The 60,436-nt window shown below is 48.1% G+C and overlaps 1 protein-coding gene across 2 annotated transcripts; it reads right to left on the bottom strand.

The window, feature by feature from the left end:
* Positions 1-480: 480 nt before the first annotated feature.
* Positions 481-59,732, bottom strand: AGPAT5 (1-acylglycerol-3-phosphate O-acyltransferase 5). 2 transcript variants are annotated; one of them, XM_058667317.1, is made up of 8 exons: positions 59,333-59,732; positions 38,370-38,439; positions 37,232-37,347; positions 32,902-32,991; positions 21,583-21,673; positions 13,914-14,072; positions 2,262-2,385; positions 481-768 (listed from the first exon to the last, which is right to left on the bottom strand). In XM_058667317.1, exons 1-8 carry the CDS (start codon positions 59,549-59,551, stop codon positions 543-545), a joined length of 1,095 nt encoding a protein of 364 aa, XP_058523300.1. In that variant the 5' UTR covers positions 59,552-59,732; the 3' UTR covers positions 481-542. The 2 variants fall into 2 exon arrangements, with proteins under 2 accessions (XP_058523300.1, XP_058523301.1); XM_058667318.1 differs by lacking the exon at positions 13,914-14,072.
* Between the last annotated feature and the right edge of the window lie 704 nt (positions 59,733-60,436).

Consider the following 60,436-nt stretch of genomic DNA (forward strand, 5'->3'; position numbering starts at 1 on the left):
TAGTATCAGGTGCAGAAGGTAACCAACTTAAACAAGTGGTAGGAATGGGACTCACTCTGTAAATACAAGGTAAAACCAGACAGTAATGTGAAACAACAAGAGCCTCTCCCAGGAGCAGCTGCCCCACTGCTTGAATGTCTCAGGGCATTCTCACCCATCCACAGAGACGAAGCAAACAGCCAACAGACAGCTGCAAGGTGAAGCCCGCGAGAGGTGAGTGCGGAGCTGCGAGCAGCAAGTATGAAATAACCAATCAGTGTGGCAAAGGCTGCAAATGAATGTTTAGCACACCGCAGCCACAGAGAAGCACACATCCCCACTCGTCTTCCCGGGTGCACGAGCTCAGAACTGGGAAGACCAGCAGTCTCGAGCAGCCTTGACCTCACCCGCACCTCCAGCACCCAAGTAAAACCGTGTGATTGCCCAATCACCTATTCGTTTTAGTCACGAATTCTGTCTTATCCAATGTTTGACCAATAAGGTAAATTCAGGAAACAACTTGGTACTGTGTGCAGCCACGCAGACAGGAGACAGCTACCTGTTCAGGCTTTGATAACCACCAAGAGGAAGCCAAGCAGGGTTCCGTATATCCACGTGTTGACATACAGCTTCCGCCCAGTCTCGCTCACAAGCATGCCAACAGTCAAACCACTCAAGACCAACACTGATGGCAAAGTCTTCTTGAGACTTAATTTGGAATGAACACTCTTCCCAGGAAATCTGTCTCTTCTTTCAGGATCTGGCGAATCATAAAATTCTAAAAGCAACCTAGAGTCAGAATGAAAACAAAATTTAAGCTTCCATTTCACTCATTTCAATATTTCAACTTAACAAATATTAACTGGATACCTAGGCATACCTAGGCTGTGCTGAAAAAAAGAAAAAGTTCTAGACCCTTGGAAAGCAAAGATGCACTGTTCACAGATTTTCAGGACTTTCGAAACAGCTGTTTTCAGTCATGTGATGCAAACGCTCCACTGGTAAGCTTGGCAGCAGCTGACTCAGGCGGGGCTAACGCGGCTCCCAACCCAGCAGCCACCGAGGCTCGACCCTGCTCGTATGACATCGCCTGTCTGTGGGATTACAAAGCAGCTCAAAGAAGAACAATAAGGCAGTGGACTGATTTTCCCAAATGTACTCCTAAAAAGAGTGAAATTATAATGGAAGATAGAATATGTTCAATGTAATGATCTCGAACAGGGAAATGCCTGCCGTGGCCTCATCCATCGCACTCCCAGAGCTAACACTTCCACAGGGCAGGCCGAGCCACACGCGGGCTCAGCAAGCCCAGCCTTCCCTCCGAGAAAACACTTTCATGTTAAACGTCCTTTAACCAAAGTGGCCCTGAGTAGATGTCTTCATGAGTTATGTCAAACAAAGCTAGGGGAAACGAAATGGAGAAAACTCAGTTTCACCGTCAGACTACTACCCTTCTGGAATCAAGCCCTAGTGCAATACAAGGAAAAGAACAGCCTACTGGAGGAACAGGGCGGCTGCATTACATCTGTGAACAGGAGTGGAATCTGGGAAGTAGTTAAAATCTTCAATAAGTAAAGCTTATTAATACACTTTTTTCAAAAAGAAAAAATGCACATAAGTTAAAAGACATTAAAAAAAAAAGACCGTCATGCAACAAAATTCAATTTTCAAACAGCAGATCTAAATCTAAAACTCACTTTTTATAAAGAAAATTATAAAATGTCTTTCTTGTATTCAAAGTTACTAATATATTCTACTCGCTGGGGCAAGGCTGCTAAGCGGCAACACTAGCCGAGTTCCACTTCAAGCTACGCTTCAGCTGAGAAGAACCTCCATACGCCTGCGCAGGTGTTCAGCAGGCGCCACACACGGCCTTCCGCCAGCTCGGCTACAGCCAAGAAACTGCTGAGCCTGAACACGAACAAGAGAGCCACGTTCCGCTGCAGAAATGACGTGACACGGGCAACAGGACATTCTGCTTGGACAAATGACACGACAGCCAGCTCCCATCTCCCCGGCCCAGGAAGGCTGAGCTGCCATCAGAAAACCCGCTTTGTTGTTTTTTTCTTCTTCTTACTAAGTTTTATATCCTACCACACAGGCCACCTAACAAGTTCTTCCATGGTGATTTGTAAAGTAAAGCTTAAACATGAATAGATAAGCATGGAATAAGATTCGACCCAGTTTGTGAAAGGGACTCTTGAGATAACAGGCTGTTTAAAGTGTTTACAACAGTGAAATTCAGCTGTGGCTTTGGAAGTGCTGGCGCGGCTTGTACTCACTTATCTTTGATCTCAAAACGCTCCTGGAGCCACCTTTTCATGCACGCCTCTCCTCCTGGGACATCCTTTTTGTCTATACGATCTATGTGTATATGAATTGTTGGGCATTCCTTGCAGAGGAATTCTAATAAAGAAAAAATTTTCACTTTTTAGTATTTTAGAATTAGCATATATTCTTTATTTAGCATTGTATAAATACATGTTTTTTTTAAAGAACAAAACTGGCAGTTTGGGGGATTCAAGCTGAAGCTTGAATGAAGAACATACTGTAGCTTCCATAATTACCACAATTACATAAGCCAGTAAAGTTAGATAAATAGTAACAAATGTTATTTCTCATATAATGACTTTTAATTTTTTTAATTGGAAAGACAGATATATAGAGAGAAGGAGATACTGAGAGAAAGATCTTCCATCCACTGGTTCACTCCCCACATGGCCTTAATTGGCAGAGCTGAGCCGATCTGAAGCCAGGAGCCAGGAGCTTCTTCCAGGTCTCCCACGTGGGTGCAGGGACCCAAGGTCTTGAGCCATCCTCTATTCCATTCCCAGGCCACCAGCAGGGAGCTGGATGGGCAGTGGAGCAGCCTATACATGAGCCGGTACACATACGGGGTCCTGGTGGATGCAAGGTGAGGATTTAGCCACTAGGCTATCGCTCTGGGGCCATAACTTTTCATTCTACTGGTAGCCCAGGAATAGAAGCTGCAACCTGCTACAAGTCCTACCCATGCCTCTGAAGGAATCCCCAAGTGCCTACCACCATCAGCTCCACTGCACTCAGATCCCCAGCCCCTCCCAGGGCAGCCCGCAGCTCACAGGGTCACTGCAGTTCCCCCAACAGACCACGTGCTCCCACAGGGCTTACCCGGAGTCCATCTGGCTCTCTACTGGCCTTCCAACCCTGGCACAGAACTGTGCACCTGAAGGTATTTACCAATGCACAGGTCAGAATGGCACTTAGCACAGCGGTTAAGATGCCCCTTGGGAAGCCCGCATCCGTGTGGCAGTGGCCGGGATGAGTCCAGCTCTGCTTCAGACTCTAACTTCCTGCTCATGTGCCTCTTGCGGGGCAGTACTTAAGTCCTTGACCCCCACATGGAAAACCCAGGCTAACTCCCACGGCTGGTTTTCGCCTGTGCTGACCTGCCTTTCGTAGGCTTACAAGGAGTGAACCAGGCATGGAGAGCTCAGCCTGTCCCTTAGACTTTCAAAAACATAAAAATCAATCAATAAAATTAAAAATACTCAATTCTTAGTTCCTGTGCTGACAGACCAGCTCCTACCACTGACCTCGGGGCTGCAGCCGATTCCGCAGGACAGCGGCCTTGTCTCAGGCACACTTCCTGGGTCCTAGTCCCCAGCGCCCCTGGCAGCTCTCTCACCATGAGGCCTGAAATAACTGGGCCGCACAGCAAGGAGGTGAGTGCCTACTGCAGGACAAGGAAGAAGGCTGGAACTCCCTGCTTTTCTCTGAAAAAGCAAGCATGTCACATATTTTAAGTTCCTTGGAAAGCAACAAAATATCCCAAGGAGATTTAAAAGATCCCCTTCCCTAGGCAGGCAGCAAGAAGGAGGCCAAGAACTTCAGTCTCCAACAGAAAGTGCCTGAAGATGCCCTCTAAAAGTGACTCTTCTACCCTACAGTTCAAGAAGAGTGAGCTTATCCTTAAGGACACGCTTGTTCTGACAAGCAAGCGCACACTCAGGGCCACCACACGGAAGACCCCGCCACATGCAGTGTCCAGCACAGTCCTAAGTGCTGAGTGTCAGCTGTCACCGTGGGGGCCACGCGATCCTCCTACATCTCCCTTCATACTCAAAAAGACAGATTCTGCACTGTGGCGAAGCAAGGTAGCCCTCGGCCTGTGACATCAGCATCCTATGTGGGCGCTAGTTCCAGGCCTGGCTGCTCCACTTCCGACCTAGCTGCTGGGCCTGGGAAGCCGCAGAGGACGGCCCATGTGTGTGCCCCTGCACCCTAAGAGAGGCCCAGAAGAAGCTGCAGGCTCCTGAGGGAGTCCGTCGACGAAGCTCTCTGTGTCTGGGATTCTCCCTTCTCCGGGACGCCGCCTGTCAGACAAACGGTGACAGCAACAACAGAAGATTCTCACCGCAGTTTTCCTACTTTCTCTCAGTTATATTTCTACCCCCAGCATTTCCTCCGACAGCCACGCAGTCAGTGTGTGCTCACCCTTGACTCAAGTGCTGAAGCAGAGCCTGGACCTTGGGAAGCCCTGCCGACTCGCACAGGCACACACGGACTGAGGCACTGAGACACGCTTCTGAAGGAGGCGGCGCTGCAGTGGGGCAAGAGGGCTCAAACGTGTGCAAGTGCTCCTGCCCGTCTTCCCCCTAAACTGTCCTGTTCATAGCACATTTCCATACACGATTTCAACCGCACTTCACAACTGCACACAGACAAGCACTATGGTCTCCTGGGATGGACGGAGCAGCTGAGGGCCAGACAGGACAAAGTGGAATGCCACTCAATGTAAAATGACACTTGGGAAATTTCAATTCTGAAGATAGGAAATAACTGACAAATCTTTTTCTAAATACTTAACAAAGCTGTTACTATGCTCATAAGCAGAAAGCTGGACTGGAGGTTGAGCAGCTAGAACACGAAGTGGCATTGACACAGGTGTCGCAGGTGGAAGATTAGCTTGCTACACCACTCTGTTGACCCTCCATCTACAACTTCCCTTGGACGGACTGGGGCTAGTGCACACTGGGTTGCAGGTGCGTACACCTGACAGAGACCAGTGCTGGAGAGCTGCACTTATTCTCAAGGAGCACACGGTGTCAGGTGCAGAGGGCCCGACCCCAAGCCATCACACAGCCTGCTGTCTGCGAGCCCGCCATGCGTTCCTCTGGGGGGAAACAAACAAGGCCTGCACCCTGTAGGAAACCTCACCATTGTAGATTCACACAAATTAACATTATGTAACACCTTCAAGGAACGGCGGAAATGTCTTTACTGCCATGCAAAGCTGAGCAACACATTTAAAGTAACAGAAAATAAAGGTCACACATGCCTACTTGTGTAAAAAACCTCATTCAACATAAATGTTTATATGAATATAATCATATAAATTAAATTACATACTGATGATTTATACATTATATTAATATGCATGGATTTTGAAATATTTTTGCACTCAAATGAATATAATTTGTTTTTTACTTACATGACAGAGCTCCAAATAAAGTGGTTCATGCCACACAAGGCCACAAAAGCTGGGACTGAAGCTAGGAGCCAGGAGCTTTCTGTGCGTCTCCTACATGGGTGCAGAGGCCCAAGCACTTCAGCCATCTTCCTGCTGCTTGCCTAACTGCATCAGCAGGGAGCTAGCTGGGTTCGAAGCAGAACAGCTGGGAACAAATCAGTACCCATATGGGATACTGGTGGTGGCTTGACCCACTGCACTACAAAACCAGCCCCAAGACCTTATCCTTTAATCGCATTTTCCACAAATTAAAAAGAAAATCATTAAGATAATGATTTCACATATCTCACAATGCAGACTTAGAAGCATGAGGGATCCTCTCTCTCTCCTTCCACTTTTCTAACACCCCTTCCCATACCTCTGCTCCGACTAATTCTTATTTTTCTTCTGTTTTTATTACTATTTTATGATCCAGTGCAATAGGCTCTGGGATTTCCCCTCCTCCTTCTCCAGGACCCCTTGTCGCATTGATCTTCCCTATATTATTACAACAGTCATCAGTCCATCATTCTGCTATTAAAGTGTATCCTGACACTGTAGGTATGGACAATGACAGACAGCCCAGCATCCTGTTGTCAAGATAGGGATTCCGGGCCCAGCACGATAGCGTAGTGGTTAGGATCCTCGCCTTGCACGCCCAGGATCCCATATGGGCGCCGATTCTAATCCCTGCAAGCCTCACTTCCCATCCAGCCTCTTGCTTGTGGCCTGGGAAAGCAGTCGAGGACGGCTCAAAGCTTTGGGACCCTGCACCCGTGTGGGAGACCAGGAAGAAGCTCCTAGTATCTGGCTTCGGACTGGCTTAGCTCCAGCCGTTGTGGCCACTTGGGGAGTGAACCATCGGTTGGAAGATGTTCCTCTCTGTCTCTCCTCCTCTGTGTATCTGCCTTTTCCTCTTTGATTTGCAAGTAGAGACGCATACTGCATTGTTACCTTTACATCCTATGACCGTCTCTACTACACAGTTACTGTACATCTCCTCAAATGAAAAGCCAGGAAACAAAATCAACAGAAAAAAAATTGGAAAATTTACAACAACATGAAGTTAAATAACATGTTACTGAATGACCAATGTGTCGCTGCAGAAATGAAAAAGGAAATAAAAAACCTTAATGAAGAAATGATGCTGCTGTGTGACCTGTGTGTCACTGAAGGAATAACCAGGGAAAGAAAGGCTTTTCTTAAGAAATGAAAATACAAACAAAAATATCAAAACCCATGAGATACAGCAAAAACAATATTTAGAGGGACGGTCATAGCATCAGGTGCTTACAAAAAGTCAAGATATCTCAAGTAAATGATCTAATGATGCATCTCAAGGACTTACTAAAAAAAAAAAAAAAACAGGAAGCAAGAAATGACAAAAATTACAGCAAAAATAAATGGAATTAAAAATAAAAAACTGGGCCCGGCAGCGTGGCCTAGTGGCTAAAGTCCTCACCTTGAATGCGCCCCGGGATCCCATATGGGCGCCGGTTCTAATCCCGGCAGCTCCACTTCCCATCCAGCTCCCTGCTTGTGGCCTGAGAAAGCAGTCAAGGATGGCCCAATGCTTTGGGACCCTGCACCCGCGTGGGAGACCCGGAGGAGGTTCCTGGTTCCCGGCTTCGGATCGGCACAGCACCAGCCGTTGCGCTCACTTGGGGAGTGAATCATCGGACAGAAGATCTTCCTCTCTGTCTCTCTCTCCTCCTCTCTGTATATCTGACTTTGTAATAAAAATAAATAAATCTTTAAAAAAATTTAAAAATTAAAAAATAAAAATGGCAACAAGAGCCATTTTTAAGCAAATGAGCAAAACAACATTTTAGCTAGACTAACAAAGAAAAACAAGAGAGAAAAACCAAGTAAAATTAGAAATAAAAAAGAAAACATCCTAAGAAACTAGTAAGATGATTTCTTCTTGCTGAACAGATCCTTGGATCATTATGTTGTGCCCTTCTTCATCTTTTTAAATATGTTTCCCATCAAAATTTATGTTATCCAATACTGCAATGGCTACACCAGCTCACTTTCCCTCCCCACTAGCCTGGTGTGTCTTTCCATCCTTTCACTTCCAGCCCCACGTGTCTGCTGGTGAGATGTGAAGGCAACAGATAAGTGGGTTTTGTTTTTAAAACCCAGTCTACTAATCTATGGCATCTGACTGATGAGTTTAAGCCATTTACATTCAGGGTTAATACAGATAGGAATTAATTTGGTCCTGTCACTTTAGCAATCATTTCTTCACTGACTTAGTCTTCTGTTGTTGTTTCATTGGGATGTTCTCCACATTGGCCTTTCATTTTTGTAGGTGCTATTCTTTTCCTTTTAGAACATCTTTTAAGTATCTTTCGCAGGGCAGGTCTGGAACAGGCATATTCCCTGTGCTTTTCTTTACCGTGGAAGATTTTCTTTCATTCTCAAAGGAAAGCTTTGCTGGGTAAGTAATTCTGGCTGACAATTTTCTTCCTTTTAGAATATGAACTATGTTACTCCATTCTCTTCTGGCCTGTAGAGTTTCCTCAGAGAGGCCAACAGTGAGTCTGATTGAGGTTCCTCTGTATTTTAGCAGACTTTTTCACATGTATATTTAAGGATCTTTTCCTTGTGTTCAACTAAAGGGAGCTTGATTATCACGTTATGGCCAAGACTGCTTTTGGTCAACCATAACTGGGAGTACTATGTACCTCCTGTATTTTGTTTCCCAGTTCTTTCTCCAGATTAGACAAGTTTTCCTTTATTATTTCTTTTTTTTTTTGTAAGATAATTTTAGGTTTTTTAAAGATTTATTTTATTTTTATTACAAAGTCAGATATACAGAGAGGAGGGGAGAGAGACAGAGAGGAAGATCTTCTGTCCGATGATTCACTCCCCAAGTGAGCGCAACGGCTGGTGCTGTGCCGATCCGAAGCCGGGAACCAGGAACCTCCTCCGGGTCTCCCACGCGGATGCAGTGTCCCAAGGCTTTGGGCCGTCCTCGACTGCTTTCCCAGGCCACAAGCAGGGAGCTGGATGGGAAGTGGAGCTGCCAGGATTAGAACCGGCGCCCATATGGGATCCCGGGGCGCATTCAAGGCGAGGACTTTAGCCACTAGGCCATGCCGCTGGGCCCTCCTTTATTTTTTCATTGGATATATTTTTAAATCCAGCTTCTCTTTCTGTGCCTTCTGAAATTCCTATAACTCTAATATTTGGCCTTTTAATAGTGTCTTTCAATTCTTGAATACTTTTTAAAGTTTGATTCAGTTCCTCTTCCAGATTTTTGGTTCCCACCCCTACCCTGCCATTGTTGAAGGAAATGTTTTCCAATTCAAAAATTCTTTCTCCTGCCTCGCTCATCCTATTATTGAGGCTTTCCATTAAATTGTTTAATTTGCTTCATTGTGTCCTTTATTGCTAATAATTTGGCTTGATTTTGTTTCAGTGTTGCCATTTCCTGTGTGGCATTTGCTTAAATTCCTTGAATTTCTCTATGTGCTTCTCATTGTTTTTAAGAAGCTTCATAACAAGTTTTTAAAATTCTGTATCCATCATTTCCTCGATGTCTCCCTCAATTAAGTCTGGGGTCGACAAAGTTTTTTAGTCCTTTACAGAGGAGGCACCAGTAGCATTCATTGTGCCTGTCTCTGCTTTTGCCTTGATCACTGCTATTCTGGTTAGCAGATTCCCACCTTCGGGCGTTTTTAACATGTGTCGCCCACTGGTCTACAGGTAGATTTTCCTGACTGCACTCAGTGCCTGGTTCTTTGCTTGCAGTCACTTGAGCCACTCCCTCCAGCAAGTTTCGGTCCTGGGTTCTTGTGCTAGGCTTTCCACCATGGTCTCTGGAGCCCCAGCTCCTGGCTCACCACTTTCCACCCTGTGATCCTGTGCTGTAGCCACACCACTGCCTGCACAGTCTTTCTCCCTCTCCTGGTTTTAACAGTGACTGGGATTAGGGAGACATCAGCTGTCCTAAATCACTGGGCTGTCAGCAGTGCTGGTTTTGCTGGAACATGCTGACCGTTAGGTCTGAGGTCCTCCTGGACCTATTTTGGGTGGAACCTGCAGGATTCCAAATTGGTACTACTTCTCTGTAAGACAAGTGTAATGCATTGAGTGAGAAGTGAGTTCTCTCCTGGCTCAGCGCCTTTCAGCTCGTTATTGTTTGTGCAGCCCCACAGCCTTTTCCTTAGTACACAAAATGGCACCCGACGTGGTACTGGTGAGGGTGTAGACTGCTGTCTGTTAGGTCTGGGGGCCACCAGGACCTATTTTGAGTGGAACCTATAGGATACTAAATTGGTACTGTATTCCCTATGGGACCAGTGAAATGCGTTCAGCTGGACATGGCTTCTCTTTTAGCTCAGCACATGTGGAGGTCACTGTTGTTCCACCAGCAAAACCACCTTTTCCTCAGTACACAAAATGGCACCCTATGTGGCACTATGAAATCTACCCTGTTCCCGTACCTCTGTGCTTGCGCTCTGCCACTCGGACTTTGTGGCCCAATTAAGCACATGAGCAGGATGGGCAGCTCTAAGCCTGGGCTCAGCTCCTGAGCTCTCGGTGAACTCCCCTTTCTACCTGGCCATGGTCGAGTTCTGACTGCTGATCACCACTGGGTATCTGGCCACTGCACACCCTCCACTGTCTCTACTGCTTCCCCATGTCCAGGAGTGTCCAGCTGTCCCTCTGGTGTTGGAATAGCCTCTCCTACTGCCCAGGGTCATTGTCTCTCTGCTTCACCCTGGTAATGCTTCTCCATCTGTTTGGTGCCCCCCATCCACTAATTATTAAAATGGCTTCTTTTCTTTTCTCTTTACAATCACAAGCTTAACATTCCAACAGGTAGATATCAAGACACAGAAGTAAAAGATAAAAGAAAATGCAAATCTGTTACTCAAGAGTACAGGCCAAAAAAAAAAAAAATCCAATTCTAGAATGTTAATCTTGTATGTAAATGTTACATTGTTTCATATGCTAGGTATTAGCTGCCACAGATCAGAGAATACAGACTATATTTGTCTTTTGGGAACTGGCTTACTTCACAAAGCATAATGGTTTCCAACTTGTGGATCCATTTAGTTGCAAAAGACAAGCTTTCATTCATTTTCTGTGGCGGAGTAGCATTCCAGTGTCTGCACTATGCTAATTTCCATGCAATTGCAATTTTAGTGTATGCGCTGCCGAAGTGAGCTCACGTTTTTTGAAGTGGTTTGTAGTCGAAGAAAATTACAAGTATCTCAAAGGAAAAAAAAACCTTTCTAAGCTCATTTGCTTAAACACAACGCCAATTAACAACTGGATAATTGTCCTTCAGTCTTTTTTTTATAATGTCTACATGTTGAAGGGTCCACCTTTCATGTATTTCCATAAAAAAATTCTTATTTTTGAATTCTATTTTCTAGAAGCATTTTGAAGTATTCTTGTTTTTTGAAATATGAAATAGGAAATACTAGGATCATATACAATGCTAGCAAAATATTAAATGTTGTCCTTAAGCACAAGATTTATGAAGATATACCACTGATTTTACAAACAGAATTTTGAGAGGCAGGCATTACACCGTTATCAGAGTGCCAGCTTGCATTCTGCTGCTGCCTCCTGGCACTGGTCTCACCCAGCCCCGGATGCTGAGGCCCTGTGACGAATGCAGCTGGGGATGGAAGATCTCCATCTCTCCCTTCCTTAGTCACTGCCTTACAAATAAACCAACTTTTTTTTTTTTTTTAAGATTTACTGATTTTTGTTGGAAAGACAGATTTATAGAGAGAAAGAGAGACAGAGAGAAAAATTTTCCATCCACTGGTTCACTCCCCAGGTAGCCACAACAGCCAGAGCTGAGCCAATCTGAAGCCAGACGCCAGGAGCTGCTTCCTGGTCTCCCAAGAGGGTGCAGGTTTCCCAGGCTTTGGGCCGTTCTCTACTGTTTTCTTGGCCAGAAGCAGAGAGCTGGATGGGAAGTAGAGCAACCTGGACACAAACCAGCACCCATATGGGTTCCTGACATGTGGAAGGCAAGGATTTAGCCACTAGACCATTGCACTGGGCCCAAAATAATCTTTTTTTTTTTTTTTTTTAAGTATATGACAGCAACCATATTGACATGGTTTGTGTCCCAGCTGCTCTACTTCCAGTCCCGCTCCCTGCTAATGCCTGGGGAAAACAGCAGAGGATGGTCTAAGTGTTCAGGCCCTGCCACCCACATGAGATTCCTGAATGAAGCTCCTGGCTTCGGGCTGGCCCAGCCCTCACCACTGTGGCCACTTGGAGAGCGAATTCAAAAATGGAAGGCTTCTTCTAATTTCCAAATAAATTCTTTTAAATGTAATCTTAGCCATTAAGCCTGCTATGAAATATTGGGACTCCTTTGATCGATGAAGTATTATCTCGCAGTAGCTCTGCTTTGCATCTGTCTTACCATGAATGAGACTGAACTTTGTTTTTCCTCCTGTGAATTTTTTCTTCTAATCCTTTATTCACTTTTCTTTTAACTAACCACTTTCTTTTCAACCTGTAGAAGCACTTTAAGGAAAGCAAACCCTTGTCTGTAATTCAAGTTGCAAACATTTTCCCAGTTTGTCTTCAGTCTCGATTTTACACTGGTATATTTTTCCTTGAGGAAATATTTTTCTCTTTAATTGGCCAGAATGAGATTTATTTCCTGTACCATTCAAGTGTTACAGTTAACAAGCTGAAGCTTTTCAAAAGGAGATGAGTTACAGTGGACACAGCCAGGAGGCTCCCAAGCCCTGGTGAACACGGGGAGCAACGGGAGACAGGGTGGACTCGGAACCCAGGCGACAGGCCACCTCCAACACGGTGATTTACTCTCTGAGGGCACTGAACTCCTCGGTGGGCTGGATGGCCACAGTGCAGTGACCGCAGTGTATCCTGGCACCCTGGGAGCGAGCTGTGAGCTGGGAAGCCTTCCCCGAGGGCCACCTGAGGGCTACGAGACTGAGATGAGGGCAACCAAAGGGAAGGGATTTGTCTGCAAAGAGGGCTAGTGCCCAGCAAGCCTTCCACTTGTAGAAGCTGCCCAGAGGCGCTGGACTTAGGTGTGGTCACCACAGCGAGGCTCTGGGCACGGTAGCCAGCCCAGGGGAGCTGAGCACTGCGCGACAGAAAGATCAATGGAGAACGACACCCACACTGCACTTTGGAAAACCCCTTGGCAGCTGAAGAACCGATGGGGAACTACGTGGTTTCCCAGTGCACACTATTACATCCAGACAAGCTTAACCTGGGCAAAATCCTTGCAATCCTTGCTAACATACAAGTTCTTTAAAATGTTTATTTCTGAAAATGTTGCACTGTAGGTAAGAATATTATTCCATACAATTTCTAAGATACATCAAGCTCAGGAATGCTTTGGGAACAGGTCTATACTCCTGGCGGTTCACACCGCTGAACAGCCACCTCCAAGAGACACAAGCACACTGGTGAGCCGGTTAGCTCAAGTCCAAAAAGCTGCCATGGAGAAGATAAAAACCCAGTGTTCTCCCCATCCCAGCTTAAGCGAATACTCTGGAAACAGCCATGTTCCATGCTTCCTTGTCTGCCTATCCCCAGATTTAAATTTACCTAAAAGTCAACAGTGTCTTTGATTAAAATACACCACATCATTCTGCTTATTTGAAATTTTCTCAGGGTCGGCTTGGTGGACTCGCCAGTAAAGCTGCCTTCTGCAGCGTTGGCATCACATATGGGTGCCAACCGTTTGTCAGGTGCTCCACATCTGCTCCATCCCTACTCACGCCTGGAAAAGCAACAACAGATAACGCAGGCTTCTGGGCCCTGCTGCCCACATGGGAGGCCAGACAAAGCTCTTGGCTCCTGGCCTTGTCCTGGCCCAGCCCCAGCCTTTGTGGCCAACGGGGAGTGAACCAACCGATGGAAGCTATTGTTCATTCTTTCTGACTTTCAAAATAAACAAATGAGTATTTCCCTTGTTAGTTCTGACAAACACTGACCACAGCTCAAACGTCTTTAAAACACAGATTTTTGAAAAAAGAAAGTCACATGCTCTCCTTGTCAACCGACACTAAAGCTCATATATACCTTAAGTATATTTAAAGATTAGCACTGATCGTTAATGCGCACCTCAGTTTGGTTCTCCCCTAACTCCTTCCTTTCCGTAGTGGAGTATCTGTGTGTGTGTGTGTGTGTGTGTGTGTGTGTGTGTGTGTGTGTGTGTGTGTAAATTTTGGGCAGGTTAAAGACTCCCAAAAGACTCACACAGCAGCCAAGAAATATCTAACTTAGCAGAACGAGTTATATTTCAACTGTTACAGATTAAGCACATCTTGAAAAACAAATGAAATCAATGTAAAGAAAAGCAGAATGGACTTCCATAAAGCCCGCTACCCGTACGTGCCACGTTTTAGGCCATGTGTGGTGTCAGGGGTGCCAGTGTTAGAGCATACAGCTTCCGGTGCACAGAAAGGTAACTCACCAGTCATGGAGGGCGACTCTTTCCGCTGCCCTTTATCAGTTTTGCCCTCATAAACCACTGTAACATCATAAATTGCATCTAAGTAATTCTTCAGAGAATCAAAAGCGATATGAGTTGCCTTTATTCTTGGTGTTAGCACATGCTTTAATGCTGGGAGACCTAGAAAAGAAGTTGGTCAGTGTGGCCATAGATCAACAATATATTTGACTTCTGACCTGGTTAAATTTCTACAAATAAACCTACCGTCCTAATTGCATAGGGCTTTGGGTGCAAACAGCACTCTCCCTTGCCTTTTCCTACTTAAACCACGTTTTTCTTGAACATCTCCATATACAAGACACTGTGGAAAGCTGTCAGAAAACCAGCCATCAGGAACCTTCCAGCCCGTGGGGAACTCTTCCAGGTGGTAAAGCCCCCCAGCTCCTCTTACCTTCATGCATACCAGACATTCCCTAGTGCTGCGCAATGTTAGCATTTATCCTTCTCTGCTACCCGGGTTTTGGTACCTTCGACTAACCTGCTGCTCCATACACATTCCTGCGCACCCCTGAGACCTCAGGTACTTGGTGCTATTCACTCAGGTCAATTTTTTTTTTTTTAGCTTCTACATGACAGAAAATATGTAGTACTTGTCTGCATTTGACTTATCCAGCACAATGCCTTCCAGTTCCATCTACTTTGCGGCCAAGTAATACCCTTATATGTAAATACATCGCATTCTTTATTCATTCATCTACTGATGGGCAACCAAGTTGAGGCCATCTTAGCAACCGTAAAGAGGGCAGTAATGAACACACATGGGCAGGTATCTTTTTGGTATGCTGAGTACAATGTCTTTGGAATACAAGAGTGGGAAAGTGGATACTATAGAGCTACTTTCAGTTTTTGGGGAACCTCTGTCATATTTTCTGTAGTACCTGGGCTAATTTGCATTTCCACCAACAGTAGATACATTTTCTTTTCTCCATATTCTCACCAGTATCTGTTATTTTGGCTCTTTTTTACAATTCTAACTGGGATGAAATATCATCTCACTGTTGTGCTAACAATGTTGAGAATTCTTTCATTACTCCACTGGCTGGTGTATTTTCTTTCCAGAACTGTGTTCATATCATTTACTCAGTTTCAAAAGGATTATCTGCTTTTTGTTGATAAGTTTTTTGAATTCCTTATATATCCCGGACATTCAGTCTTCTGTTCGGCAGTTTGTAGAAACAAGCTCCCACTGCGTAGGCTACTCCTCACACTGCTGTTTCCTTCGCCGCAGAGAAACGTCTTAGCTTGTTGTTACTCCTTTGCTAAATTTCACTTTGGTTGCCTGTGCTTTAGAGGTCTTATTTGAAAAATCACCACCTCTATCAATGACATGAAGTATTTCTATGCATTTTCCCATAGTTTTATAATTTCAGGTCTTACATTTCGAACTCTGGTCCACTCTGAGTGGGTGGTTATATAGGGAGAGGCGCAGATGGACAGGACACATTGTTTCTCCACTCACCAGCTGACAGGCATCTGGCTTGCCTTAGCATGCTTTGAAGCTAAGAATCACACTGCCATGAACGTGCACATAAACTACATGATAGTAGAAATGAACAAATTTTGGCACAAACCTATTATTTCAATCCTTACATGTATCTTAAAATACTTGTAAAAGCTTCCTAAACTGAGACAATATCGCAACATGGAAAGCTCCTTGTACATTCTCTAGCTCTCTCGCTGGCAGCAATTTCTGCCTCTCTCGCCCTCCTGGTCCCTTCCACCTCCCTCTGACTTGGTCATAGGAGCTGCTGATTTTGACAGAAAACAGTAGCTCTCTAGACATGACGTGAAAACAACTAGAAAACACAAACCTGATTTGGATTTTTGCTGCCTCTCTCCAGGGAAAAGCAGCTACATGGGGAAGAATAGCTATAATATGGTAGGGCTGTCCCATAAAAGAATTTTTTAAATGCTGGATGGTGTGGGAAAGAAAAAGATTCCCACAACCACATATCAGGCTTAAGTCCCCAGGGCAGGACCAGTTTAATTTATTCATAAAGTTATAACATAAATCTCAACAGTATACAAGCTGAAAAACATCTGTCAATTCAGTTAACATTTCCTTCTTTACCATTACAGTTCATATAGTATTGTGACTGTATCATCATACAGTCCAAAGTGTGATGTTCAACACAAACAAGTAATTACAGAATCTAAGTTAATGAGGAAGTAAATACAAATGTATTTCTGGAAAGAAAGGAGACAGGAGAGCAGAGAAGAGGAGGCGGAAGGGAGGGAGGTAGGAAGGAGTAAGGGAAGGGGGGAAGTGAGTGAGTTACAATGAGGGTTTGGAAAAGTCAACTTTGTGACATTCATCTAAGAACTGGTCATTAGGGATGTGCATGTGGCCTAGTAATTAGCATGCCAGTTAGGATAACTGTCTCCTATGAAAGTGCCTGGGTTGGAATTTCAGCTCCATGTCTGATTCCAGCATCCCACTGATGTGTTCCCTGAGTGGTAGATGACAGCACAGTTGAGCCTCATGACCAAGCCGTGGGCCTGGATTGAGTTCCAGTTCCCAGATCCAGCCGTAGCCCAGCCCAGGCTGCGCTAGGGCATTTGGGGAGTAGATGGATTTCAGTGGATGGAATCACTCCTGTTTCTCAAATAAATAAAAATTAAACAGAAAAGCCATTACAGGGCAGCAAATCAAGCCACTGTGTGGGGCACACACATCTCATGTGGGAAGTGTGGGATCAGGTTTGGCTTCATGACAATGCACACCTTGGGACACAGCAGACGCTGGCTTGAGTTCTGGGGCCCCTGTCACACATCTGCAGATGCAAAAACTGGCCCCTGGCTTCAGCCTGGCCTGCCCCAGCTGTTTCGGCATTTGGGGAAGCGACCCAGCAGATAGAGAAATATCTTTCTTTCCAGGACTTTCAAATAAAAATGAAAATACGCTTTAAAAACAGCCATTAATAACGTGCAAACAAAACTAATTCTAACAATCTTCCACTTGAGAAATCCACTGAGAGCAGCTCAGATTACTGTAAACATGTTTTTCTGTATTTAATTCTCTATATTAAATCCATATTCTGCATGTTTTATTTTCCAGCTCTAGAAAATGAACAGCTAGGCGTTTTGCAGCAGCAGGCTTGCAGGGAGCCTGCAGGATGACACCAGCCAGCCCGAGGGAAGCCTGGGGGATGACACCAGTGGAGGTGTGCAGGGAAGTGGGGGCTCATGTTCAGGCAGGCGGAATAAGCCTGGGGATTTCCCCATGTCCTTGGTCCCAGGCAGGGTAGGGGAAGGGGAGAGTAGAGCTCAAGCTTAGCATGCTGGCCTGGTGTACCAGTAAGCTGGGTTTGGGAAACTTTGAACAGGCCTGGATCTTGTGTGTGCACAGGGGTAAAATTCCAGGTCAGCAGATGAGCCAGGAGTTTGAGACACTAGTAGACACGCAGAGCTCCAGGCCAGCAGACCTCCCCACTGGAAGACTAGACTTAGGAAGGCTGGGCTGGGGGACATATCGGCTCCCTGGCGTGAGGAATGTGGATTGGTCAGGGAAGGGGATAAGGAAATAGTTGGGAGAGAGGACCACTGAGGAAATATGTTGCAGCGGAGGAATGATGTTTCAGAGACTTCCACTGACAGGGCCACTGTACTTGCAGGTAAACGAGGGGGCTGACACCCAGCAGATTGGAGGGGGGGAAGCTGGAAGATCTTTATGGACCAGACTGATTCACCAGCCCACTTGGGAGACCTGAGCTGGGATAGCCAGCGCGGATCACTGCGGACTACGATTCACTGACACACACTACAGCTAGGACTTGGACTGCACACGGCAGGGCTGCATCGCAGTATCCGCCAATGAAAGCTGGAACAGAGGATGGGTAATTTTGACAGGACCATGAGCTTAACCAGCACACAAAAGAACCAACTCTGGGGGCAGATTCTGTAGAGGATAATTAGGCCCAAGCTGTGGAACTGTGATTTCTGCCGGTTGAAGAGCTGGCGGTGGTGAAGGGCGAACCAGGCATAACCATGGAACCAAATGACACCCATGGATACTGAGTTTGGGAACAGCCGGGTTGGTTCTGGCTGCAGTACCCACAGGTGCACCCAAGAATGGTGTACCAGGTGGTCTGGGACACAGCATCCACCAGCTCATACAAAGGCCAGGACAGAGGGGGCAGACCTTGCCAGGTAAAGGCCTAGCACCTGCTGACACTTGGGAGATCTGGGTCTGGGAGTGGGAAACTACCCTAGTGGACATAGCTCCTGCCTGTGAGCATGTCATCAGGCCTGGGTGTTGGTCGGGCCTGGCAAGGTAGCTCCACCCACCAGCACGTGTGTGGGTTGGTTCTGGAGGGGGTGGATAGAGCAGGGCTAAGCCAACCTCAGCCCACTGGCATGTACAGGAGCCAGGCTGGAGTGCGACTCACGCCAGGCTAGGCTATCACACTAACTGGTTTGCATGAGCCAAGGATGTGAGCAAACTGGGTAGTGCTGTGCTGCAGCATCCAGCAGTGAGAGCTGGGACTGGGGGCGGGCTATGACAGGACAGGTTGTAGCACCCGATGGCAAAGGCCAAGACAGGGCATGAGCTGTACTGAGCTAGGTCACAGCAACCACTGTCACATGCAAGTTCTGGGGCTGGAAACAGGCCTAGTTGAAGAGTTAAGGGGTTGCTGGGATGCCTCAAGTGGGTTGTGGTTCCCACTGGTGAGCAGAGGAACTAGAATAGGGGGCAGCTGTCTGGGCTGGACATGACTGCAGTGTCACTCAGTATGGAAGTGCACTGGGTCTGGGGTGTGCCACATGGTCTAGATTCTAGCCTGCATTGCCACTCATAAGAGCCAGGGTGGGTGTAGGACAGACTGGACAAGGTCTCAGCACTTGCTGAACCATGCGAGAGTTGTGTCTGGGCACAGATTGGGTGTGGCTGCACTGTAGCACCCAACAGTAAGAATCAGAACGGGTGTGGGCTAGATGGGCGGGTCCACTGTTCCACGTAGGACAGGAGGTGGATTAACTCAATCTGGGACAAGGACCCACAGGTGAGCCTAACTACTGAACCTGGAACTGGCACAGACCAGGCCACACAAGGCCACAACTCTTGTTAACCTGCATGCGAACTGGGTTAGGGGGAAGACAGGCTGGGCTGACCAGCTGTTTCCACTGGTGCATGCATGAGTCACAGTAAGTTCATGTTGGTTGGGTTTTGCCACAACAGTAACTGCCAAGTGTTGGGACTGGGGGCAAGTCCTGTCAAACTAGACTGCAGAACCAGCTGAAAAGTGCAAGTTCAAGTGTGTCCAACAGGGAGACTGTGAGCACCTCTCTGAAGGGCTGCAACGCCCACTGGTGAGCATGAGTACCAGGGATTGGGGCAGACCCGGCTACACAGGCGGTGGCACCTGGAGGCATGAGTGTAGGCTGGATAGTAGGGTCAGTTGGGTTGAGCTAGGCTTCAATACCCATTGATGTATATGGGAGATGAATGGGATGTGGGACAGACTGGACCAGTCTGCTGCACATACTGGCAAGAACAGGAACCAGGACTGGGGGTGGGCCTGGTTGGAGTTATCAGAGTTGCTTGGCTGCAGTTCCCACTGGTGTGTGTGAGGGCTGAGTGTGTGATGGGCAGGGTTGGGCTACACCATAGCACCCATTCATTAGTTTATGTAAGAGAAGGGGCTTCAGACACAACTGACCCAGCAATTGCAACTACCAATGTGCGCATAGGCTGGTGGGGTGAGGGACTGAGCAGGAGATGACACCAACAACTACACACGAGTTATGTCTGGGATCACGTCAGAAAAGGTTTCCTTGGAAATCCCCCCAGCTAAACTGCTGAACTCAGAATTCCAACCCTGGGGAGAACTGTAGGATCTCTGGTCTGACCATGGAGTGCATGAGCCAGACCTCGGCTTCAGTGGCTATGACAGAACAGTGGATTGAATACCCAGATGCACACGGAGAATATGGCAGTCCATTGGGGCCTACAGAGCACATCTGGAACCATAGTAGGGGAAGGGGGGCAGAACTCTCAAAACCACCTGAGCAGAACCCATGGATCATGCTATACATTGGGGACCCTGGGATGACACTGGGTGGCCATACCCAAACTCAGGTGCTGAGGTGGTTGGGGGGCTGGGTGTGGCTTCTCCCCTTCTCTCCCCACTTCCTCCAGATACAGGAAGAAGAAATAGAAATTTTGGAAACAATGGTCTTACCTTCCCATAATCCTTGACCCTTCCCACTTTAATCAACCTTGTAAACATCATCAAATATTTAAGGCAGGAGAGAAAGAAAGAAAGAAGAAAGGAAGAAAGGGAGGGAGGGAGGAAGTAAGGAAAAAAGAAAGAAAGAGAATAGCTACTAAGGAACGAAAGAAATCAGGAGATACTGGTGACATGGTGCCCCGGAAGGAAAATACCTGGGGAAGCAGGACATGTCAACAAAAATTTACCCCAAAGGCACTGAAAGGTCAAGAACTGAGAGGTGACCACTGGTGGTCTTGGCTACCTTCATTAGCACCTTTGGTGGAGTGGGTTACCTAAGGAGATGAGGTGGGGCGGGGTGGTGGGAATACAGCTAATTCTTTCCTGGCTGTAGTAACACATGGTTCATATAATCCTTACCATGGAAACAGATACAACGTGGTCCTTGTCTGACAACTCCAAGTAACCTCCTCATCCAACATCAGAGCCCTCAATTTGCTCTGCTCACAGAAATGTTTTACATTCTCTGGACAGGCATTTCAAACTCTCCACAGGGATGCAGCGATCCAGAAACCCTTGGTATTATCACAAAGCAATCTCCTAATACTGAAAGAGATTAGAGTTGGTGGGAAGGGACACTCAGTAGGCGGTGTCACAGCAGTGGCCATGCTGGGATTTAACTCTGCCCTGAGCAGAGCCATGGAGCTCACAAGGCTGACCCTTGCAGGCTGACATCTAGATGGATCAAGAACCTGCCTTCCCTTGCTTCTGCCCCACGCCTCCTCAATGGGTACACCACTAAAGACAACCTGTTCTCTGCTGAAGCATCACTTATGTGGGCTGGGTACGATCTTTACACTGTACATCTTTACATTGTATTTTGGAAACATAAATAAATAATAAAATATTGGGCACGAAAGTAAAGAGCTGTGAATGCAGGAAATTTAACAGTTACGTCATTTATATGCTGACCCGCAATACTGTCAGTGAGGTCACGCACCTGTGACATCTCCCATGAGCATCTCCTAACTGTTACAGAGCAGGTGTGTGCACACATGCACGCACATACACATAAAAACAGCAAAAACAACAACAAAAAAACACTTTAAATATGAGGAAACTGAAGTTTGGTACCATTAGGCCCTTGCGACTAAACAGCTAGTGAAAGTCAGAGTTCAGGCCGCAACTCGTGTCTGCCTGAACTTTTAAACACACCACCCACACCGTGGAAAGGCTGCACCCACATAACTGTGTACTTAGGTTTTACGGCACTGGGTTTGTACCAAAGAAAGCGCCTGGATTGTTATGTATCTAATATGGAAATCAATTACAGAGGACATTTTATTTCCTAAGGAAAATACATAACACTCCTAACAGTCACTTGTAATAAAACATCAATGTCTCTTCCAGGAAGAAAATCTAAAAAGGCAAAACAATTTCTTCAATCAATGATGACTTACCTTGCTGAGCAGCAAATGTCTGACTAGCCAAAAGGACTTCACTTTGCTCTGGATTATATCTTGTTCCCTCTGGAAATATCACAAGATACATCTGTGGGGCATAAAGAAAGTTTGTTTTGTTTTGTGCCAGCCCTGTTATCACTGTTGACTTACCAACAATGCCGTTCACATTGGATACTGTTGCCTATGTCACAGCATATTTTTTTCAAGTAGAGCAATCAAAACGTAACAACTCTAATTAAGGCTAATTATGACACAGGTCATATTTAAAATGTGGTATTACAATCACTGGCAACTCAGTGATAAAGAATCTAAAAACACTCAATCACATGCTGATGCACTACTCAGAAATGTGATCCTGAAACACCGACCTACACAGATTCAACCAGGAACACAGCCCTTCCCCCAAGATGCTGCAACATGACATTTAACAAGATGCAGACTTCAGAAATCATTTGAGGAAAATTATATAAACTACCAACATTTCTACCATATACAATATGTTTGTATTTCAAAAGCTTCATGCAGTGGGCCCTTTAATGCATTTTGTATGGCTGAACTTTAAGGCGATCCCGTATTTGTTTTATAAATCAAGACACTGCAATACTTATAAGTCAAGATGAGCATCACGCTGAATGTGATGATTAATCTGAGCTTTCATACTTACATACTCGGGGAAGTAAAAACATCCACATCAAAACAATAAACACTCCTAACTTGAGAACTAACCTTAAAAAAACACACTAATATTTTTAATTGGAGCAGGGAAAGACAATAAAAAAGACAGTCATACTAGATCTTGTCAAATACAGACAGGATAAAGGAAGCAACACCAGGTCCTACACGCCCTGACACATGTGTGCACAGCATGGCCGTCCTCACCAGGTCCTACACGCCCTGACACATGTGTGCACAGCATGGCCGTCCTCACCAGGTCCTACACGCCCTGACACATGTGTGCACAGCACGGCTGTCCTCACTAGGTCCTACACGCCCTGACACATGTGTGCACAGCACGGCCGTCCTCACCAGGTCCTACATGCCCACCACACGGCTGCACACAGCACGGCCGTCCTCACTAGGTCCTACACGCCCACCACACGGCTGTGCACAAGCTTTCCTGTAACTCCCACACGATGAACAGAAGGAAGACCTGTACCTTCTCATTAGATAATTTTCTATTTCTAAAATTTTGTCTGAAATATTAGTGTAGTGTATAATTGAATCTCTAATTTTGCATTTTCAGCTTCTAAATATAAAAGCCTTTTACTCATCACAATGATAGTTTTGAGAAGTTATTTTTGTCTAGCTTACAAAATCAAAATTTTTAGTTATTGTCAAAGTCATAAATTCATTTTTATCATAATATGTTTAAATCAGTAATCTGCTATATTCAAGCACAGGAAAGGAGTTATCGATAATAGTTTTCCGTTCAGTCTCTTACAAATTATTCATGATTTCAATGACTAACAGCTCATGTTATTATTTTCTGTGTCTTAATGTCTAATTTAAAAGCTCAGTGATGCTCCAAAGGAAAGCGAGAGTGAACTATTCATTATGGTGCATTCAGGAAACAGTTCTTACACACTGTTGTGTCAGGCCCATGCCGTACAGAGGGTTACAGGAAAGATACGGCCCTTCCTTCATGGCCCTTGTAGACAAGTGAGAAAAAAATACACTACACAAAAAACCACAAATGTAATTACAGATCATGCTACGTTGTAAAGAAAAATGCAGGGGCCCAGCGCAATGGCCTAGCGGCTAAAGTTCTCACCTAGAATGCGCCCCGGGATCCCATGTGGGCGCTGGTTCTAACCCTGGCAGCTCCACTTCCCATCCAGCTCCCTGCTTGTGGCCTGGGAAAGCAGTCGAGGACGGCCCAAAGCCTTGGGACCCTGCACCCGCGTGGGAGACCTGGAAGAGGTACCTGGTTCCTGGCTTCGGATTGGCACAGCACCGGCCGCTGAGGCTCACTTGGGGAGTGAATCATCGGACAGAAGATCTTTCTCTCTGTCTCTCCTCCTCTCTGTATATCTGACTTTGTAGTAAAAATAAATAAATCTTTAAAAAAAAAAATGCAGGACACCATGAAGCAAAATGTCGAGAGAACTTAAGAGGGGTTGTGAAGCCAAGACCTAAACACGGGGAAAGGAGTGCTTCCTGCAGGAGCGACGGAAGGATGCCCAGGCTGATTCAGCTGGGTTCTGCTTCTTGATTAAAGAAAGAAAAAGCTAAACTTAGATATTGTCAAAGTCTTACAAGCCTATTTCATGGAAGCAATGACGAGAAAAGAAGCCAAAGCTAATTAAAAAAATAGTGATTTATCTGAAAGGCAGTAACAGAGTTGGTGAGAAAGAAGCAAGAGGTATTCCATGCTCTGGTTGGCTTCCCAAAGCTGGCAACAGTTAGGCCTGGGCCAGGCCAACGCCAGGACGCTCATGTTGTTGGCAGAAAGCCAAGTAACTTAGACACAGATATGGCAACAATTGTGTAAAAATATCTATACCCTGAAGAACTCCAAAACACTGCCGAGAACATTAAAGACCTAAGCAAGCCCTGTGAGCTCTGCTCATGAAGCCAAAGCTCAGTACAACTCAATCATAAGATGAATAAGCAGCAGCCGCCAGGCTAATGTGCAGGTGCACGGTCGGCACAGGGCCTCGGTACCCACGCAAGCTGGAAAACCAAGCACACACGCAGACGGCAACTGTGCTGCATGTCAAAACTCTGGGAGTAATGAACAGGGTGTAGCACTGGTACAGGTAAACACAATTAGATCAATGAAACAAAATCAACTGTTCACCAAGCTGTAGATAAGACCTGTCCCTCTCTACACACACACACACACACACACACACGTTACATGGAGTCAATTTTACACAGTGGGGAAAATGACAGCTTTCTCAATAAGTGGCAATGAACAGCAATATTTAAAAACATAAACTTGACTTGCTTTATATACAAACAATAACCTGAAATGCATCACAGATCTAAACATAAAACTACAAGACCTCTGGAAGAAAAATTCTTAGCATTGTTGAGTTTCACAAAAACATCTAAAAATAGTATACCAAATAGCAGAAATCAGAGAAAGAATAACAAATTTGGCTTAAAATTAAAACTTTCTACTCTTCAGAAGACATTGATTTGAACATGGAAAGGCAAGTTACAGATTAAATACTTGCACAGAAATTGTCCTGGGGTTACATTTCCAACAATTATCCCAAAGTGGAAAAGGAGATGAGCACACAAGCTGTAGTGCTGTCCACAGAATCACATATCGCTTATCTGTCAAAGTAAACATCTTCACACACACAATGAATGTATCCTAATACAACTACGCTACGCTGAAGAAGCTAGACCCACCTCCCCAGGAAAGCACGTACTACATGCCTCCAAGGAGACTGTCTGGCACAGGAGCTAAGGTGCCATTTTGGAACCTCCACCCATCTCAGAGTGCCTGCTTCTGATGGCAGCTTCTTGCTACAATCACGTTGAAACAGCAGGTGAGGACTGGGGACTGGTCTCTGCCCCCCCGGGGAGGCCCAGCAGGTGAGGACTGGGGACTGGCCTCTGCCCTCCGCGGGAGGCCTAGGAGGTGAGGACTGGCCTCTGTCCCCATGGGAGGCCCAGCAGGTGAGGACTGGCCTCTGCCCGCCCCCCGTGGGAGGCCCAGCAAGTGAGGACTGAGCCTCTGCCAGCCCCCCGCGGGAGGCCCAGCAGGTGAGGACTGGCCTCTGCCCCCCGCGGGAGGCCCAGCAGGTGAGGACTGGCCTCTGTCCCCATGGGAGGCCTGCATTGGACCCCAGACCCCCAGCTTTGCCTTTGGGTCGGCCAAGCTCTGTTTACTGTACGCATTTATCTGGAGAAGGAACCAGCAGATGACAGATCTCTGTGACGGTACCTCTGTTTTTCAAACAAAATGGAAGGAAACAAACAATAAAAAATTCTAGAAAATAAAAGTATAAAGCGACTTCTGGAGGGAATAGCTATGTTCATTTATGTTGATACAAGTGAGGCAACAGAGAGCAGACATGTCACGCACAACAGGCTCCGCCGTGGGAGGAACTGGAGGTGTGGCAGGACTAAGCGGTCAGGGTAACCAGATCAGGAAGCCAGAGCCTCTTCAGCATTAGGAAGACACCTGGTGCTCCTGCGGGCACAGGATGAGGCGGGGCACACTAACCACTGTGAGGCCTGTCTGTGGGGCCATGCCAAGGGTCTGCAAGTCATAACGCTGACGGCTGCACAAGATGCACTTAAAGGCCACTGAACTATCCAACTTAGAATGGCAACTTGTATGCTACATGAATTAAATCTCAAATGTTAAAACCAAAAAAAAAAAAAAAAAATCACCTCTACTTTCCATAAGTTAGCAAGTCCAGCTGCAAAAACTAACTGTACACATTGAAGGAAATAAAATAGTTTATCAAGTATGTTCAGTCATGAAAAAATACTTTAAAATGTGATTTTATGGCTATTACTTCACAAAGCTGGTGCTCTCCCCTAGCGGATCTCATGTACAGAGTTTGACCAGGGAGCGCATGGCAGTGGAGTGCTGGCTTGACAGCCCAGGCATCCTGGGGACGCTTGTCCTCGCTGCTTTAGGTCTCCTCACCCAGAACATGAAAGTTACAGCAATGCCACCTACGCCTCACAGACGGAATACAGACCGAAAAGGTGATCCCAAGCAAAATCTACCTAATGCAGTGTTTGGCGCAAAATAACACTGCAACTTGCTGCTGCTTTAATTAAAAACATGCATCTGCTTTAGAGATCTGAAGCCAGCTGTTGGGCAGAAGAGCGCACGACGGTGTGCAGCTGGCAGCCTGGCCCAGGCAGGCGCCAGAACAGGAGAAGCCTTTTTAGCGCAGACACGGGAGTGCTGCTCTCAGTTCTCACACGGCAGCCGAGCTCGGCAGGCAGCACAGGTACAGGTAGCATTTCCTCTCCCAGGTGCTCTCACAAGTCCAATCTGCTGAAGAAAAGGCAGCCATCTTCTGTTACCCGGAAACAGGGAACATGACCTCAGAGGAGGGCAAGACCAAGACCAGAGCAGGCCTCCTCTCCATGAAGGATAATTCAAATGAAACCCTGCTCAAGGACAAGGAGGAAAAGGCACTTTAAGGGAGGGACTGGGGACAAACACATGTAACACCAACAAATTATAAATTTGTGTTACAGTACAGCACTGGGAGACCCAGACGGAGCCCCCCACCCCTAGCTTTGACCTCCCCTAGTCCCAGCTGGTGCAGGCATTTGACAGGTGAACCAATACATGGGAGACCTTGCTTTCTGCCTTTCAAAAGGGGGAACACAAACAACTGTGTAAGAAGAGTGCCGTCAGGTTAAACCACAAACCACTTGCAGCGCCGGCACTGGTCTGAGTCCCGGCTACTCCATGACCAATCCTCCCTGCTAATATCCCTGGGAAAGCAACAGATGATGGCCTAAATACCTGGGTCCCTGTTACACAGGGGACAGAACCAGGCTGAGCTACGGGCTCCTAGCTTCAGCCTGGCCCTGCCCTGCCACTGTGGCCATCTGGACACTGAACCAACAGAAGGAAGATTCTCTCTCTCTGTAACTCTGCCTTCAAAATAAATAAAATTACCCTACTGAAAAAAAAAGTTACCACAGAGCTGACAAGATCACAAAACCAAAATCAGGCAAAGCGCAAAGCAGAAGTAGGTAGAGAACACAACTTTGTTCCAAGGAAGTTCAAAAGGAAGAACAGAAACGACTCTGGGGCGCGGAAAGGGGAGCCTGGTGTTGGGGTGCAGTTTGTTAAGCGGCTTTTGCAACACTGGCACTGCTGGAGTGCTGGTTGGAGTCCCAGCTGCTTTGCTGCCAACGCAGCTCCCTGTTACTTGGGAGGACGGGGGGCGCCTCATGTGCGTGGGCCGCCATCACTCACAGGACAGATTCGGATGGAGTTTTGGCTCCTAGCTTTGTCCAAGCCCAAGCCTCAACAGTCATGACCAGTCGGGAAGTGAACCAGCAGTTGGAAAGACCTCTGATCTCTTTCCTTGTCTTTCTGCCCCTCCGCCTGTCAAATGAGTAAAATAATTTTTTTAGAAGAGAAATCTAAGCTATGGACCTTCTGTGGAAAGTCAGAGAAAACTGGAAGTGCAGGAAACACTGAAGCGACACAGTGGGATAAAAGCCAGAGGCGAGCCAGAGGTCGGGCATCTGCATGCGGGCGCACTGCCCGAGGCGCACCTAACCTCCAGCTCAGACCCGGCTGGTGGGGGGCCAAACGGGAGCAGCCACGAGAGCCCACCTAGGCTTGCACAAACATTCTCCGCAGGAAGGGACTTCCACTGCAGGCTTCAGCGCATTTCCAGAGAAAACTCCCCAAACACAACCAGCAGCAAACACAATCAAGCACATACGCAAGAACCTGCAGAAACAGCACAAGCAGTATCTCAGCTACTAAAATAATAAAGTCTATCCTTTAAATCAAGCTTTCAATTCTTAAAGAAACAAAGAGAATCTTGGAGCTTTAAAAAAACCAGATTTGACAAAAAAAATACATCACTTCATACAATGGCAACATGCAATCACAAAGGGCAAAGACCAAAGGATTAAAACAATGGAAGTTCAAATGGATTTTTGGCACACTGGATTGTTGCTCGGAACAGAAAAGTTTCAGGGGAAAAACTGACTAACCCTAAATGACGTTTGTAGCTAAGCCGCACGGTCCCAGTCTTGAATTCTTAGCCCTGACAAAGGCGCCGCGGTTACGTAAGAGGTCAACACTGGATGCTACCATCAGAGCAAGGCCAAGAATAGATGGGAACTCTCGGCACTTTCCTTGCAGCATTTTCAGAAAACCAGAATCATTCCAAGCTTTAAATTTATTAACAAAAAATAAAAAAGAGGAAGCTTTCATTTGTAGAGTCATGCGAGTACAGATCTCAATCTGGTAACAATACTGAGACTGAACATTTCTCTGAAAGGTTCTAAGATAACCAACCAAATCAAAAATGCTGGGAAAGCGGAAGCTGGAGAGAGAAGCTGCAACACTGTTTCCTCGAGGCAAATGCTAACATGCCAATAAAGGGAAATGAGCTAAAATTAACAGTTTGCCAAGGGGCCTACAAACACAGGAAGAATTCCCAACCAAGGGCTAGGATATACAGACCTCACCAAGACTCACAGGAGAAAATGAAAAACATCAACATCAGGGGAAAACTAGCTAGACACTGCCCTCAGTCTTCCCTGGGGACAGCCTCATACTGCTTCCCATCCTTTGGACACAGACAGAAACCCAAAGAGGCTAGGTGAAGTCAAGGACAAAACCCCGGCCACGGGAGGGGATCCCAGGTAGGGTCAGGCGGCTCCGTCCTGAGGGGCTTCTCCTCCTGTTCTCCTCCTGCAGCACCCAACCAAGCAGAGTTCAGGCCAAGCTGCAGAGGAGAGAGCCCAGCAGGTGGGAACAGGCCAGCACTGCGGGCACACAGGGAAGAACACTGCAGCAATGTTCCCACCCGAAACACAAGGTCACAAATATTAGTTACCGTGAGAATTCTAGAGCAATGGCAAAAGACAAGCCCAGTGAAACTCCTGCCTCCAGCACAGGGAGCAAGGCCTCACAAAAAGAACGTGACCCCCGTTGCTGGTATCAGTGCGATCTGGGAGTTTCTCCTGAACTGCACAAAACACTCAATTCACAACAAAATCCGGGGGAACATGGAAAAGACAAATCACCACCTGAAGCGCCAAAGACCAACACTACAGACTCAGATGCAGCACGACAGGACTGAGCAGGCCAGGCATTTCCAACCACGAGTGACACGACCAAGCTTCCAGCGGAAAGCAGCACTGACAATCTTCAGGCAGAAACTTTAAACACGCCAACGGAAACAGAATTGAAGGAATATGGCCAGGAATGAAAAAAAAAACAGAAATAAGCAGTTTTACACTCCTGAGTACTGGGGTACAAAACAGGCCAGGCTGTTCCAGGCTGCAGTACCCACAGGTGCACCCAAGAATGGTGTACCAGGTGGTCTGGGACACAGCATCCACCAGCTCATACAAAGGCCAGGACAGAGGGGGCAGACCTTGCCAGGTAAAGGCCTAGCACCTGCTGACACTTGGGAGATCTGGGTCTGGGAGTGGGAAACTACCCTAGTGGACATAGCTCCTGCCTGTGAGCATGTCATCAGGCCTGGGTGTTGGTCGGGCCTGGCAAGGTAGCTCCACCCACCAGCACGTGTGTGGGTTGGTTCTGGAGGGGGTGGATAGAGCAGGGCTAAGCCAACCTCAGCCCACTGGCATGTACAGGAGCCAGGCTGGAGTGCGACTCACGCCAGGCTAGGCTATCACACTAACTGGTTTGCATGAGCCAAGGATGTGAGCAAACTGGGTAGTGCTGTGCTGCAGCATCCAGCAGTGAGAGCTGGGACTGGGGGCGGGCTATGACAGGACAGGTTGTAGCACCCGATGGCAAAGGCCAAGACAGGGCATGAGCTGTACTGAGCTAGGTCACAGCAACCACTGTCACATGCAAGTTCTGGGGCTGGAAACAGGCCTAGTTGAAGAGTTAAGGGGTTGCTGGGATGCCTCAAGTGGGTTGTGGTTTCCACTGGTGAGCAGAGGAACTAGAATAGGGGGCAGCTGTCTGGGCTGGACATGACTGCAGTGTCACTCAGTATGGAAGTGCACTGGGTCTGGGGTGTGCCACATGGTCTAGATTCTAGTCTGCATTGCCACTCATAAGAGCCAGGGTGGGTGTAGGACAGACTGGACAAGGTCTCAGCACTTGCTGAACCATGCGAGAGTTGTGTCTGGGCACAGATTGGGTGTGGCTGCACTGTAGCACCCAACAGTAAGAATCAGAACGGGTGTGGGCTAGATGGGCGGGTCCACTGTTCCACGTAGGACAGGAGGTGGATTAACTCAATCTGGGACAAGGACCCACAGGTGAGCCTAACTACTGAACCTGGAACTGGCACAGACCAGGCCACACAAGGCCACAACTCTTGTTAACCTGCATGCGAACTGGGTTAGGGGGAAGACAGGCTGGGCTGACCAGCTGTTTCCACTGGTGCATGCATGAGTCACAGTAAGTTCATGTTGGTTGGGTTTTGCCACAACAGTAACTGCCAAGTGTTGGGACTGGGGGCAAGTCCTGTCAAACTAGACTGCAGAACCAGCTGAAAAGTGCAAGTTCAAGTGTGTCCAACAGGGAGACTGTGAGCACCTCTCTGAAGGGCTGCAACGCCCACTGGTGAGCATGAGTACCAGGGATTGGGGCAGACCCGGCTACACAGGCGGTGGCACCTGGAGGCATGAGTGTAGGCTGGATAGTAGGGTCAGTTGGGTTGAGCTAGGCTTCAATACCCATTGATGTATATGGGAGATGAATGGGATGTGGGACAGACTGGACCAGTCTGCTGCACATACTGGCAAGAACAGGAACCAGGACTGGGGGTGGGCCTGGTTGGAGTTATCAGAGTTGCTTGGCTGCAGTTCCCACTGGTGTGTGTGAGGGCTGAGTGTGTGATGGGCAGGGTTGGGCTATACCATAGCACCCATTAGTTTATGTAAGAGATGGGGCTTCAGACACAACTGACCCAGCAATTGCAACTACCAATGTGCGCATAGGCTGGTGGGGTGAGGGACTGAGCAGGAGATGACACCAACAACTACACACGAGTTATGTCTGGGATCACGTCAGAAAAGGTTTCCTTGGAAATCCCCCCAGCTAAACTGCTGAACTCAGAATTCCAACCCTGGGGAGAACTGTAGGATCTCTGGTCTGACCATGGAGTGCATGAGCCAGACCTCGGCTTCAGTGGCTATGACAGAACAGTGGATTGAATACCCAGATGCACATGGAGAATATGGCAGTCCATTGGGGCCTACAGAGCACATCTGGAACCATAGTAGGGGAAGGGGGGTAGAACATATTGGTCAACTACCCAAGCCAAGCATTGACAGCAAATATTTGGGCAAATGGAGACTCTAAGGTGGACTATGGCAGCCAGCGAACCTTGGAAAAACTTCCTCATCCTTGCATCAGAGAGACTGACAGCATTTCAGAACTCTCAAAACCACCTGAGCAGAACCCATGGATCATGCTACACACTGGGGACCCTGGGATGACACTGGGTGGCCATTCCCAAATTCAGGTGCTGAGGTGGTTGGGGGGCTGGGCGTGGCTTCTCCCCTTCTCCCCACATCCTCCAGATACAAGAAGAACAAAAAGAAAATTCGGAACAATGTTCTCACCCACTTTCCCCTAATCCTTGACCCCTCCACTCTAATCAACTACGTAAACATCATCAAATAAAATTTATAAGGAAAAAAACAGCCACTTTAACTGGCTCTTCTACAGTCAAAGGAGCAATCAACGAATCTGGAAGACAAGTCAGCAGAAATTACACAGAGTTTAACACAAGTAACAGAAGAGGAGAACAAACAGCCAGCAGCTGTGGAAGTGCAGCGATGACTCACCGTATCAGTGCCTGGGAGGTAAAGGAAAACACATTCATGTTTTCAGATTTTAAACTGCTCAACAAGTGACTACACACATATCCAGCTACCTTTCAACAACGATGCCCATTTCTGCCACAAGTCACCACACTGTCACAGACTGAAGAGATCCTGTGCACTGTGTCCGTCACCCCTAACAGAAGGCGCTTCCCCAGAGTAACACTGTGAGAAACAATATTCACTCTCAGTATGAGCTCTGGCTGCTGCGGAGCAGCCCTGGGAGAGGGGAGGCAGGAGGAAGGCAGACAAGACGGGGAGAGCAAAGGACGGCGAACTTGAGCTAAGGATCTGAGCACTTAGCCTGTCCTCCAGGAGAAAAGGCAAGTCGCTGAGATCCTGGGCTCTTCTCCTAGGGAGCCCTGGGAGAGTCATCCGGCCGCAACAGCTCTCCAAGCACGACACTGAAACTCCCTTTTAGGGCTGGGGTGGGCAGAACAAGGTTAATATTCACAGTGAATGATTCTCCTTTGTAGATAATAATACTCCTTTGTTTTGTCAGATATACCCACGCAAGAAATCCAAACTTATACAAAGAGAAAAGCTGTTTCTTTGAAAACTAAATCTGATACTAAAGACCCAGATCACCTCCTGGCACAGCTGAAGTGCAGGGTTACAAGTTCAGGTCGCCATCAAGCGGCCTCTTCATCCTTCATATAGTCAGCTTTGATGAGCACTGGGAAGGGACCAGGTACCTTCCCGGCATCGACACCCACCTCTCTTCCGGGGGCACTGTGCCCTCAAAACCCCACCCAGCCATGGAGAAACACTATGTCCAATCAGACTCAACAAGGAAAGAGCAAGAATGCAAGGTCTTACTGGAGTTCCTGCGGCCACGTGGCTCTGCAGCTTGCTTCTCATCTCTTTCTCGTTGAATTTGGCACTTCGCTTTACATAGATTCCTCCATGCTGGCACACACAAAAACCGGGGAGAAAAAGTATTTACTTTCAAAATAATCAATGGTGATAGTAATTCAAAAGGCAACTTTATTCCAAGAGTAAACAGTAAAACTCCATTTCAGAATTTAAATTACATTTAACACATTCAAATACTAGTGTCTAAAGCACAAATTGTTTCAAATAATTAAAATAAAACAGCATGTCACAGAAATTAAAAGAACTATGAAATTTAGCTTCTTAAAAATCTTTACTTAATTCCATTTATTTCAATAGAGAAAGAGATCTGCTGGTTCATTCCCCAAAGGCTTTCAACAGCCAGGACCGGGCCCTCAGGCTGGAGCCAGGACCGGGCCCTCAGGCTGCAGCCAGGACCGGGCCCTCAGGCTGCAGCCAGGACCGGGCCCTCAGGCTGCAGCCAGGACCGGGCCCTCAGGCTGCAGCCAGGACCGGGCCCTCAGGCTGCAGCCAGGACCGGGCCCTCAGGCTGCAGCCAGGACCGGGCCCTCAGGCTGCAGCCAGGACCGGGCCCTCAGGCTGGAGCCAGGACCGGGCCCTCAGGCTGCAGCCAGGACCGGGCCCTCAGGCTGCAGCCAGGACCGGGCCCTCAGGCTGCAGCCAGGACCGGGCCCTCAGGCTGGAGCCAGGACCGGGCCCTCAGGCTGGAGCCAGGACCGGGCCCTCAGGCTGCAGCCAGGACCGGGCCCTCAGGCTGCAGCCAGGACCGGGCCCTCAGGCTGGAGCCAGGACCGGGCCCTCAGGCTGGAGCCAGGACCGGGCCCTCAGGCTGCAGCCAGGACCAGGCCCTCAGGCTGCAGCCAGGACCGGGCCCTCAGGCTGGAGCCAGGAGCTCCATCCACCTGAGCCATCGCCTGTGCCTCCAAGGTGTACATTACAGCAAGTTGGATCAGAAACAGACAGGTCTTCAACCCAGGCAGGTGTCTCAAGCAGCAGCTTAACCACTACCACAAAACTCAATGTAGCAGTTAGCTTTGCTAGCAACTGAAAATGTTCTTCTTATAAACGTTTTATCAAAAACTTGATCAGATGGATTTTTAGCTCCCAATCTTCCATTATTATAATCATTTTCAAGGCCCTTAAAATGTCAATACTCATCACCAATCCAGCTCTAAGTATTTATGTAGTACTGCAGCGTGTTCTCCCATACCCATACACTAAAGCCCTAACTGTTATCTCCCGTGACTGTGTTTAGTGGGATTTAAGGACATCGCCAAGGCAAAACAGTCATACAGGAGGTCCCCAACTCAATGTGACTGGTGTCCTTTTAAGAAAGACTATGCAGGGGCCCGGTAGCGTGGCCTAGCGGCTAAAGTCCTCGCCTTGAACGCCCCGGGATCCCATATGGGCGCCGGTTCTAATCCCGGCAGCTCCACTTCCCATCCAGCTCCCTGCTTGTGGCCTGGGAAAGCAGTGGAGGACGGCCCAATGCCTTGGGACCCTGCTCCCGCGTGGGAGACCCGGAAGAGGTTCCTGGTTCCCGGCTTCAAATTGGCGCAGCACCGGCCGTTGCGGCTCACTTGGGGAGTGAATCATCGGACGGAAGATCTTCCTCTCTGTCTCTCCTCCTCTCTGTATATCTGACTTTGTAATAAAAATACATAAATCTTTAAAAAAAGAAAGATCACAATGCTGTCGGTCTTGGTTTTCCCAAGGGCTCTCTCCTGGGCTTGTGGACATAGCCTTCCCTGTATCCGCACATGGTTCTTTCTTTTTTCTTTCTGTTTCCTCCCTCCTTCCTCCCTCCATCCCTCCATCTCTCCCTCCCTCCCTCCTTCCTTCCTTCTTCTTCTTTTTAGATTTACTTATTGCAGAGGAGGAGAGACAGAGAGAAACATCTTCCATCTGCTGATTCACTCCCCATGTGACCACAACGGCCAGAGCTGGGCTGGTCCGAAGCTAGGAGCCAGGAGCTTCCCCCAGGTCTCAGGCGGGTGCAGCTTCCCCAGGCTTTGGGCCGTCCTCCACTGCTTTCCCAGGCCACAAGCAGGGAGCTGGATGGAAAGTGGAGCTGCCGGGATTAGAACCGGCGCCCATATGGGATCCCGGGGCGTTCAAGGCGAGGACTTTAGCCGCTAGGCCACGTTGCCAGGCCCAGCATTGTGATCTTTAACTGCCAATCTCACACTGTGAGAAAAGTTTTCTCATGCTAAACACTAAATTTACAGCTTGCTACTTTTTCATATCCTACAGATCACTAATCTTACCATTAGAGTTGTAAGGTAGTGTTCATTGAATTCTATAGCCTAAGCTTTCTAATTAAAAAAAAACTATTGTACATCTGCATTTGTTATTTTGCTTAACAACATGGTTAACTAAACATGTCTGAGTATAGATACATATCATTAACAATATGAAACGAGGGGTGAGCAACTGGCCTAACGGTCAGGTCACCATTAGGACGCTCCTGTCGTCTTGCCGGTTCAATTCCTGACTCTGGCTCCTGATACCAGCTTCTTGTTCATGTGCACCCCAAGTCCAGTGTTGATGGCTAAAAGGACCAGGAGACCTGGACTGCATTCCAGCTGCTGAATTCAGTTTGCCCACCCAGCAGCTGAAGGCATCTGAGAAGTGACCCAGCAAATGGTGAAGGCACCTGAGAAGTGACCCAGCAAATGGTGAAGGCACCTGAGAAGTGACCCAGCAAATGGTGAAGGCATCTGAGAAGTGACCCAGCAAATGGTGAAGGCACCTGAGAAGTGACCCAGCAAATGGTGAAGGCACCTGAGAAGTGACCCAGCAAATGGTGAAGGCATCTGAGAAGTGACCCAGCAAATGGTGAAGGCACCTGAGAAGTGACCCAGCAAATGGTGAAGGCACCTGAGAAGTGACCCAGCAAATGGTGAAGGCACCTGAGAAGTGACCCAGCAAATGGTGAAGGCACCTGAGAAGTGACCCAGCAAATGGTGAAGGCACCTGAGAAGTGACCCAGCAAATGGTGAAGGCACCTGAGAAGTGACTCAGCAAATGGTGAAGGCATCTGAGAAGTGACTCAGCAAATGGTGAAGGCATCTGAGAAGTGACCCAGCAAATGGTGAAGGCACCTGAGAAGTGACCCAGCAAATGGGAGCTTGTGCATGTATGCATGCAGTCTCTCTCTCTCTCTCTCTCTCTCTCTCTCTGCAATGTCAAAAACAGAATCCAAAATACCACACCCATTAAAAATCCATCTTCTTAGATAAGTATGTTACATTTTAACATGTTGAGTCACAATTTGCGATATCCATTTCCTGTATTCCAGTACTAGTTTGTCTTGAATTTAGGAGTGGGTGATGGCACAAGTATCTCAGTCCATGTCACTCATGTGGGAGGCACTGGATGGAGCTCCTGGCCCCCAGCCTCAGGCCCACTCAGTCCCAGCTGCTGCAGTTCCTGGCCCCCGGCCTCAGCCCCCCTCAGTCCCAGCTGCTGCAGTTCCTGGCCCCCGGCCTCAGCCCCCCTCAGTCCCAGCTGCTGCAGTTCCTGGCCTCAGCCCCCCTCAGTCCCAGCTGCTGCAGTTCCTGGCCTCAGCCCCCCTCAGTCCCAGCTGCTGCAGTTCCTGGCCTCAGCCCCCCTCAGTCCCAGCTGCTGCAGTTCCTGGCCCCCGGCCTCAGCCCCCCTCAGTCCCAGCTGCTGCAGTTCCTGGCCCCCAGCCTCAGCCCCCCTCAGTCCCAGCTGCTGCAGTTCCTGGCCCCCAGCCTCAGCCCCCCTCAGTCCCAGCTGCTGCAGTTCCTGGCCTCAGCCCCCCTCAGTCCCAGCTGCTGCAGTTCCCGGCCCCTGGCCTCAGTCCGGCTCAGTTCTAGCTGCTGTAGCTGTCTGTGTAGTAATCCAACAGATGAAGAGCTCCATCCATCACCCTGCCTTCCAAATAAATAAATAGATCTTTTTCAAAAATACAAACTTGGGGGTTAGCACTGTGGCACCAAGGCTTAGCCATAGCTTGTGGCACCAGCACACCACATCTGAGCACCATTTCTGCTCTGCTGTTCTGCTTGTAATCCAGCTTCCTTCTGGAGCACCCAGGAAGGCAAGGGAAGATGGCTCCTAGCATACCTATGTGGGAGACCAGGACGGAGCTTCTGGCTCCTGGCTTTGGACCAACCCAGATAAAGCTACTGTGGCCACTGGGGAGTAATTAGCAGACAGAAGACTTTTTTTCTCTTCCTCTCTATTTCTTTTTCAAATAATTGAACAAACCTTTTAAAAAATTTTTCTAGACTATACATATAAAGAAAAAGCAGCAAGGGAACGTTACCTGAGACAAGTAGCACCCGTACAGTGGAAGCCATTTCAAGCCATCTTTGAGCACGTACCGCACATGTCCAAGAGCATTCTGCCTGATGGCCAACATATCAGCAATGATCCAGTCAACTGCAGAAACAGAACCCAGTCAGTGAACTCAGTCCGTGCCTGCCCCAGCAGGCCCTTCACAGAGCAGGCCACCACACTACAGGGATCTGCTCCGAACACACTATGGAATCGATTCTACGTGAGGAAGACAAATTCCATGAGGCTGTGGTTTATTTTTTTTTTTTTCTGAAAAGCCATTTATTTCAAGCATAACGCATAAAATTTACAAAATCCCCAAGCAATCTAATAGTAGCATACACAAGGGATAAAATGAGCTTCTTTAACTTTCCAGTCTAGAAAACATTTTTTTTTCATGAGAAAAGAAAAAGACATACAAACTGTTAGGAGCCACAGACCAAAACTCTGGTAACAAAATCAACTTACCTTCAAATGCATTTTCCATGACCCATTCAAACAGCCTTCATATAAAATGTCGTCATGGGGGGAAACTTAAGAGAAAGGGTCACAGTTCTCAATATGCTATTACTGAAAAATCCTGTGATTCTGAAATTATTTACAAAGTTTTAAGATGCCTTAACTTAATTTAAAATACATACTGCACTATATTGGAGACCAGCCTTCCGTGATCTCTCTGATAGAATAGCAAACCATAAACAAACCAGACACATCTGAAGAGGGAAATGACACAGCCACGGGCAATGAACACTGTGACCGCGAGATGAGAACAACCAGCTTGCAGCTCAACAAACGAACACACAGAATACATGTCCCTTCTGACTCAGCAAGTCTACTGGTAGTGATGCAGCTTATAAAAACAACCAATAGACACTGAAAGGTATTCAAAGAAACAGAAACAATGAAAGAATATAGCTTAACACCATCAGAAGAAGCTCAGAACAATGCACAGCTTTCACATCTTGCTTTCAAAAAGCAAAATCACAAAAAATACAAACAAAAAAGGACAGGTAGAACATTTGCATAACAAATGTCATGATTTAACAAGCTGCCTTATTTAACCAGACAAGGACATTGTTTTGAATGTCCATGTACCATTTGTAGAAACACCTAAAAGTCATACAAACCTGTGCTTCGATGATTTGCTAAATATATTATATTTTCTTTATTTTTTGGCAAATCTCCATATAGGATTATCTAAAAGATAAAACAAAAAGAAACAATACTTTAATATTTTAAAACTGTACTACTAAAATATGCAAAGTAAGACAACGTGGAAAAAAAATCACAAAAATAACTAATGAATACTCCCTTTTTAAAATATGTGTGTGTGTGCATTTGAGAATTCTTTTTTTTTTTTTAAAGATTTATTTATTTTTATTACAAAGTCAGATATACAGAGAGGAGGAGAGACAGAGAGGAAGATCTTCCGTCCGATGATTCACTCCCCAAGTGAGCCGCAACGGCTGGTGCTGTGCCGATCCGAAGCCGGGAACCAGGAACCTCTTCCAGGTCTCCCACGCGGGTGCAGGGTCCCAAAGCATTGGGCCGTCCTCAACTGCTTTCCCAGGCCACAAGCAGGGAGCTGGATGGGAAGTGGAGCTGCCGGGATTAGAACTGGTGCCCATATGGGATCCCGGGGCGTTCAAGGCGAGGACTTTAGCCGCTAGGCCACGCTGCCGGGCCCAACTCCCACTTTTTTTTAAGATCTTCCATCTGCTGGTTCATTCCCCAAGTAGATGCCAACAGACAAAGCTGATCCGATCCAAAGCCAGAAGCTTCTGCTGAGTCTCCCACACGGGTGCAGGGTCCCAAGGCCTTGGGCCGTCCTCCACTGCTTTCCCAGGCCACAAGCAGGGAGCTGGATGGGAAGTTGAGCAGCGGGGACACAAACTAATGCCAATATGGCATCTCAGTACATGCACGGCAAGGACTTTAACCACTAGGCTACTAGGCCAGGCCCATTCCTATCTATTAACAGAATGTTTGACTTCTCCTTATGACCTAACATATCATAAATACCTCAGGTTATCTAAGTTTAGACACGTTTATGACCATAAAACAGAATTCAGTCAACAGCATTCTCATGAAAAAAACTACAGTATTTACACAGTAGAAGACACAGACCTGTGCAGAAAAAACCGTAACAAGACATAAGACGCTTCACTACAAAGAGTACCGAGGGCAGGAGGAGCAGTCAGTCAGTGTGATTCTGATGGATGGGTGAAGCGGAGAGGCTCACCAAGACCAAAGCAAGTGGAAACCTGCAGGACTGTCTGGTACTGCCAGGCCACGCAGGCCGGGGGCTGGGGAACTAAAGCAAGATCAGCAGGATGGCCTTGTCCAGAGTGTTCTAACCACCACCACAAGGATCAAAACCCGACTCTGACAGTGCCAGGAGAGGGTCTGTGGTCAGACCTGCTTCTCCCTCTCGAACAGAGACGAGGAAAAGAACAGCGTCCAGTCCCTGTGCGCTCTGAGTCCGGCTCTCTCCCACTGGACGGTGGCTAGGCAGGCGTTCAGCAGTCTCTCCACTGCAGCAGCGTCTGCGACCGTTCACATTTAGTGAAAGAATGGGGGGTAAAATAATAAAGACTCCGAGGGAGTGACTGCTTATGGTGGTAGCTCTTCCAGGACATTCTGTTTCTGTGCTGTGTCATCTCAAATTGTGCAGATTATAAACTAGCCAAGGATTTTTACATTTTTCTTATTCACAGGATTATCTTTTAGTCATGACACTAAGAGAGAAAAGGACATTAACTCAAAATCGTCCACATAAATACAGCCAGGAGATATGAAGTAACGGAGGCCAGGGATTCAAAGTTCTCTTCCTTAGAAAGTGGAAAATGTTGTGTACACTGTGTGTTAAAATATATGTATAATGATTTTTATTAGTAAAGTTATTTATGATATAAATTAATAACTCCAAGCCTGACTGGTACAGGGTTATAACTGGACTGCTTATGAAAAGCCCAGCTCTCACCAAGGAGCTCGCCCCTGCCCAGCACTGAGGCCACACCGAGTTCACAGCACTGCAGACACGGCGGAGTGCCTGGAACTAACACTTCTGGACAGGCTCCCAAGCTGAAGAGAGCAGCCACACGAGCCAGCTGAGAGACTGACTGACGCAGGCTCAGCTACGCTACTGCCAGGAAGCAGCCCTGGAGGTACACGGTTTTAAAAAAGTCGTGAAAAGGCATTTTGTTTTTACAAAAATTATAGTGTCAATCAAAGAAAATATAGCACTGCAAATTCTGTGTTTTATAAAGCCATATCTCATTTTAAGATAAAAATAAGCATGGCAAAAAGGGACAGAAAAGCACAGATTAAACACAATCATTAACGCCACGAGAAGACAATTTCCAGCAGTGAGCAGTCCGTACACACACAGGCACCAGCAGCATGTAAGCGAAAGCAAAGACCACCAAGTTCCTTCTCCAAAGACCAGAGTAACAGCGACATCTTCTTCAGAAGACTGGACACCTACAGGCCAGCATCACGGGGCAGCAGGGGAAGCTACCGGCTGCAGTGCTAGCATCCCACATGGGCATGCCGTATTTCCCAGCTCTTCCACTTGCAATCCAGCTCCCTGCTAATGCCCTGGGAAAAGCAGCGAAAGATGGCCCAAGTGTTTGGGCCCCTGCTACCCAAGTGGGAGATCCCAAAGCAGCCCCTGGCTTCAGCCTGGCCCAGTGCTGGTTGTCACGGCCATCTGGGACCAGTGAATGGAAGACCTTTTTCTGCCCCTATCTCAGCTTTTCAAATAAATCAATAAATCTTACAAATGAAAAGAAAGTCATTCATAGTAGATATCCTCACTTCTCCCAGTGAATTGTCTCTGAAGTTTCGTTAAGGATTTATACAGTGCAAAAGGAGCTCAGTTGACCCATTAATGCCACAAAGTACTCACATTGAGTTAAATGCCAGCTCTGCAACCCCCAGAAGACTAATTTTCCTCACCACCTCAATGGCTTCTAAACTAGTATCTCACTATTTCATTTGAATTAGTTCAACAACAAAGTTAAATTTACTCAGCATGTGAAAATACATCTCCAGTGCTAGCAAGAGAAAGTCTAAGCAACGAATTCACCTGATCCACTGGGCCGAGGAAAAGGCAGTTCACCCATGAGTTCTCTTACAGGTACAAAAGGGGTAGGACCGGAAAACCTCATGTAACCCTTGAAGAGATGATAAACTGCTATATACCCAATAAACGCTATTTCCAACTGAAATGCAAAGCAGACAAGCTCCTGCCAAACCATGTGTTAGCATCTCAAGCAGGTATCTGGATGACAGACATCAAACCACAACTCTTGAATTTCAGTAGAAATAAGAACACAAAGCCACTCTTCACATTATAACGCCGTAAAGTCTGGGGATGGGCACAGCGGCCTAGCAGCTAAAGACCTCGCCTGGCATCTGGCGGCATCCAATAACCAGTTTGTGTCCTGGACGCTCCACTTTCGTAGCCTGGGAAAGCAGCAGAGAACAGTCCAAAGCCTTGAGACCCTGTACCGGCCTGGCAGAACCAGAGGCTCCAGACTTTAAACCGGCTCAGCTCCATCAGGAGTGAAACAGCAAACGAAGATCCTTCTCTCTGTGTATCTGCCTTTCCAATAAAAATAAATAAATCTTAAAAAAAACTAATAAAATCTGAAAGCAATGCGGATGATGAACTGCAAATCTTTTTATAAATACTTTAGATAGGCACTGCTTAACCAAAGAAGGGATACATTTTACAAAGTTTCCACTGATAAGTGCACAGTTTTTAGGGTTTTTTACTTCCAATGTTCCAAGTATAAACACACACACACTTCTGTGGGGAGTGGGATGCTAAAGCCGCACCTGGGATTGGGAGGGGCCAGCGCAAGATGGCGACTGGCCCAGGGCCAGGAGGTGGAGTTGGTCTCACCAGCAGGTGAACAGGAAGTCACAGGGATAGGCTGATGCCCTCGCTGTGATTATGTCATTGCTACTGGCCTATCACATAGCGCCAAGTGGACCCACGGGGAGAAGTGATTGGTGGAGAACGATATAAAAGCAGCCGGTAAAAGCTAGACAATGACAACAGACGGACGGACTGGGACAACTACAACAGATGGACGGACGGAGGAAGACAGGACGAGGGAGGAGGACAGGCGGGAGGAAGGGTGGCGGAGAGAAGCAGGGAGGGAAGCTTAGACCAATAGGGACAGAAGCAGGACGGAGAGAAGGTTTTAAATGGAGCCGCTTTAGGCAGTGAAGCGTCCAGATGCAGTTCCAGCTTTTCCCAGACCCTCAAGAAAATGACTCAGCGTTTTAGTGTAGCCGCTGCTGGGCGGCGGCGACACACTTCACTCTAAAATTTCTCAAATTTCTTCCACTCACTGAAAAGTTATTCGATTTAAATTTTTTTAAAATTTTTCATGATATAGTTCTGATGGTTCAAGGATTTCTTCTACCACATTCCCCATTCTCCTCTAGCCCCCACTGAATTCCTCTATATTTTCACAATAGCACCTTTCTTCAACAGTCACATGTCCATCATTCTTCTATTTAAGTGTGTCTTGATACAGAGACAGTGGTATAAAGCCCAGTATCCTATTGTCAAGATACATTTAACAGTTTCATTGGGAATCCATCCTTGATTCAGGAGTAGAGACGCATACTGCAATGTATCTTCACTTCTTGGTATGCTAGTCTCCACTATAGAGTTCCTCTAGATGAAGATATCTATTGATCTAGTATTAAGTTCACTAATATGGAAAGGAAGAAAAATTTTCACTTAAGAATATAGGATTTCAAAATACCTGAAATTTTTTAAGAAGTTCTTAAAAAGTTACAAAATATCCAGGCATACACATTATTAAATCATTGTGCAATTGCTATATAAATCTTCCTGTATTACCTCACTATAATAATCTCTAAATCAGTTTTTCCTTGTATGTATTTTTTAAAGTATTTCTTTTATTGGAAATGCAGACTTACAAAAAGGAGAGACAGAGACAAAGATCCTTCGGTCACTGGTTCACTCCCCAAAGGGGAACTATGCCCAGAGCTGCGCTGATCCAAAATTAGGAGCCAGGAGCACCCTTCAGGCCTCCCATGTAGGTGCAGGGTCCCAAGGCTGATTGCTTCCCCAGGCCACAGGCAGGGAGCTGAGCTGGATGGGAAGCGGAGCAGCTGGGACAGAAACCTGCACCCACTTCGGATGCTAGTGTTTGCAGACAGAGGATCAGCGGGTCGAGCCACCACATCGCCTCTTCCTCAGAACTCATGGCTTCACACTGAACCTTTTCCACCTTCCAATCCAGACCCTGAGTACTGACGCCCACCTCTGCACCATGCCCTGGTGACCCTCCTATCTAAACACCAATGCCTGCCTGATATTGTACCAGCAGTGTTGGGGTACACTGATGGGATCATGACTCCTTGTGAAGGACTATACTACTGTCGCAACGCAGGGAAAATTTGTCAGGGAGTGGGAGTTTGGGGGGGGGGGGAAACCCAGTCTCTATGACATTGTACCATAAAACTCAAAATAAATATTTAACAACAACAGTAAACAAGGAATGAAGGTACAAGAGTCAGAACAGAGAGACGGGAATTGAGCACCGAGGAAGGCCGCATATTCCAATAAGGTAACTGCAAATCACAGGTGGTTATTAAGCAGCTAAATTTTCATTTGCTAGTGCAAATGGGATGTTCTATTTTGAAGATGTAAGAAAGAACACATTTTGTTAGTACTTTGTTTTCTACTGATTATGGTAGATATTTCACACTAGAATATCTTGAACACAGTGTAGAAAATAAATATATTATTAATTTGGGAAGAAAAATAAAAGCACACACCAATGACAGAGCATGCTCCCTGCCACGCCGTATTCCCCTCTGGCCTAGTAGCTCTCCTTGGCAGGGACTTCCCACCTGCACAGCCTGGTGCCCAGATGACTTTAACAGATGTTTACTGAATCATTCTGTCTGCAATTTTATACTCAAGTAGGCAAAGCTATAGCTCACTCTCAGTGTAAAGATACTTCAGAATGCTCATGAATAAAATATTAAAAACACACCAGTGACTTTTAAAAGTATCCATTTGTCCATTATCCTTCTAGGGCTCACACCAATTACATCTGTCACTCCATAACATCAGTTTCATAGCTTTTTCCTTCAAAACAAGATACATGCACACAAAAACCTTTCTGTTTCCATTTTTCATAATTCTTTCTTTATATAAGCTTAGTCACTGTACTTTAAAAAAAATCTTTTGAAAATTTTTATTGGAAAGTCAGATATATAGAGAGACAGAGAGGAAGATCTTCTGTCAGCTGATTCACTCCCCAAGCAGCTGCAACAGCCAGAGCTGAGCGGATCTGAAGTCAGGAGGCAGGAGCCTCTTCCAGGTCTCCCATGTTGGTGCAGGGTCCCAAGGCTTTGGGCTTTCCCAGGGAGCTGGATAGGAAGTGGAGCCGCTGGGATTAGAATCAGCACCCTATGAGATCCTGGTACGTGCAAGGCAAGGGCTTTAGGCACTAGGCTACTGCGCCAGGACCCACTGTACTTTTTTTCAGAATAGTTTTAGATTCATTAAAAAAAAATTCACCCAAATCTCTTCAGAGAAAAAGAATAATTTTCTCTTAGCTTATTAAGTCAGTCAGCTGGCCCACATCCCACCAGCAACCTAGCCCATCCCAACCCAGACCTCCTGCTCTTGGGCACACAGGCCCGTACCACAGCCTCACAGGGATATCCTCAAAGATGCCCCCCCAGGACCACCCCAGTCCTAGTTCTCACATGTGACCTCAGTTGGCCTGCCCCAACACTGCACTCGCTGTCCGAGTTCCCATCAGTGGGTGCTACAACCTAGTGCAACCCAGACAGCCCTCAGCCCTGGCTCTTGCACATACCAGCAGGTACTGCAGCCTCACAGGGGAGTCCCCAGAGATTCCTTACAGGCATACCTCCAACCCTGCTTCCTACACATGCCAGCAGGTGCTGCAGCCCAGCCCTGGCATGGCACATTCCCTGGGTGACTCTCCTGACTCTAGCCTAGCCAACCTACCTCCAGTCTTGCTCATGCTGTGTCCTTGCACAGCTCGGCCCGCCTGTACCCAGCCACAGCTCTCACTTGCACAGGCAGCTTCTACTTAACAGTGGGGTCCCCAAAATCCCTTATTAGACCAAGTGCCATTGGCACATTGAGCCTAGCCTACCTGGTGCACCCCCAGCATTATCTGTATTGCACACGCCTTGGCCTAACCCAGGAAGGCCCTCATATTCCTCCCTCTGATCCAGCCCATTGCAACCCCCTGGATCACCTGCATGTGCAGCGGCCTGGTCTGTGGAAGCCCCCAGACGTCACTGCACACATGACAAACAAGCCTCGGTGCACTACATTCCAATTTGCCCCCCGACTCCATTCCCGGGGAAATGCACGCCCCCACCATGGGGCTTGCATGGTGTTGGGGGCTGAGGAGCACAATGGAAGCCACTGGCGAGGAGCTCATCCCACCCTACCCCAATCCCACCCCTTAGCTTCTCTTCTCTGCACTGTGATGTTAAGTCACTAACAGCATAGGTTTCAAAGTGTCAGATTTGAATTAAGACTTGAATTTCAGGAGTTGGCATTACAGAGGGTAAAGTGGCTGTCTGCAGCACTGCCATCCCATGCAGGCACCCACTCCTGTCCTGGCTGGTCCACTTCTGATCCGGTTCCCTGCGAACAAGCAGAGAAAAGCAGCAGCAGGCAAGTGTTAGAATCCCTGCCACCCACAGGAGACCTGGAAGAGCTCTGCTATCTGGGTTTGACCTGGCCTAGCACTGCAGCGGAGAAGCAAACCAACAGAGTGCAGGTCCGTCCACTCCTCTCCTTCTGTAACTGCTACGAACAAATTAAAAGCATTTGACTTGGGCTCGGCAGCGTGGCCTAGTGGCTAAGGTCCTCGCCTTGATCCCATATGGCCGCTGGTTCTAATCCCGGCAGCTCCACTTCCTCTCTATCTCTCCTCCTCTCAGTATATCTGACTTGGTAATAAAAATAAAATAAATCTTAAAAAAAAAAAAGCATTTGACTTTTAACAGCAGTCCATCGCCCTATCAGGAGAACATGAAGGAAAGCCTGCAGCCTCTCTCTGTGGAGTACAATCCCATTTCTCAGGGGGTTCTGGTGAAACACAGAGACTATGCAGATGATCTCACGTAACGCCTGGAACTGGTCTGTCAGGGTTTCTATCCACTAACGTGCACTGTCATTCAAGTCTTCAGTGACTAACAGAATGAAAAAAGAAATGACTGCCTTGTCTGTTCACCATTATCCCCACAGTCTCTGATTACACAGAAATACAGTTACACAGAATTTCACTAAGAATTATATATACAATTTATGCTTAAACTATGTTTAAGATCGTTTGAAACAAAACCTTTAAACCTATGTCATGAAAGGCAGAGCCACGTAACAGCTGTTTGGTGAGAGACCACATCACATACACAAGCAGTCCCATCACAGAACAACAAAGCAGAAAACGCCCATGGCCTAGTGACCTCAGCATCATGCCATCGTGGGGCGATGCCACAACGCAGGACAGCACCTTCGTGTGGGGTGGTGCTTGTTTAAGTCACCCAGCGTGCTGCCTGGTACACAAGGAAAGCGCTTTTCCGCACAGTACGTAATACCGGAGCATGACAACAAACAACTGCTCCTGCAGCACCGTGCGTCCCTTTACTCACAGGAACAGTTTACTGTGAATGTGTGCTGTCTCTCTGGATTGCATCAGTAACTGACCTAAACCACACGGACCTGCTTAAATGCAGGTGATGATGATCCCAAAAAGACAAAATCACACACCTACACATTTCTCAACTTCTCCATTGTTAGGTGACGCCTGACCGACTGCTAGTCAACAAGTACAAGTTCTCCACAGAAAATGCACAAAAACGATGGTCCTCTTCTGGCCACTGAAACATTCCATTGACCAGCTAAGTCACAAAACCAAAATAAATAAACAAAACCAAAATAATAAGCAGTCATTTGCCTAATAACCAAAATACAAAAATTAAATCAACCTTACCATATTCAACCAAGTCTTGGAGGTCACACAGCACGGCTTGTGCCGCACATGTCACCACCCTGTCCCAACACAGATGTCATTCGGCACAAGCAGAATGGACCAATCATGGACCTAAGCAGTTCTGCAAACTATCTTATTGAGTCTTCAAAACGCTGACTAAGAAATAACTCCATTTAAGTACATGAATATTGACCTTGAAATGTCAACTTAATCAAGCTGACACACAAAATGGCAAAGGTGTAAGTATTATACCCAGTTTCTCATATGCAAATCTCAAAATGTTTCTGATTGCGACAAAACTAGTTTCTATAAAAATTCTAGATGAAAAAGTCAAAGGAAAAGGCTTCCCCTACATTACAGGTTTGCATAATTTTTAAACTCCGAATATAAGAAACTCAAGAGAAAAACTAAAAAAAAAAAAAAACAAAAAACAAAAAAACTCACAGTATTTTTATTACAGTACTGCAAATTAACAGGTGCAAAGCAGTACATGAGTGCACAAAGGCCTGGCAGTCACACACATAGACACATACACACAACAAAAGATAGTTTATCTCACTGAGCATCAGGATTGGCCCCTGTGCTTGCTACCTTTGTGCAGTGGTGACCGAGGTCTTATTTCAGGGTGGAGATTTCCGTCAGCCTGAGGCGCTGGCACCTGCGATGCAGCCCACACCAACCCGTGGCTGAACCCTACAACTTCCTCCTCAGGAGCTGTCACCCCCACTCCTCTGTCCTCGCTCTAGAAAGCTCATCCTGAGACAGAACAGGGTAGCCATCTCCCAAATATCACACATCAGCCCTCTACAAGGCACACACAACACTTTATTATCTGGGGTTGTCACTGCCATTACCTACAGACAACCAAGGGAAACAGAGGGAAGTGCACAGGTTGTAAAGTGACCAAAGGTACCGGCCTCAAAGCTGTCCTGCTTGCACAGCTGCCCTGGAACATTCCTCACACGACACCTTTGACATTACTCATCCTGTCTCACTCCTCAGGGTACTGTTCATGTTCCTTCTCCTTTACTTAAAGAACAAGTTAGTGTGCTTGGCACGATGGCCTAGTAGCTAAGCCCTTGGCTTGCACCTACCAGGATCCCATATGGGTGAAGCTTCATGTCCTGGCTGTTCCACTTCCCATCCAGGTCCCTGGGAAAGCAGTAGAGGGCGGCCCAGAGCCTTGGGACCCTACACTCACTTGGAAGGGTCAGAGGAGGCTCCTGGCTCCAGATCGGCTCAGCTGCAGCCACTGCGGCCACTTGGACAGTGAACCAGCAGACGGAAGAGCTTTTTCTCTGTCTCTCCTTCTCTCTGTAGATCTGCCTTTTCAATTAAAAAAAAAGACTTTCTTTTTTTTAAATATTTTTTTATTGGACACTCAGATATACAGAGAGGAGGAGACAGAGAGGAAGATTGTCTGTCCATTGATTCACTCCCCAAGTGAGCGCAATGCCTGGAGCTGCACTGATCTGAAGCCAGGAGTCAGGAGCTTCCTCCAGGTCTCCCACGCAGGTGCAGGGTCCTAAGACTTTGGGCTGTCCTCAACTGCTTTCCCAGGCCACAAGCAGGGAGCTGGATGGGAAGCGGGGCTGCTGGGATTAGAACTGGAGCCCATATGGGCTCCCAATGCATTCAAGGCGAGGAGTTTATCTGCTAGGCCACCATGCCGGGCCCTATTTTTTTTTTTTAAGAAATGAGTTGGAACCACTAAATCTATAGATCCTTTTAAACTAAATCTCATCAAATAGTTAAGTCATTTCATTCAAGAATCCCCTCTACTTCAAAGTGAGATTCAGGGGCATTATGCACACTGAGTAAAATCACTGCCCATAAAACTAGCATCCCACATGAATGCAAGTTCAAGTCCTGGCTGCTCCACTTCCAATCCACACCACCCAGCTAATGCACCTGGGAAGGCAGCAGCAGATGACCCGGGAGCTAGGGCCTCTGCACCCACATGGGGAGAGGAAGACGCTCCTGGCTTCGGCCTGATCGGCCCCAGATACTGCAGCCATTTGAAGCGTCTCTATTCTCCGTCTTGCCCTCTGCAGATCTGCTTTTCAAATAAATTTTTTTTTAAAGAGATTGATCCTAATTTGCACAAACTGAGTCTTCTGCTTTGCTAAAAGGCAGAAAAGTCATTCATCCTTCCCTTTATTGCCTTTTGTAAGAGGCTGCAATCTGTAGAGGCTGCACTCGCACCGTAACGTGTTCATGGTTAATGTTAGGGAACAGCAGCCCCGATACCGGCATGGACCAGGCCACAACACATGCGCACCAGCTGGGTCTGACTTGGACTGGTGAGCACTGAGCACTCCACAGGCGGGCTCACGAGAAGACACTGGGAAGCAGGGCAGCAGGGGCTGGGGGAGAGTGACACCAGCTAAAGAAAAGTCGGCCAGGGCAGGGATCAGGAACCTGGAATGCCAAGCTCCCACATTTTTGTATTTTTTTCTGTTATCAGTTGAGGATCTCTTTCTCCTAAACAGACTATGCAGGAAGTAAAGATCCAAAGTGGTCCCTAACAACAGAATTTTCTGGAATAATCAAGTGGAGTTAGTTCAAAGAGTTGCTTTACTTCTGTATCACAAATCTAATAAACATACAGCTTTCATTTCGAAGCTGTCCAATGCTTTTTAGCATGAACAACTGGGGAGCAAAGATCTCCTTTCATCCAATATAACCGTATCACCTGGCAGAGCACCCTCCGCAAATGAACACCGACACTCAACTGCCTTAGACGCCCTGGCTTCACTGCTACAGCTGTCGTCATCCTCGTGTGCCTCTGTCTCCTCACCTGTGAAAGGTAAAGGATGGTATCTAACTTGCAAGAACAAAGCCATTTACGTGGCAGAACAATTGCACACGGCAGGACTTAGCACAGCGCTGAGTTGGCTACGCTTCCCACTTGTTTCTGTTCTCTGCACGGCTACAGTTCATCAGTCTCCAAACAGACCTGGAATTCTCACTCTCTCGGCCAACATGCACTCATCCCACTACCCTGATGTCACCCCCCCACCAAGCACCGTCTGAGAACCGGCCCTTCCAAGCCACACAAATGTCATCTGCTCAGATCTTTTCAAGCCACCCACCTCTACTCACTGGGCTAACTAACTTCATGAGGCTTCTCTTGTTCACCGTTGTCGTCCCTACTAGAAAATGGCATCCAGAAGGGCAAGTATCTTGCCATTTTTCTTCATGTGTGTTCCTCGGAAAGCAGCCTAGCAGGCCAGGCTGGACAAGGCAGCACCCAGTGTCACACATGTGGGCCAGGTCAGGGGCGGGTTGGGCTAAGCTAAGCTGCCATGGGTGTGTGTGACAATCAAATGGGATGAGCAGGGGCTGGACTAGTCTCGTATCCATGCAGGCACACACAGGAACCAGGGCTGGGGGTGGGCCTGGCTGGGGTTACTGGAGGTCACACTAACTAGGCTGCAGTTCCCGTTAGTGTCCGTGAGGAACAGGTTTGCAGCAGGCTGGACTGGGCTGTCCTGCAGCACCCGTCAGTTCACATGGGAGGTGAGCCTGGGGCAGAGCTGGCCCGGCAGCCATGTGCACCAGTGTGTGGGTGCGTGCACAGGCTGATGAGGGTGTAGGACTGAATGGGACCTGCATTGGCTGGGGCACACAGGAGCTGGATCTGGGCTCATTCCATGCAAGGTTTCTTGGGGGAACTCCCCAGTAGGACTGTTGGACTCAGATTCTGGCCACAGGGGAAGTCTCAGTTGCTGGTGCCTGGGCAGTAGATAGCATGCCCAGAGGCACATATCTGGTCCAGCGCCAGATCACCTAGGCCAGCAGAGGACGTCAAGTATCAACACTGGATGGAAAGCAGAGCAGGTTGGACAACTCTATGGCCTAGCTTTGGCGGCAGGTGTCCAGGTGTGTGGAGGCACTAAGAGGGACTTTCAACCAATGGACCTTGGAAAAATTTTCTCCACCCTGGAACAACGAAATCAACAGCTTCTCCAACTATCAAAACCACTCAAGCAACATTCTCAAAACATTCTTCCCCACACTGAGGTCTCTAAGATGACATCAGGTGGCTGTTCCCCATCCGCAGGTGATGTGGTCTGGCAGCAAGGAGCACCCCTCCATTCCCCTCAGAGGGATACCAGAGAGAAAACGAAATTGGAAACATTTTTTCCCACCCACCTGCCTCCTTGCCTAAATCCTCTCCTCTCTCTCCACATGAGTATGCATCCTTCTCAACTATGTAGACAAAATTTTTTTAAAAGGTAGGTATTTAGGCTTGTGGTTAAGGTGTTGGCTGAGAAGTCCTTGTAGTATGTTGGAGTACCCCGGTTTGATCCTACATCCCAGCTCCTAATTCCAGCTTCCTACTGACCAAGACCTGGGAGGCAGGCTCAAGGAACTGGGTTCACGCCTGGGAGGCAGGTGACGGCTCCAGAAACTGGGTTCACGCCTGGGAGGCAGGTGACGGCTCCAGGATCTGGGTTCACGCCTGGGAGGCAGGTGACGGCTCCAGGATCTGGGTTCACACCTGGGAGGCAGGTGACGGCTCCAGGAACTGGGTTCACACCTGGGAGGCAGGTGACGGCTCAAGAAACCGACTGATGCCTGGGAGGCAGGTGACATCTGGAGGAACTGGGCTGATGCCAGCCAAACGGGCAATGTGGTCTCACTTTGTGCTCCCAGATTCAGCCTGGCCCAGCCCTGATCGTTTTAGGCATTTGGTGAGTGAACTGTCAGATGATGCGCGCTTTCTCTCTCTCTGCCTCACAGATAAATGTATTTTTAAAAAGACTTTTTTTTTTTTTTTTACTAGAAAGGCAGATTTACAGAGAAGTAGAGACAGAGAGAAAGATCTTTCAGCCACTGGCTCACATCCCAAGTGGCCACAATGGCAGAATAGCAGCCGATCTGAAGCCAAAAGCCAGGAGCCTCTTCCTGGTCTCCCATGCAGGTGCAGGGTCCCAAGGCTTTGGGCTGTCCTTGACTGCTTTCCTAGGCCACAAGCAGGGAGCTGGAAGGGACATGGAATAGCCAAGACACAAACTAGGACCCATACAGGATTCTGGCACTCGTAAAGGGAGGAGGATTAGCCAACAGAGCCATTGTGCCGTGCCCATCACAAATATTGTTTAAAGGCAGAAATGAAGAGAATTCTAACATTTTAAAAACTTCATTAACTCTCTGAAATTTTTATTATTATGTTCCATGATACAGTTTTGCAGGTATAGGGATTCCTCCCTCCGCTATATCCCCCTAGTATCACAGCAACACAGTCCATTAGTAAAGTTTAACTTTCTGCTATTTAATTGCATCATGGCACTCTAGGTATAAACAGAGATAGAAAATCTACTACCATACTGCCAAGGTCTACTGAAATGTTTCATCGTGAACTCGAACCTGGGAGTACAGACGTGTGCTGAGACCCATCTTTACTTCCAGGTACGCTAGTCTCCATTGTACAGTTCATCTAAGAAAAAAAAAAGTGTGTGTGTATATATGCTTATCTGTATATCTATTTATTTTATACTCTGCATGAATGCTATCTTATATCAGAGAAAACATGATATTTGTCCTTTTGGGACCTTAACTTTCATCAACTTCACAAAACATGCTAAGCAACCATCTCAATCTCTGGAGTACATATAGAACTCTAGGACAAAGCCAGGAAAACTCCACTTTCACCTCAACTAGAGATTAGAGCAGCAAAATCGCCTCCCCCTCTGGCCATGTGCTGACCACTGCACACTCAGCATTCCTCCAACTGTCCAGCTTCTAACCATCGCCTCGCACCATGGACACACGCTCTCTCAAGTCTCCAAGCTCTCCACATTCAAGTTCCGTCCTCTCCCCTCTGGTTTTTTAAGTGGTAAACGAAACCAAAGGCCAATGTATTCACAGAGCCAAAAGACAAAGTCTCCGCTCAGAACTTCAGCAGGTGTGGGAGTGACGTAGGTGTATGCTACCACAATAGTAATTTTAGAATCAATTAAGAATTAAAAAACATCACAACATGAGCAAGAAGCTGGTTATTATATAGAATGTAGACTAACTCAGAAAATGAGAAAAATCAATCAGATACTCTATTTAAAGGCTATGTGAAGGCAAATTTATAAGAAAACTAAAAGATTTGGGGAATTAGCTTAAAACTAACCTCAGCATACAGAATCATGCTTATTTTAGCATGGTGAAATCAAAAGTGAAACTGCTGTAAAAATCTAAAGAAATAGGGCAAAGTTAAACTAAGAAATAACAAAGCACTGAATAAGCAGAACTATGGAGTGTATTATTATAATGACTTGAATGGTGGTCCACCCAAAAACGTATCTACTTCCTAAGCCTGGAGCCTGTGGATATTCCCAAAGAACCTAAAATAAGGAAATGGGCCACAACACTCATGAGAGGAGAGGGTGACTTGGGATGGAGTGAAGAGGCAATGGCATTGACTACAAGGCAAACACTGGAGTGAAGTAGCCCAAGTCAGAGTGTTGTCCTGCCAGCCATGCCACCCCACCTCAGACAAGGGCAGGGCCTGGGGACAGGAAGGCAGTGGTCAGCTACCAAGGACCAGGATGGAGTCACAGCCATTAGCACTGACTGGACATTCTCCAACTTGTGGGACAGACCCATGACTTGACACAGGGAGAGACTTTCGATCCCAGGCCAGGCAAGGCCAACGCCACTCATCAGCGAGAATTAGGTTAAAAACTGTGCTACATCTGCACCCTTTAGCAACCATTCAGACTGAGGGGCAGAACCTCCAAGACAGCAACGACGGAGCCGGGCAGCTAGCTCAGGGGCACCAGTTGGAAGCCACACACCCCCATCCCCCCCCCCCCCCGCTGCAATCCTACTTGCCCACCTGTCAATCAAATGACCTTCCCCAGGACTCTGGATGTGGCTCCACGCAACTGTCTCCTCCCTTGGCACGTAAGAAGCCTGACAACAGGGAGAGGGGCTCTCTCTCTTCCCACGGACATAGGACAGGAGGTTCCTATCAACCATGGAACCTGCAGTCAGACCCAAGTAAGCTGGCCTAGACCCAGGACACATCAACACAGCCAGACATGCTGCAGTGCTCAGCCGTGCCAGACTCCCCGATCACGGCCTGGGCAAACAGCAGAAGATGGCCCACGTACGCGGGCCCCTGCCAGCATGGGTCACTCAGACCAGCTCCTGACTCCCCCAGCCTGGCCCAGCCCTGGACGTGGTGGCCATCTGCAGAGTAGACAGATGAAACACTACCCCACCCACAGTAACTCATTCAAAAACAAAAAAAATTTCCAGCTCCTGGCCTAGCCCCAGCTGTTGTGGGAACCTGGGGAGCAAATTTCTGATGGGGGATCTTTGTCTCTCTGCCTTTAAAATGAAATAGATTTAAAATAAATAAACAAGAATACTGTAACCACAAGCTAAAACCTTAGTCTCTGGGAGCCTCCAGAAGTGAAGTCTCATCCCACAGGGCAGCAGGCCTGTCCCCCTCGGGCACTAAGGGGAGGGGAGGTACCACTCAGCCTCCAGCAGGGCAGCAGGCCTGTCCCCCTCGGGCACTAAGGGGAGGGGAGGTACCACTCAGCCTCCAGCAGGGCAGCAGGCCTGTCTCCCTCGGGCACTAAGGGGAGGGGAGGTACCACTCAGCCACCAGCAGGGCAGCAGGCCTGTCCCCCTCGGGCACTAAGGGGCAGGTAAGGCCTTAGATAAAAACCAACAGTTACCCGAATCAATGTCCCATACAAGAATAGAAACTCTTGATGAATTTTAGCGGGACCTCAGTTTAAGTGAAACATACAATACTTTTAGAATTCTTACTACTGGGACTCAGCGGAGTTTCAGTAGTAATGAGATATGGAAGACTCAAAAAGGATGAGCAAATTGTAATGAATTATTTTAGCAACACTGCTTCGTATTTTTTCCTCTCTCAGAGATACATTCGAAAAAGCAGTAAGAGCAGACAGGAGCAGCTGTTACGTGGCATCCAATGGAACATCCAAATAACTTCTTAGAAGCAGGTGTACTGGCCAAGCACCGAACATGAACTTTACGGGCTGACTGCTCTTCCACAAAATTCTACTCAGAACACTCTGCAACAACAAGGAACCATTTGCTCTTAAATCCAGAGTTAAGACACAAAAATGACACTTAAAAAACTTTTCCAATATATGATAAACTTCTTTCATTAAAAAAAAAAAACACACCCTTGAGGTCGGGCAGCGGTGCACAGGCCAACCCTCTTGCCTGGGGCACTGGTTCCTGTCCCAGCTGCTCCATTTCCAATCCAGCTCTCTGCCTGGGCTGGGACAGCAGCAGAGGACGGCCCAGGTCCTTGGGCCCCTGCACCCACACAGGAATGAACTAGGGCACAGAGAATCTCGTCTCCTCTCGGTGTAAAATCTTTCAAATAAAATAAATAACTCTAAAAACAGACAAACAACTGTTAAATTACTAAAGTGTCCTTTCCAAATGAGCCAAAAAAATCACTATATTTTATTCAGAACAGGCTGGGGGATCATCACCAGCCTTGTGAATGCAAGCTAATTAAGCAATTTAAGTGAAAAATTACCTAGACAAATGACAATACATACAATTTTAAGACACAATGGACAAAATCAATGATGAAAAAGACAAAAACTGAGGAGAGAGGATGTCCTTATAACAATGTTTCTCTGAGCCCTTTTGCCTTGCAGCAGACCCCACAAAGACTTGGCCTGGGTTCTGGCCCTGGCCCAGTGTGCTCCAACCAGCATGGCCCGACCGCCCGGGTTCCGGCCCTGGCCCAGTGTGCTCCAACCAGCATGGCCCAACCGCCCGGGTTCCGGCCCTGGACCGGTGTGCTCCACCCAGCACGGCCCCACTGCCCGGTTTCTGGCCCTGGCCCGGTGTGCTCCAACCAGCATGGCCCGACCGCCCGGGTTCCGGCCCTGGCCCAGTGTGCTCCAACCAGCATGGCCCGACCGCCCGGGTTCCGGCCCTGGCCCAGTGTGCTCCACCCAGCACGGCCTGATCCGGAAGAACGGCCTGACTGCCCGGGTTCCGGCCCTGGCCCGGTGTGCTCCAACCAGCACGGCCTGATCTGGAGGGACACTGAGTTGGATTAAGACATTTTCCCTAAATGAATGCTCCCAGACATCAACACTTTGGGAAATCACGCTAGCTGCTTGTACATAAAATAAAGAACTTCAGTTTCAAATAACAACAATAAATTAATTAACTTTAAAAAACGCTTCTTGCTATCACTGTTTGCCAAATCTTGGTCACCAGAGCAAAACTCTGGGTGAATGGCGACTCTAAGATGGACGATGTCAACCAGTGGACACTGGAAGAGGTAACTTGGCCTTGGCTCAGCGGGATGGAGAGCGTTTCAGAAATACCAAAGCCATCTGGGAAGAAGCCCCCGCAGGTGCAGCCTATGGGGCCCACACAGATACTGGGTGTCTCCCATTTCGGGTACCATGTGGTCGGGAGGCTGGGCGTGGCTCCTCCCCTTACCTCCTCCCTTCCTCCAGAAACAGGAAGGAGAAACAGAAAGTGTGGAAACAATGATCACACCCACTTTTCCCTAATCCTTGAACCTTTCCACCCTGATCAACTATATAAATCATCAAAATTAAAAATTTCTTGGGCCCGGCGGCGTGGCCTAGCGGCTAAAGTCCTCGCCTTGAAAGCCCCGGGATCCCATATGGGCGCCGGTTCTAATCCCGGCAGCTCCACTTCCCATCCAGCTCCCTGCTTGTGGCCTGGGAAAGCAGTCGAGGACGGCCCAATGCATTGGGACACTGCACCCGCGTGGGAGACCCGGAAGAGGTTCCAGGTTCCTGGCTTCGGATCGGCGCACATCGGCCCGTTGCGGCTCACTTGGGGAGTGAATCATCGGACGGAAGATCTTCCTCTCTGTCTCTCCTCTGTATATATCTGGCTGTAATAAATCTTTATAAAAAAAAAAAAAATTTCTTTTACATTAAAAAAGCAAATAAAAATAAAGTTTCTTTTGGGTTTATAGCTATTTATCCCTCTATTCATTATAAGAGACAAAACCAAAATTATTGCAAGGCAGCCTTGTCTACACAGGAACCCCTGATCAGAAAGAGAACACATTAAAAAGACATTGCTGTCGGTCCGGCGGCGTGGCCTAGCGGCTGGAGTCCTCGTCTTCAACGCGCCGGGATCCCATATGGGCGCAGGTTCTGGTCCCGGCGGCTCCACTTCCTGTCCAGCTCCCTGCTTGTGGCCTGGGAAAGCAGTCGAGGACGGCCCAATGCATTGGGACCCTGCGCCCCCGTGGGAGACCCGGGGGAGGTTCCTGGTTCCTGGTTCCCGGCTTTGGATCGGCGCGCACCGGCCCGTTGCGGCTCACTTGGGGAGTGAATCATCGGACGGAGGATCTTTCTCTCTGTCTCTCCTCCTCTCTGTGTGTCTGGCTTTGTAATAGAAAAAAATAAATCTTTAAAAAAAAAAAAGACATTGCTGTCAATTGCTCAACTCTTTGTAACAGTAAGGCAGAAACAAGAAACCTTGGGGCAGGGATGTCTATATTCTTCATTAACTGCCTGCACCCCTCACCTGATGGGCAGTGCGCAGTTGATTCTCAGATTCCTAAGAAACATCATCAAGCAATCCACATCACACCAATTACTGAATTATACCTGAGGGTCCTCACCCATGGATCCTTTGCATGCAAGAACCGAGAGCAGGGGGCCCGGTGGCGTGGCCTAGCAGCTAAAGTCCTCGCCTTGAATATCTCGGGATCCCATATGGGCGCCGGTTCTAATCCCAGCAGCTCCACTTCCCATCCAGCTCCCTGCTTGTGGCCTGGGAAAGCAGTCGAGGACGGCCCAAAGCTTTGGGGCCCTGCACCCGCGTGGGAGACCCGGAGGAGGTTCCTGGTTCCCGGCATCGGATCGGCGCCCACCGGCCCGTTGCGGCTCACTTGGGGAGTGAAACATTGGATGGAAGATCTTCCTCTCTGTCTCTCCCCTCTGTATATCCGGCTTTCAAATGATAATAGAATCTTGAAAGAATTCCCGCTCTCGGTTCTTTTTTTTTTCTTTTTTTTTTTTTCAAGATTTATTCATTTTGGGCCCGGCGGCGTGGCCTCGCGGCTAAAGTCCTCGCCTTGAATGCGCCCCAGGATCCATGTGGGCGCAGGTTCTGGTCCCGGCAGCTCCACTTCCCATCCAGCTCTCTGCTTGTGCCCTGGGAAAGCAGTCCAGGATGGCCCAAAGCTTTGGGACCCTGCACCCGCGTGGGAGACCTGGAAGAGGTTCCTGGTTCCTGGCTTCGGATCGGCACAGCACCGGCCGTTGTGGCTCACTTGGGGAGTGAATCATGGGACGGAAGATCTTCCTCTCTGTCTCTCCTCCTCTCTGTATATCTGACTTTGTAATAAAACAAATAAATCTTAAAAAAAAAAACACTATTTTTTTTTTCTTTGCTGGGAAAGACAAGATACTGGTTTAAACACGCGCCAACTGGAGCGCTGGGTAGCGCAAGCAGAAACTCAATACAGTAGCTGGCTAGCCACAGGGCGAACACAGCTGCTCTAGGTGGAAAGAAAGAACAGAAAGGCTGAAAGAGAAGGCGGCATTGTGCCATCCGCAGCAGCCCTCCCCAGCAGAGGAAGCCGACGGGCGCAACAGCCATGGCCAGGCTGCTCTCTGGGAGAAACGGCCAACAGTGCACAGCTGCCTCTCCCGAGACCCCCGGGGGCTACGGAAGGCGCAGAGAAGCACTGTTCCCTCCATCTGCAGGTGGAAAACGCACCTGGGGTCTGCAGCAAGCAGCAGGGCAGACCTCCGCCTCCCCAGCTCCCCTGGCTCTGACCGCCGTCCTTCCTAAACCGACGGCCGCGAGCATCTCCGCTCTGCACCGCCGCACATGCTCAGCCCACCCACTCCCCCAAGCCGGTCGGGCCGCTCCGAAGGGCGACCCCAGAACGGCCCCCGACTGCGCCTGTCCGGGGACGTCCCGGGGGACCCGCGAGCAGGCCTGGGGCCGCCGCCCGGGCAGCGAGGACCTGGGTGCCCGCGGCACGTGTTCCCGCAGCGGGCCCTGCAGGCACGCGCCGACCTCACCTGCACCCCGGTGTAGTTCTCGAAGAAGAAGAGCACCATGCTCTGATAGACGCAGTAGAGCCGGTCGTCCATCCGCTGGTAGAAGCGTGCGGGCAGCAAGGCGGACACCAGCCGCAGGAACCCCCAGGCCAGCACGTAGGTGGGCGCCGTGCCCAGCAGCACGACACCCGGCAGCAGGTAGCGCATCGAGTACGAATGGAGCACCAGCGACAGCAGCATCTTCCCGGGTGGGCGGCCCGCGGCGCCGCGCGCTCTGCTCGCCCTCGGGGCGCTGCTGCCGGCCGCTGGCCACCGGGACGCCGCAGCCGCCGGGGTCGGCTCCTGGGCAGCGCCTCAACAACCCATGACCCCGGCCCGTCCGCAGAGGGCCCCTGCCGGGGGCGGGGCTCTGCGGCAACAAGGCGCCTCCTGACTGGCCGCCCGTCACCATGGTGCCCGCTCCGTCGGGCCAGTAATGCGCCTCCTGAGTGGTGAAGGCCGCCTGGGGCGCCGGCGCGCAGGGGCGGGCTGCGGCGCTGCGCGTGCGCCCCGGGCAAAGGCCGGAGCCGGCGGGAAGGTGCGTCCCGGCCGGCTGTGGGTGCTGCGAGCGCCCCTGGGTGCCGGGGTGCTCCCCCTGCGTCTCCCGAGAGGGCTTGGCTCCTGGCGGTGCCGCACAGGGCCCACCTCGCTGTGAGGAGGCAGCCCGAGCGCGCGGCCAGTTCCTCGTGGCTAGGTAGACCCTTGCATCCCTACCCAGACCCTTCCTGGCTGCCTGGGGTCTTCTTTGCTTTTTAAATAAGGGGCCTCGAATGTGTGTGGTGTCTGAAGTGTGTGCCTGTCCTGACTATCAAACAGCTCACTTTTGTGACCTTGATGCGCTGGGAAGGCAGAATATCCTTCCATCGGACTGGGGCTAGGGTCACTGGTTTTCTTTGTAACCCCTAACCCAAGGATGGGCACCTACTGGAAGAACACCCAGCGCTTTCATTGGAAACAATGGACTTTCTGAAATGGAAGCCTGTGGGGTGGCTTGAGGCAGGAAGGCATTGCAGTGGAAACAGCGATGCGGTGCTGGCTGCATTGTTCTTGGCTGTTAGGTGACCTGTGGGTAGCAGGCACCTCAGC

Source organism: Ochotona princeps, chromosome 7 (assembly GCF_030435755.1).
Source record: "Ochotona princeps isolate mOchPri1 chromosome 7, mOchPri1.hap1, whole genome shotgun sequence".
NCBI classification, from domain to species: domain Eukaryota; kingdom Metazoa; phylum Chordata; class Mammalia; order Lagomorpha; family Ochotonidae; genus Ochotona; species Ochotona princeps.

Coding starts and splice junctions, on each gene's coding strand:
- AGPAT5 (XM_058667317.1), bottom strand. CDS start 59,551: ATGCTGCTGTCGCTGGTGCTCCATTCGTACTCGATGCGCTACCTGCTG. Junction 32,992..37,231: donor ACGGGTGCTACTTGTCTCAG/GTAACGTTCCCT, acceptor TGTGTGTGCCAG/CATGGAGGAATCTATGTAAA. Junction 14,073..21,582: donor GACATTTGCTGCTCAGCAAG/GTAAGTCATCAT, acceptor CTTCTTTTCTAG/GTCTCCCAGCATTAAAGCAT.